General features: G+C 44.3%; 1 protein-coding gene across 1 annotated transcript; it reads right to left on the bottom strand.

Moving 5' to 3' along the window:
* Window positions 1-37,223: 37,223 nt before the first annotated feature.
* On the bottom strand, window positions 37,224-71,046 carry TNFSF13B (TNF superfamily member 13b). Its single transcript, XM_077753909.1, is given in 7 exon segments — window positions 37,224-37,926; window positions 40,763-40,913; window positions 40,999-41,111; window positions 52,613-52,669; window positions 69,944-70,084; window positions 70,086-70,315; window positions 70,317-71,046. Coding segments are annotated over 7 exon segments (861 nt in total). The 5' UTR covers window positions 70,373-71,046; the 3' UTR covers window positions 37,224-37,813.
* Window positions 71,047-72,089: the final 1,043 nt, after the last annotated feature.

The following is a 72,089-nucleotide window of genomic DNA, read 5'->3' as shown; positions in this document are numbered from 1 at the left end:
GGCCACCTGGTGTGCTGGAGGGCCTGCATGGACATAGCGGTTCTACCAGCTCGGCCTGCGTGCCGGTTACTTGGGTGCACTCACTCTGTAAAAATCCACCTGGATACTGATAATTTGTGCCTTTTCCTGTGCCTAAGCATGATTCTTCAACTTAAAAAATACCTTACTGCTTTGGAGTAAAGGCCGAGAGTGAGAAACGCTGGATCAGAGGACAACACCTTTTTATTAGAAGTCCTTCCGCACCATTCGCTTTCCTAAACATGCCTATAACTTGTATGACATTCCCTAATTTTATATTTAAAGGAAACTGCTCCTTTTTTCGGCTGCATTCCTGGTAATGAGATGAACACAACCCATTAATTAGAGTTTACCCTGAGTGCCGTACCTCTGCCCCTGAGCTAATTCGCTCGATGAAGCGGCTGGGCTGGAAAAGTCGCAACGATTCAGTAGCTTCATGATGGTATATATTCGTCTACTTGCTTAAAAGGCTTTTGAGAAAGTCGTAGCTGTCATTATTTTCTGGCTTCGTGTTTTCCTCCAGAATGCATGTATTTGAGCCTCCTCACAACAGCCCCGTGAATCGTTGCTGTTATAATCCAGGTGCCCGCGCCCGGAAACGGAGACACGGAAAGGTTATGTGACTGTCACACATCTGGGAGGTGACAGTGCGACAGGCGTTCAGGCCCACGCGCTGACTCCAGGCACGTCCAGCCACTCCGGATTTCTTGGTGGGAATGTATTGAATCAGCACACTGTGCAGATTAAAATACACGTGGATGGGGCGCCTGGGTGGCTTAGTCGGTTAAGCGTCCGACTTTCGCTCAGGTCATGATCTCGCGGTTCGTGGGTTCGAGCCCCGCGTCGGGCTCTGTGCTGACTGCCAGCTCGGAGCCTGGAGCCTGTTTCGGAGTCTGTGTCTCCCTCTNAAAAAAAAATAAAATACACGTGGATGTACACACATACCCGTTCTCTATAGTCTAGAGCAGGGGACCCGGAAGTAAACGAGAATAAACCCACTCCTTGCTGTGCTCTGCATTTCACACTCGAATCCCGGGGACCCAAGGCCACTCAGACAACTGGTCGCTCATTTGTCACAGCTCCGTCATGACAGTCCTGCCTGGGTCCTCCCCATCACCTGCTCCTTCCCACGCCTAATGTGAGCAACTGGTGTGGCCGCCCTGCACTGCGCCCGGCAGGTGCGCCATGTGCTCCTCGAGGCCAGCACCCTCACCTGTGCTCCAGCACTTGTCCCCGTGTCCTCAGCTGGTCTTGCCGCCTGTCCTCTCCGCATCGCCACTGGCTTCGCTCCTGCTTGGAATCCACTTCACTCTCACATTTTTCCAGGCTTGTCTTCTGCCCGAGGAAGGTGGCTGGTCACTTCGCCGTTGAACAAAACTGGCATCGACTCTGCGTATATTTTCAAAATAGAAACACAGAATGCTCGGTGCCCTTCCTCTGACAGAAAGTCCCAATGCCCTCCGTCCTCCACCCATCTGCGCCCTCAATAGGATGCCTAAAAGCTGGACTTCCAGTACGTCCATTTCCTGGGCTTGCCCCAAAGGTATCGATGCTGTGAAAGGGACCTGAACTCAAAGTGACATTGATAAGCAATCAACCTCAGGACTCAATTATGGGAATTTGGATTATCTAAATAATGTCCAGATAGTTGCTTGTCTTGTTCATTCAGGGCAAAGAGGAGTTTTCAGCTGTGTGGACGACAAGAAGGCGTAGGATGTAAGATGGGCTTATTACAGCTCATGCACCGGCATCGCCTTTCTTACGGGACCTGTGCGAACAGTGAGTCTCAGGCCCTCAGCCCTTGCTACTCCAACTACTGTGTTGTTCGCTTTTCCCCAAAACAAAATTCAGAGGTGAAAGGCAGGCCCCTGCCACATTTATACCCTAAAATTGACGGCCCTCTTTGCTCATATTTATGCGGGATGTGTACATTGCATGAATATTGTTGCTGAAATTAACGAACCATGACAGAGGGAAGGCAAAGTCCACGCTGAAATTACTTTTCCTGGTGCTTCAGACTGACTGTGAAATAGTATCATTGAAACTCCCATCTTGTACATGGGGCTGCTAACTGCTAATTGCTCCATTGATGAATACGTAGCTGCCGGCTGACTCCACAAAAATGAACTGTTGTCTTTCAAGTACACCTTTAAAATCTCCTTGGGTCGTGTGGACTCTCAAGGATTGAGTGGGTAAGCGTTTTTGTGCAGGAAATAAATATTTAAAGCTTCTAATGCCATACAGACAGCCCACCATACCCATCCAAAGAATCAGTGACTCACCTCATCAACAGCACAATTACAGTCAGTAAGTTCACATCTGATTCCAAATTCTTCATTCATGCCTTAACTATCTCCACTCCCTGAATTTGGGATAATCTTTAAAAACCATCTTCCAAGTGTGGTGATGTTAACTGGATTTATTGTGGCAACCATCTTACAATATATACAAATATCAAATCATTACATTGTGCGCCTGAAACTAATACCATGTTATATGTCAAGTGCAGCTCAATAAAGAAATTAAAATTTTAAAAAGTTGAGGCTTGAAGGCCACCTGGGTGACCCAGTCTGTTGAGCATCTGACTCTTGGTTTTGACTCAGGTCATGATCTCACGATCTGGGAGTTCGAGCCCTGCCTTGGGCTCCACACTGACAGTGTGGATCTGCTTGGGATTCTCTCTCTCCCTCTCTCTGCCCCTCCACTGCTCATGCTCTCTCCCACTCCTTCTCTCTCTCTCCAAATAAATAAATACATAAATAAATAAACTTAAAAACATTGAATCTTGAGGTATGCACATAAGTTGAATAAACGGCTCTTTCTACCGTGGGTCAGAAACATTTCATTATTTAAACAGTTCGTATTTTGAACTGGCTCTTGGGGGAAAAGTGTGTACTATGTGCTTGTCTCTTAGACATCTTGCAATCCGTCCTTTGTGAGACTTTCTTTAGGCTTCAAGCTGTCAGCGGGTCCATGTGATCCCATAAGCTATGCCGTCCCCTGGAGGGAGGGCTACAGCGTTGGGTAGGAGTAATATGTCTGAGGCCGAGGTCTTCTGGGGCGAATAGCCTGTCCTCGGCGACTGTGGAGTCATGTCAGAAGACAGCACACTGTGCGGTAGATGTCCTCTGGACATCCCCCAACGCCGTGAGTCTCAACCTTGGCTCCACAGGGGAATCCCCTGGCAGTGAAGACAACACTGTTCTTCTCAGCAGAGTGGAAAACCTGGCCGTGGAGAGTCTGGGTGACATAGCGGATGGGCACAAAGCAGAGTCTAGGCATCAAATCATAGGACTCAAGGTCATCACAGGTGTGAGGGCCGACGACGTAGGAGGCATCCTGACCAGCCCTGATCATGGGACAGCCATCCACTACACAGGAAGATAAGCTTCATTTTTCCCCTTAAGGCCCATTTTTGTGATTTCTGTTTTTGCTTTTCTACATGGATGTCATCACTAACACCAAGTCCATTAAAGCTTAGGGTTAATGCAAGAGAAGTGAGAAGCTCTCAGAGAAAATCCTTGCCGTGTGACTCACTGTCACAGCTCTGCCCTCGCCAATTACATTAGCATTCCAGCAAAACGACATTAGCAGAAATTAATTCAGAGCAAATATATGGGCGCTCTACAAAGAGCGTTATTATTCTTAATTTTTTTGCTGTTGTTGAAATGCCTGCTAAGTGTGTACTTTTACAATTATAAAGACAGTTGGTCTAATAATGTGCCACACGGAATGTCATTGTCACCTCCTTTTAAAGGTAAAAATAGTGGTGCCAGTCCATTTGGGATTCAAAAATCACGACCTGTTCATTTCAATGTGCCCTCTCTCCGGTATATAGTGAAATCTGCGGCCTGCTGTTGGAGAGGAAGCCCCAAGAGTCTCCCCCATACTGTGCACGGATTTGGGGGTCACACCACGTGAATTCCCTTCACTTCTTTCATCCTTAGTTTGGACTGCTTATAATTCGGTTTTTAAGTTGAAACTTTTTAAAAGTATAATTGACGTACAGTGTTGTGTGAGCTTCAGATATACGGTAATGGCTCAGCGGTTCTATACATTTCTTAGTGCTCGTCATGATAAGTGTGCTCTTAATCCCTCTGTCTGTCACGTCCATTTCGCTGACCCACCTCTTCGCCGGCAACCACCAGTTTGTTCTCTTTGTTTAAGAGTACGTGTTTCCTTTGTGTCTTTTTGTTATTCATTTGTTTTCTTGTTTAAGTTCCAATTATGAATGAAATCATAGGGTGTTTGACTTTCTATGACTTGTTTCAACATCACACCCTCCAGGTCCATCCGTGCTGTTGCAAACAGCAAGATGTCATTCTCCTCGTAATGTTCCATTGTGCACATGCATGTGTGTGCTTGCGTACGTGTGTGTGTGTGTGCGCGCCTCACATCTTCTTTATCCATTCATCTATCAGGGGACACCTGGGCTGCTTCCATAATTTGGCTCTTGTAAATAACGCTGCAATAAACATAGGGATGAATGTATCTTTTCCCATTGGTGTTTTCATTTTCTTTGGGTAAATACCCAGCAGGGCAATCACTGGGTCATATGGTATTTCAATTCGTAATGTTAATTTTAATTTTTAACCTCCGTACTGTTTTCCACAGTGGCTGCACCAGTTTGCCTTCCCACCAACTGTGCACGAGGCTTCCCCTTTCTCCACATCCTTGCCAACACTTGTTTTCTCATCTGTTTTATTTTAACCATTCTGACAAGTGTGAGGTGATAGCTCCTTGTGGTTTTGATTTGCATTTCCCTGATGATGAGTGATTTTGAGCATCTTTTCATGTGCCTGTTGGCTATTTGTACATCTTCTTTGGAGAAATGCCTATTCAAGTCCTCTGCCCATTTTTAATCACATTATTTGTTTCTGTTTTGGGATTGAGCTGTGTACATTTTTAATATATTTTGGGTACTAACCCCTTATTAGTTATAACATTTGCAAATATCTTCTCCCATTCCGTGGGGTGGCTTGTCCTTGTGTTGACTGCTTCCTTTGTTGTGCAAAAGCTTTTTACTTTGGTATAGTTCCAATAGTTTATTTTTGCTTCTGTTTCCCTTGCCTCAGGAGACATGGCTAGGAAAGTGTGGCTATAGCCGATGTCCAGAATTAGCGCCTGTGCTCTCTCCTAGGAGTTTTATGGTTTCATGTCTCACTTTTAGGCCTTTAATCCATTTTGAGGTTTCTTTCATGTATGGTGTAAGAAAGAAGTCCAGTTTTATTCTTTTGCATGTAGCTGTCCAGGGTTCCCAGCACCGTTGGTGGAAATGACCGTCCCCATTGTATATTCTTGCCTCCTTTGTCATAAATTAATTGACCATATAAGCGTAGGTTTATTTCTGGGATTTTTAGCCTGCTCCATGGATCTTTATGTCTGTTTTGGTGCCAGTACCATAATAATTTGATTGTTATAGCTTGGTAGTACATCTTGAAGTCTGGGATTGTGATACCTCTAGCTTTGTTCTTCTTCAAGCTTGCTTTGGCTACTTGGCATCTTTTTTTGGCTCCACACCAATTTTAAGGTTATTTGTTCTGGTTCTGTGAGAAATGTTGTTGGTATTTGCTTTTTTTTTTTTTTCCAGAGAGAGAGAGAGAGACAGAGACAGAGAAAGCGCACACACGTGCAGGCACACGCATGAATGGGGGAAGGGCAGAGGGGGAGAGACTCTTAAGCAGGCTCCACGCCCAGAGCAGAGCTCACTGGCAGGGCTCGATCCCACAACAGTGAGATCATGATCTGAGCTGAGATCAAGAGTCAGATGCTTAACCACCTGAGTCCCTCTGGTACCCTGCTGTAGGTGTTTTGACAGTGGTTGCATGAAGTCTTTAGATGGCTTTGGGTGGTGTAGACATTTTAACAATGTCGGCTCTTCTGATCCTTGAGCACAGAATATTTTTCCACTTGTTCGTGTCGTGTTCATTTTCTTTCATCAGAGTTTTACAGTTTTCAGTTTTCAGAGTACAAGTCTTTCACCTCCTTGGTTAAGTTTATTTCTAGGTATTTTAGACCTTTTTTGGTTCAATTTTAAATGGATTGTTTTCTTAATTGTTCTTTCTCCTACTTCATTATTAGAGTATAGAAATGCAACAGATCTCTGTATATTAGTTTTATATCCTTAGATTGTAACTCATAATTTTATGTTGTGAGCCTATACAAACTGAGGTTGTGGCTGGGGCTCAGTACTGTCCTATGTGAGGATATGTCCCCACGCCTGTAAGAAGTGGAAGGCAACACCCATTCCAAACCTTGTTGCACAGATTATATGGGAGCATCCATGTTGCTGTAGCTGGCAAAATGCCTGGACGGCCATAAGTGCTCTGTAAATGCTATTTGAAAGCACTCAATTAGGGCCCAGATCAATTCAGGAAGGCTGATTCAGGATGATCAGCATTCGTGCCGTATGTATTTTACCCCACTGGAAATGAATCTATAAATCTACTTGAGATTTTTGTCCTTGTTTCCTGATTGTGTGTCTCTCACTAGTAGTTTATGCGATTATGCTACATATCTTTCCTGAGCTTTTCACTGTCAGCTCCTTCCCTGCTACTCTGTGCAGACGCATCATTTGCGCACCTCATTAGACGGCGGCGTGGTATCATGAGGGTTTTTTAAAGTAGTCCGTGATGCATGAAAGGCCTAATTCTGTTGTTACCGTTTCAGTTTTTTTTAAAGAAAAAGAAAACCTTTGCTATGGTAGTGATTAGCAACTGGTCCTCTGGTGACAAGGATCAAACGTTTACCCCAGAACAGCTGTAATTCCTGCAACCCACCCCCAGCTGTCCCAGATTGTATTTTTAGCAGCACGCTCTCTAAATGCGGGAGGCATGAGTCAAAATATAGTTAAAAGGGAATATCATTATGGGGTCCCAGGAAGGGAATTGGGCTTTTTCTCTTTTTTTCTTTTTTTTTTTTTGTTTAATTTGTGTTTGCTGTAGATAAGTAAACCCCAATACAGGTGAAAAGAGCACCTCATGGTCTGGCCAGTAAGTAACCACCAAGATACGCTCGTGAAAACGGGGATCATGCAGATACTTCCATACACTCATCGGCCAAACCAGGACCATGCTCACTTCTGGAGAATGAAAAAAAACATGACTATACAGTTACGATCTCTTAACAAGAAGTCTTTATTGCCTACCAGGTGTCTAACATTCCTGTGAATTTTGAAAAAAAAGTATCCTTTGTCTGTAAAAAACAAAACAACAAAAAACACAACACTTGACTATATAGTTGCAAACTAGTTGTATGAATAAGAGAACTGAGAACAAAATGAAATGCTCAGCTTTGTGGGGAAGTGTTTTCACAGGTGAATACAGTTATTGACATTTGTGACAGAATCTTTGCATTCACAGACTGGCTGATGAGGGGACACTTCTCTTCTGCTGTCCCGGTCCCCTCCTCTGCAGAGAATGAAGACTTGGATTCCAAGGTCTGTAATATTCAGACCCAAGATCCGCCTTTAACCACGCCAGGTGGTCCACTCGGAGGCTTGGGTAGAAGCTGTTCCCAAGGCTGGTGCTTGGAATTCCTCTGACATTCCTGTAGCTGCCCCAAGCCAGCTCAGAACATTCCAGAGTGGCCAAGCCTCTGCTGCTATCTCTGCCTCTTTGTCTTTTCTGATGAAGATTTAAAAAAAAAAATCAGGGGCACCTGGGTGACTCAGTCAGTTAAGCGTCCGACTTCAGCTCATGTCATGATCTCGCGGTTCCTGAGTTCAGCTCTGCATTGGGCTGTCTGCTGTCAGCACAGAGCCTTCTTTGGCTCCTCTGTCCCCTTCTCTCTCTGCCCCACCTCCTCCCTCTCTCTCTCTCTCTAAAAAATAAGCTTAATAAAATTTTTTTTTAATCTTATTCATGCTGTAGCTGGTATCATCCATTTCACCATATTAAGTGCTACCTGTTTGCTGATGAGTTCCAAACGTGTATCTATTCTCTAGACTATTCCCCAAACTCCAGAGGCCACATGTCCACCTGTCTCCTGGTCTCTCCACTTAGAATCATCAAAACCCTCCACCCCAAAACAGACTTCTATATTCCCGCCAGCGGGATCTCACCCCATGAGTTTTCCCAGCCTCAGGCAAAGGCAACTCGGTCCAGCAAACCCTCATTCTTGAGCCTCCCCACCCCTCTCACACCTGTATTTCCCCCCGCCCCCCCCTGCTGTAAGCCGTGTTATCTTTCCCGCCATCCTCTTGGCCAACTCTTTGGTCAAGGCCATCCCTGACCCTGGGTTTAACCTTGCCCTGACTTCTAACTTCCTGCCTGCCTCTGCCACAGCTTCTCTATGGAATATTCTCAACACAACCATCAGTATAAGCCTGCTTGAACATATCTTAGTATTGCTTTGTGCACGACTCAATAATTGATTCCCAGCTCAGAGAAAAAAGCCAAATTCCTTTCCATCCCCACAAGGCCCTCTCCTTATGGGCTGCCCTGGCCCTTCTGACCTCACCTCCTGGTCTCCCTCACATCACTTCCACCCCAGCGTTCAATTCCCCAAACATGCGTGGCCATCCATCAGCACCTGGCCCACTATTTACCACATGACCAGCCCTACTCGTCAATCAGTTTTAACTCAGACGTTGCTCACTCTGTGAGGCTCCCTGCCTCTGTACCACTGAATGACCAGAGACTTTGAGCTCATTTCTGCTTTGGACTCAGACATTATGTAAGCCTCCTCCCTCTTTTATATTTTCCCTCAAGCATATATTACTATCATGTATATACTGTGTGCTTTATGTGTTCAACTTGCTTATTGTCTGTCGCCCTCACTGGAATATTAGCTCCCCAAACAAAGATTTTGTCTTGTTCCTTACAACATTTCCCCAAAACTAAAACTTACCAGGCTGCCAAATAAAATTTGTCTCATAGTCCCACACATGGCTTGAAGGACGAGTCTTCAAGAACAGTGGCCCAGAGGGGCGCCTGGGTGGCTTAGTCGGTTAAGCGTCCGACTTTCACTTAGGTCATGATCTCACGGTTCGTGGGTTCGAGCCCCACGTTGGGCTCTCTGCTGACTGCCAGCTCAGAGCCTGGAGCCTGTTTCGGTCTGTGACTCCCTCTCTCTCTGAGCCTCCCCTGCTCACGCTGTCTCTCTCTCTCCTAGAAATAAATAAAACATTAAAAACAAAAAAACAAAAAAACAGTGGCCCAGAGAGTAAGGCACTGGCCTGTGGATTTACACAAGCACCATCAAAACAGGAAATCAGGGGACGGTGTTCAGCTGAGTAACTGAACAAAGAAACAGAGTTGACTCATATTGGAATCCATTCATGTGATGAGGTAACTCAGTAGCCTATGGGGACATAGACTGTATATCCCTTTTCACATCAGAGTTATGACAGATTTCAAAAATATCAGGAGCTTCCATGAGCTTGAGTATTTACATATTTCTCATAAGTAGGAAGTTTGGGGTGGGGGGTTGGGATGCTCATTAGGTTGAGCATCCAACTTGATTTCTGCTCAGATCATGATCCCAAGGTCATGGGATCAAGCCCCAGGTCAGGCTCCACACTGAGTGTGGAGTCTGCTTGTGATTCTCTCTCTCTCTCCCTCTCTCTCTCTCTCTCTCACTCTCTCTCTCTCTCTCTCAAGAAATAAATAAATAAAACAGAAATTGAAGGAGGAAGAGTTGTTCAAAGGACAGAAGATTCCAGTTCTGCAAGATGAGAAGTGAATTCCAGAGATCTGGGGTGCAACATGGGCTTATAGTTACCAGTAGTGTATTGTACACAAGGGGTTGTTAAGAGGGTAGATCCCATGTTCTCTGTTCTTACCACAATGAAGACAAACCCTATCTGGAGGAGAGTGTTACATGGATTTGTCTCCTGAGACTGTGGAGCCACCTTCACATCAATGAGAGTTGCTCAGAAATTATTTGGTTGGTCAGAGAAGCAAACACACCCTCTTCCTTCAGATAGAAACTGGACATGAAAATATACAGCAACAGGGGGCGCCTGGGCAGCTCAGATAGTTAAGTGTCCAACTCCAGCTCAGGTCATGATCTTGCTGTTCGTGGGTCCGAGTCCCGCGTCAGGCTCTGTGCTGACAGCTCAGAGCCTGGAGCTGTTTCGGATTCTGTGTCTCCTTCTCTCTCTGCCCCTCCCCTGTGCTGTCTCTCTCTCTCTCAAAAATAAATAAACATTAAAAAATTAAAATGAAAAGAATTTTAGCAACAGGTCTCATGCCTGGCACAGCATCCTTATAAACTAAAAAGGCATAACGGAGCTCCTTACCGCCAAGAGCTCTAAGCTGTAACCATTCCTCAAATGGCACCCTCCTTGGAGGACTAGTCCCTTGTACGTGATTCCTCCCCCGGGTTCACCTGCAGCAGAAGAGCAGAGCCCAACACAGTCATGTCAGGGAGTCATCAAGTAAGACTGCAGGATTCCTCCCCAGCTCCTGATGGCTCACAAGTGCAGAGCTAGGTTAGAATGTAATACAAACCTCCCTGGTTCCGCTCCTTGGGAAGGGAATCTAGCGCCCCCAGCCACTGAGTGCTCATTGGGAAGAGGGCCCTTGTCTTCTGCATTTCGAACGCCATGAGTCTGGCATTCATGTTGCGTGTACTAAAAAATGATTGTTAATGGGATGACTCATGGAAGCTTTCCCAATAAACTATTGTGTACCAACTCTCCATTTAATATGTCCCATAAAAGCTAATGTGCTGCCGAGGTAAGCCCCGTTAGAGCAAAGCCAGTGGGCAGAACTCAACCAGCCTATCTGTCAACCTTACTTACAATTTTTCATCCAGGGGCTATATTCTTAGTCATCCTGTCAATAGCATATTGATGAAAAGGAAAGCTAAATTCATCTTCCTGTCTTTCTTTTTCTGTTCAGGCTTCAACTCAGTGATTCTTCAATTACCTAGACTCAACGACAGGACACTTTTTACTAGCCTATTTCCTGTACATCAAAGTTCAAAATATGTCAGACACTTCCAACAATCTGTCTTCTTTGACAGTAGGTAGTTTGGAACATTTGTGTATATCACTTTGGACATAAGTGCCTTACTCAGCGGAGAGACCTCTTACAGCCACCGGGGAGAGGTTAAATGCATCCCTGGCTCTGTTTTGACTTTAAATAGAATTTCTCAGAGGATTACCTAAGAAAGCGGTGCACTTGACAGAGACTTTGAGGCTAACAAATCACGTAGGCACAATGGCGTTCTTTCTCCTCTGGTCCTCATAGAATTCCAGGTTCTTTGAAACACAGCCAAATGAGACTTGGTCTCTTTAAATAAAGAATGGTATCCCCAAAGGACAGGAAGATGAGTTGGGGTGGGGGGCGGCAGAGCATTGTTCTCTGGAGGAACCATACCGAAGTCTCTAGAGGCGAATTGCACAATTTCCAGCCGAAGGCTATTGCAATGCATGACCACAACTTTCCAGAAAAATGGAACCTGAATACTGAATACTCTGAATCTCTTCTTACTCTGTGTTATGTGCGGCTTCTGTCCCTTAGCATTGAAGGGCACCCTGTATTTCCACCCCAGCCTCTGCTAGTCCAGCTGAGACAATCCATAGCACTATTCGATTTGTATCAGTCCAAACAGATTTAAAAATTATTCTTAACACTATGACCTCAAGAGATAAAATGACAATATTAAACACTAACAGCTTCAAAGCTGTCGATCAGAATGGTTTATTTCTCGTTATGTCCTCACTATTTTCTTGCCACTTTTGTATGTTTTCGTTTAGAAAAATGTGGTCTTCACCTCCCTGTGCACTTGTCTGGCTCTTTCCCTTCTTTCCAACATTAGACTGCGTCAGTGACCACCAGCCCAGCTTATATTTCATGAGACTTTTTAAAGAAACAGATGCCAGGTGACTGAGCTTTGAAAATGCCCCAAGAGTATTTTACAACCCGTCATTTCCTCCCTCTGTTTACTCGAGTACTGAGATTCCACTATAAAATGTTTATTTTGGGGGTGAAATGCCATCCTCACCAATGAGGGAGCAAGGGGCAAGCTGAGGGAAAAGTACAGGCTGACAGCAGCCTCACCCCTGCCAGGTGGGATGTGTGTTACTCCTCAGACAGTCCGGGCTGCCCAAGAACAGGGCAAAGGAAAGAGGAAAGAAACCAAATGGCTGACCGATGAAGATCGCAGTCATTCAGGACAGGAGTCCCCTCCAGCGTACTGACAACTTACTACACTGCAAGAAAAAGGCAATCTTATCCACAGCCTAATCTCCAGAAACTTACAGCCTCAGCTTCCCAAAGCCCCGATATCACCCTCATTAAGATTCTTATTCAGTGTCTAGAGCAACCATTGTATAGATGAGTAAACAGAGGTTTAGAAAACTTAATAGCTTGTCCTAAATACTAGTGTCATGACTGCCACACTCTAAATTTGGCCGGTAAGTACGGGTACAAGGAAAAAAGCTGGAGACATTGTCACCGTCTTCAGATGCAGTGCTCACATGAACATGATTAGATGATTCACCCAACTGAATGAAGATTACAGGCACAAAAGCAATTTGCAGTAAAGGGAAAATGCATGACCAAAATCACTCTGACTTTTCTCTATTTGAACCAGTTGCTTTGGTCTAACTGGCAGGAAATATAATGTGGTAAAGCATCTTCCCTGGGTTGTGTACACTTGATTTAAATGACAAAGTTTTTACTTCTTGGCCATGTCACTGTAGAAAACTGATTAATCTTGCTGTTGAATAAATATTGTTCTAGGAATAAAATGACCTGAGAATGAAGATTACAATGAGAATAAATGCTCTTATTAAAATCCCTGGGGGACACCTGGGTGGCTCAGTCAGTTAAGCGTACAACTTTGGCTTCCGTCATGATCTCATAGTTCGCGAGTTCGAGCCCCACGTCAGGCTCTGTGCTGACAGCTCAGAGCCTGGAGCCTGCTTCGAATTCTGTGTCTCCCTCTCTCTCTACCCCTTGCCCACTCACACTCTGTCTCTCCCGTTCCCTCAAAAATAAACATTAAAGAATTTTTTTAAAAAATCCCTGGAACAAAGTATTTGTTGAAAAATTAATGTATAATAATAATAATAATTAATAATAATAAAAGAATAATAATAGGAAGCCTAAGAGGAAAGAGAAGGCATTGCCCTTTAGATCTTTCAAGATAGTCATGGCATGGTTTGCAAAACAGAAAACAGAAATCTCCGACTCCTGGGGGGCTCAGTCAGTTAAGCGTCTGATTTAGGCTCAGGTCATTATCTCATGGTTTGTGGGTTCAAGCCCCACATCGGGCTCTGTGCTGACAGCTCAGAGCCTGGAGCCTGCTTCAGGTTCTGTGTGTGTGTCTCTCTCTCTCTCTGACCCTCTCTTGCTCACACTCTCTCTCTCTCTCAGAAATTAAAAATAAAAGAAAGAAACAAAAAAAGAAAACAGAAATCCTCATAATAACCTGAAGACACGAAGACATTTATTTTCAACATTGCGTTCAGTTTTATGTTCCTTGATTTTACAAAGACCTTTTGCATCACAACATTTTACTGGATTTCGAGCCTAATCTCCGCTTTATTTTTGGAGAGATTTACACGTCAGCCATCCCAGTCAAGCAGCTGGAGGCCTGCTGGGTCCAGCTGGGTTTCACCTGCTCCTCAGACAACCAGCTGCCGACCACGAGTTGCAGATAGCAATGCAGTCTGCCAGCCGTGCCATCACTCGGTGACATGAAGCAGCGTTTGGATGACACACCTCCCCTTATGCTTGGAAAGAAACCTTTGGTGGCTGAGAACACATTCTGCCTTCTTTGGGCCAATACAGCTGTTGCACAGGAGAGAAAGCCCTGGAGACCAGGAGTTTTCTTGAAATGCATATGGCAGGGGAAGAGGAAGAGTCTCTTGGCAAAATGATATAGCAGGTAAATCCTGTCTCAGGCGTCTGTTCCCCGTTATCGGAGCTCAGCACCTGAGACGTGAGACACTGCACCCCCACGCTTTGTCTGTCCAAACCCTCTTGTGCACTTTCTTGTCACAGGAATCTCTCCCCTCCAACAGATTCTTCACACGTCTGCCAACTCTGTCCTAAAACATATGCGATTGTCTTCTTTCTGCTTAATAGAAAAAATGGTCCCTGTTTTCCTACAAGGTGGAATTTTACTTCCTCTGTGATGTGGGAAGACTCCCACGGTCTAAAAGCCACATCGCTTGCTGGCCTGCCCGCCTCCTTCTCTTTGACCGTGACCGGGACCCACGGCGCCGTGGCCTGAGATTCTCTCTTGCATACGGATGGGCGGCTGGGCCAGTACCGCCTGTCAAATCAGCCGTGGAACTCGAATACCATTTTTGTCTGGTAGCTTATCTCATGTATATTGGGTGGAATTCTTTGAGTACGAGAGAGGAAACTTGTGGGGGGGGAACTTCCAGGTGACTAAGGTAATGACAGTCCCTTAATTAAATCGGCACCACTTTGCATAACCCTCCCAAACTCTACACAGACCACCAAGAGAAACAAATAGACCCACACAACATCTTGCCTTTAACAAAACTATGTAAATGAAAATGCAACATGTTCAACAAAAATAACATCACAGAGCTGAGACCAATCATATCAGTGTCATCAATAGCAAGAGCTAGCTACGGGCCACACACAGGAGACACACTCGGAACAGTGATTCAGCACAGCTAACGCGAGAGGCGGTACAAAGCGCACAAGGCCGTGGAAATCATGAAAATGTTGGAATGTCCATCCTGCTAGAGACAAAGTGGAATTTGAATCAAAAGCCTTCAGTGAAACAAATTAAATGCCATCTCATTATTTTAAATATTTCATATTAAGACCTAGAAGGCATGAATACTTAGGCACTAAATCTCACATCTCCTCCTCCATGAGACAAAACTATGGGAGATGAGGGGTACCGAGAAACACACTCCTGGTGCAGGAGGCACCCAGTGGACAGAGAATATGGAAGAAGGTTAAAGACCCCAAGTGCAATTCTAGATATGTTTCCCCATAACCAGATGCCTTTTCCACCTACTAAGGAAAAATATGCATAATGAGCAGGAGGTAGGGAAATCTCACAGCGATGGGGGCACTTCGAAGGGGTCAACTGAAAGAGCCCCCAGTCACTGTTTCAGTCCAAGCTGAAACAGTGGTCTTGGATTATAACCCAACGCATCAAGCAACATTCACGAGTCTGTCTGATATAAAGAAACAATGGAATAAACTAATAGCTACAGGGAGAAGAAACAGATCCGCCATGCAAAAGGATTTCGAATAATTTAGATCGATGGTCTACACCTCAAATGAAGGTAACCTCTCACTCGGGTGTGGGCTGATCATGGTGATCTCCTTCTGAAGTACACAGTGGAGAAATCTGACGCACCACCCCAGCCAGGCGATCAGGGCCAGTATCCAGTCGTAAATCGTGTTGACAACACGTATACTCATCAAGACAGGATAACAGTGGTTCTTTATGCCTATGGTTTTCCTCCCAAGAATCCATGACCCCCATCTCATCGTGAAAAAAAACATCAGGCAAATCGGAATACAAAAGCATGCCGCGCGATGCCCGAGGAGCACTCCTCAAAGCTATCACAGTGTTTACATACGAGGGAGGTATGAGAAGAGTCACAGCCAACAGAAGCGGGAAACAGGGCAGCTACGTGTGACACGGGACTCTGGATGCGACCGTCTGGTAGGAAATAGGGATACGAAACTCGAAAAGGACATCAGTAAAAACTAAGAAAATATAAATAAAGCGTCGGTCATAGTTGATAGTCGTGTATCAGCACTGGCTCGTTAACTGTGACACATGGTACAGACCAAACGAGAATTCTGTACTAACTTCCCATTTTTTTCTGTAAATCTAGAGCTAGTCTCAAAAATTCTACCAGATTTAGGGCCCCGTGTAGTGTTGCCCTGTTTCCACCGAGGTACGTTTCAGGTAACACTGCTAGCGAGGCAAGCTCAGGTGCTTTGCGTTGGGGGATTTTTGGGGTCCATGATAGATGAGGGAGGAGGCATCTTTTGAAGTGAGTCCCCCAAAGCCCGGCATGTAAGTGTTCGCTTGCTTCAAAAGGCTGGCCTCGTGGGAGGGCACGTCCTAAATAAATGTTTTGTTATTGTTGGGGAGTACAGATTTATGATTTTTGGCCACGAGGGAGCACTTGGGGGACCTGGGAAATAACAGAGAGAGAGGCCACTTACTGGCCTTTCCTACTTAATCATGTAATCAATGGCTCCTTTTATAGCAAAACACTAAAGTGAAGTGCCACCTCCATAACTGAATATAAAGGACACTTCAACTGACGAGCTAAGAGACGCATCCTTCTTACTCTCCTTCTTTTCACACACAAGCTGATTGAATGGAATGAAACGCACCCCGGGCCCCTACATCCTTATCTGCCCAAGTTTCCCCATCCCCTGATGCTCGTGCAGGATTAAAACCGCCCTCCCCAAGGGCAGCAAAGATCTCCTAGCTGCTGAGATGAGTTGGAAATGTCTGTTCTCACCGCGACGGCTCTTGTGTGTGAACCAGGAGACTAGACGGGGCTCCGGGCAGGAAGTGGAATCAGCTCGTTTCCACTGGACCACACCGCGCAGCCAGTGAGCAAGCCGCAGATAGCACAAGCCCGGCCAAGGCCTCAGGTGGACACGGAGCTCTCCCAGCCTGCAGGGCTCGCGGAAGCAGCGGGAGTTCAGAGTCCGTGCAGCCTGTGTGGGCCGGAGAGGCCTGCAACTGTGGACTCACACCTCTTCTCTTGTGAGGCTGGGAAGGACGCCAGCACTGCACCGAGGGCCTTCTCGCTGTGCGGGTCACACCCCTCTCTCAGTTGTTTTTTCTGAGCCCGGGGGTCCACAGCGCTGGCCAAAGAGCATCATCGGAACGGCGCTACCCCGTAAGTACCTGCTCTGCCCACCTACACCTCTGCTTCTTCCATTACGTGATGCCTGCCTCCAACCCCAACCCCAATACTTGGGCCCTTAGAGGAAGTCTCCCCACTTTGTATTGTTAATCTCTTTGCCTATAGGAATACAAAACTCCCGGAATTCAGGGGTTCATGTGAATGTTAGAAGGTCTGCAGGCTTACCCTTAAAATGATGGATGAATTGTTGGTTGAGTTAATTAAGACCTCCTTCCTGAAAACCCAGGGGCGCCTGGGTGGCTCAGTCGGTTAAGCATCTGACTTCCGCTCAGGTCATGGTCTCACAGTTCATGGGTTCAAAGCCCACAGATTTATGATTAGATCAGGCTCTGTGCTGCCTGGAACCTGCCTCAGATTCTGTGTGTGTCTCTCTCTGCCCCTCCCCAGCTCACACTGTGTTTCTCTCTCTCAAAAATAAATAAACATTAGGAAAAAAGAACCTCATGAAAACCTTTAGAACTGTAGCTATTGTTTGAGAAGAATGACACTATTTCACGAGCCCCGACTAGGTGTTAGACCTTGTGCTGCTCACTGATGTAAGATAGAAAACACAAGACCCCCCCGGACAATTAGGACTCTACGGTCCCACCCAGATGTGAATCACTAATTTCAAATTGAAGTAAATGAAGTAAATTTTTAAAAAATCTAACATTTACTGAATGCTGGTGATGGCCAAGCTGAAAGGCAGTTTACATATTTGATTTCCGCTAATCCTGAGGATGATTGAAGGTGCATCGCTTGATCAGCCCCATTACAAAGCCCAGATGGAGGTCCCCAGTCACACAGCCGGGCAACGGAGGACCCGGGACGTGCTCCCAAATGTGGCTGCTTCCAAAGCCTGCTGTTGGAGGGTGAGAACAGGCAGCATGCTTTGGGGATTGATTCTACGGTTCCACTCCACAAACAAAGGACTTGCGGTGAGGACAAGTCAATTTTTGAGTGTATATAATATGAGGGTTGAGTCGGGTTATAGTTATTATAAAGTCTGTGCTGGCGTTTCTGTGTCCAACACAGGGATCTTCCTGCCCACGTCCATAGTCTCTCTGTCCTACGGGGGCTGGAAGTCCGCACACTACGTTTTCTGGCTTGCCTGCAGGATTTTAACTTAGATGTCACCACTGAGAGGGGCTCACCGAGAATTGGGAGCAGAAGCTGCCAGTAAAGGAGTTTCAACAGCTGCGGGCGCTGCAGTCTCCAGGGACCCACCGGCAGATCACTTTCCCGACTTCCTGACGCTCAAAGCCATTGTCCTTCATACCTGGTCAGGTGTGGAAGTTCAGGTTTATGCAGGGTAGTCAGGGACTGATCATTTGGGGCACCGGAACTCCTCAAGGTGACCCGTTACTTTTGGGTTTTCCCAAGGTGCAGAGTTTGTACTGCTTCGGTGTTTGTTTGCTTGTTTGTTTCTGACAGCGAGGCACGTGCAGTTCCTGCATGTAGGAGCAAAGTGTCCACTTCTGCTCTCGCAATGTCAGCCCAAAATGTAAGCGCCTTCCCGTGGGCTTCTATCTCTAGTTTTCCTTTTCTGTCCTTGGCAGCAAAGACGAAATGTTACTGCTGATTGTGGCTCTGGAGAGTTTAAGGCTCGGGTCTCCCTTCTTTGGTCCTTTAGATAAAATTTTAGGATATTATTATTGCCTGCTCCCCTGTTCCTGATTCCCCAAACTGCCGACACTCACATGTCACCGCTGCTCTGTCCGTACTGGTGACCTCAGCATTGTACCCGTTTGCTGCTGCTGCTCAGAAGGAACTGGAAGGCTCGGCAGAGGGCTCTCCAGAAAACACGCACCCAGCAAGACATGAGGTGGGTTCAATGGCAGTTAAGCCACTGAGTTCTTATTCTAAAAATACAATTTATAAACTGTATGGCTATTTGGGTTTACAGCGTTTATGTCTCCTGGGAAGAGCGTTCTATTATTAGCCACCTGAGAACTAGAGCCGCAGGCACCGCCATCGCGCCCCGTCTAGCGGCCAGCCCCACAGGCAGAAGCAGCCTTTTGTCTTCACAGAGGAGGACCCGGCTGGGACCCGGGCCAAGTTCTCTCACGCCTTCAAGTGCTCCCCGTCAGAGATTAAACCTCCTGGAAAAGTAGATTAATTTGTTTTTAATCCATGAGAGTATTAGCCAGTGAAACTTAAGACTGGTGCTTGATGAAGAAAAGTATTCCTCCAAATACTTGAAATAAAAGTGATCATTTTCAAAGGTCATTCGAGCCCACAATTAGCTTCAGAAATCATCATTTTCCTTTTATTGTGCTCCTTCTTTCTTCTCAGAAGAAGGCGCTTTTTTTTTTTAAAGTGTATTTATTTATTTTGAGAGACAGAAAGCATGAGTGGGGGGAAAGCAGAGACAGGGAGAGAATCCCAAGCAGGCTCCACACGGTCAGCACAGAGCCCGACATGAGGCTTGAACCCCTCAACCACGAGACCATGGCCTGAGCTGAAATCAAGAGTCAGATGCTTCACCAACTGAGCCACCCGGGCGCCCCTGAAGAAGGTATCTTGAATGTAATTTTCTCATGCGGGAAGTTAGATTTCTGGTCAGTACCCTTTTGCTATTAGTGTCCTTACTAAGTGGCCCATTTTTGTGCAGGTGACTTTGTTAAAGGCTTACACTTTATTAAATAACAAGAGATACTGGGAATGACTTGCAATTTCAAAACTGTTTCTCAATCCTGAATTTTTTCTTTATAAACTCCAAGCAAATGATTGATTAATCCCTAAAGACAATCTCTCTAATGAAAAAGAACCCTTTAAGATCACTTCAATTAACTGGTAGCAGCCACACACACAGCACTGTGTTAAGAAATGGCGTATGATTAGGCTGAAAGCGATTTAGCCAAAGCCATTTGGATTCCTGTGGTAGAAGCAAAGTATGAAGTTCAACATAAAAGCCTAATTGAAACTGAATATTCTTCCAGTGATGTGTTTGTCTTCTAACTATGGTGCTTCTGAAAATATCTAGGTGCCATTAAGAATGTGGGGGAAGGGATTTTCCTACTGTATTCTTTTGTAATTTACTTTTTAAACATCTGTATTCTTTTGGGGCGCCTGGGAGGCTCAGTCGGTTAAGCGTCCAACTTCAGCTCAAGACATGATCTCACAGTTCATGAGTTCCAGTCTGGCGTGGGGCTCAGTGCTGACAGCTCGGAGCCTGGAGCCCGTTTCAGATTCTGTGTCTCTCTCTCTGCTCCGCCCTGACTCTCTCTCTCTCTGTCCCTCTCTTTCTCTGTCTCTCAAAGATAAATAAACTTAGCATTTTTTTAATTTAAAAATATATATTCTTGATTACCGCTTTGCTCTCTTTGCAGTAGCAAACGTGTGGAAAGCGCCAGATACCCACGCTGAAAATTGTGACATCTTTAAAATGACTGTCTCTGGGTCATTAATATTAGGATGTGTTCTCGGGGGCGGGGGTGGTGATTTTATTTTTCTCCCTCAATCTATTTAAAATAGAGCTAAATCAATTAGAAAATTTAGGACATAGGAATTGAAGGTATTGATAAAGATCTGAGAATCTGATGAAAATATTCAAAGACGGAATGAGACGCAAAACTCCAATGATGCATCAAAAGAATCACTGTTCAAAAAATCTGTGCATGTTGGTTATTTTCTCTAACATTATTATTCTGATTAAATTATCCCGGGGCCGAGTTTACGCTTGGCTAAATGAGATTGATCAAATCAGCGATGGGCAGGTAGGGATGGGCCACAAGCCGCAAGGCTCAGCCAGGGAGAACAATTAGATTGACCAGAGGAACTAAATTACGGTGGTCAATCAGAGGCGAGAAAGTCAATACACTCTCCCTGTAAAAGAAACTGTATTTCATAAACAAAGAGAAAATGTTTGGAGAGCACGTCTGGCCCTGTTTTTGCAGCAGAGATCAAAGAATCCCCCCACGCGTTAGCCTTTCATGGGGAAATAGAACTTAAAACCGTCTGCCAACTCAGAAATCAGAAAGAAAGCAAACAGAAAGAAAACGGTTGTATTACGGAAGAAGCGTTAGGTCAGAAGGTGGTGCGTGTAGCAGGAAATCTGCAAGGAGGGAACGAAATCTCACCCACTTACACAACGACAGGTGCAACCCCTACGTCTGTTCTCAGGAGAGACGGTAACTAGTCCTCAAGTGACAGGACCCGACAGCCCTTCTTCTGCCACGTGGTTCATCCTACATCCACCTGTGAATCGGGGTGACCCCTGGGCCGGGAGGTGGGACGACTACCTCGATGTTACCTCTCATACAGAAAGCTTCCCGGTCCTTGAGAAAGACTCGCCCAGGCTGGGAAACGGGCAAGTTTAGCTTTTAAAAACATGGACGTGCATTCAAAGGGACAAAGAACCTGCGAGTTTTCTAAAGAAAAAAAATGCTCTAAGGAAAACAGAGGAGAGCTGTCTCTTTCCTTATTTTTAACAGGCAGAAGACACTCGCAGTGTACTTTTTACCTCCGCTACCCCTTCTGCCCCCGCTAGATTGCACACCAGACCCGCTGCCTGTGCTGTCCGGCTGTCCTTGCGCACCAGCTGGGCGGCTCTGGGGGTCCTCTCCGCCCTCGGGGAGTCGGCCTTCCCATGCCACCCCACTCCCTGCGGTTCCCACAGCCACCTGACCTCCACCGCAGCTGCTCGGGGACCAAGCCGCCAGCACTCTACAAAACCACGGAGTGCTTTAAAATAGCGGTTATCGTATATAACTTCTTGCTAATGCTGTTACGCCATCTGTAATTTCTGTGTATATTCCTGCACAGACGTGGGGATGCGTGTGTGTGTGCATGCGCACACACAAGTTGCTTTTAATTTCTGCTGCGGGGATGAAGGACAACAGCAGAGGAAGCACAGAAAAAGCCCCAGGGTGGGCGGCGAAGGGCCTAGTCAGGACTCCACACGCCACAGGCTCGGGTATCAAGCTCCAGGAGTAACACCATCCAATCTGCCCCGGAGGGTTGTTAATTACCATAATATTTCACCGGAGAAACGAGTGGTGTTCACCGTAGGCTGCTGGCAATAGTTTCAGGCATCTCAGCTCTTACGAGATCACGTATAACAACGTGGTGAGTAAAGAGCTTAACCTTCCAAACGGTGCCAAAGGTCTAAACCTCTGGTTGATCCTGTGACCGACAGCTTCCAAAACTTTGGTAGATCTACCTTCAGAGCATCGTTGATTTTGCAACTGAGTAAAGCTTTCTGCAAACCACGTATTGAAGTACCTACGAGGACAGAGAGCTGATTGTCTGACTGTGTGGCCAAAGCCAGTACTCTCTGTCTCTCTTTCTCTGAAGTGCTGCCTCCTGGTAGACATTTTGCTGGGGGGTGTGGCAGCGGGGGATGCCTCCAATTGTTAGAAAACTACTGACGCTCGAAAAGGATATGCAATTATGAATCACTAAATTGACTTCTGTGACATTTTGACAGATGTATATCTGTCTCGGGAAACGTTTAATTCATGAAGCAATGAGAGACATAGCAGGACGTGCCAATACTGACTGCAATGAACTCAAAATCTAAGAGGACAAGTAAAGATTAACTGTTTTCTGGGGGGGGAACCCCACATGCTAGTAGTAAATAAATGAAAAATTAATTATGTAAAGGGAAATAAAGGTGATTCCACACATTTTGAATCCATCAACTACTTAAAAACAACAATAAAAAATCTTAAAAGATCATTTGGTACACCACTTATCTTTTGAAGACACTTATTAAAAAATGGGGGGCACCTGGGTGGCTCAGACAGTTAAGCATCTGACTTTGGCTCAGGTCAGGATCTCATGGTTCATGGGTTCCATCCCCGTGTCGGGCTCTGTGCTGACAGCTCAGAGCCTGGAGCCTGTTTTGGATTCTGTGTCTCCCTCTCTCTCTGCTCCTCCCCTGCTCATGCTCTGTCTCTGTCTCTGTCTCTCTCAAAAATAAACATTAAAAAAATTTAAATAAAGATCAAATGAGTTAAAAATGGATGAGCCTACAAAATAAGCAAAGTTCCCAGTTATTGTCAAATCAGGCTTTTCTGACCTTCATTTATCCCCATGCTTCTTTTGTATCAGGAAATACTTCCACACAAACAGCATTCATAGTTTTGGGTATTTTTTTTATGAATTTAGGTATTGTTGATGTAATTTTATGAATTACAATTCATAACTATGGGCTGGTGAATTTCATGACTTGTACAAAATGGTGTTGGCTGAGTTTGTACTGCAAACTCTATTTCATGGACAGAAGCCTGAACTCAGTTCAGATATTTTGTTTTTCATTCCGTGCTTTGAGTCTGTTCTTTGCATGTGTGTGTCGGGGGTCAGACAGAGAGGTGGGTGGGCTTTGGACCGCCGTTCCCACACCTTGTCCTTTCAACATCACTCAACAGCTATGTGTTACCAGTTTTTTTCTGACTTTCTAGAGAATAAGACGGGATTTTTCAAAAATTGTTTAAATTTTTGAGAGAGAGAGAGGCAGACAGAGAGAATGAGTGGGGGAGAGGTATAGCAAGAGAAAGAGACACAGATTCCAAAGCAGGCTGCAGGCTCCGAGCTGTCAGCACAGAGCCCCATGCGGGGCTCAAACCCACGAACTGCAAGATCATGACTTGAGCCAAAGTCGGACACTTAATGGACTGAGTCACTCAAGTGCCCCAAGACTGGATTTTTCTACACGTGCCCCACAAGCGCTGGAGAACGTTCCTGGGAGAGCTTCATCTCCCCTTCCCCCGGCAAATGCACACTCCCTCGTGGTCTTTCTGTTTCTCCTCAGCCTCCATAGCCTCCAGGTAACTGCTTTGTGCATGTCTGGTTTTTATAGCTGTTTCTTCTGGGGTTTTGTTTAGCAGAGACTTTTAGTGGGGACATCCACTAAATCCACTTCTAGTAGGGACATCCTGGAGCAGAAGCCCCCCGACTACTTCTGACCGTCAATTACCATCATTACCAGACCCCACACAAGGAGAGGGTTTGCACAGTGAAGAGGGGCCAGCAAGCCAAGTGTATTCGCTCTAAGCTTCCTAATCCAACCATGCAGATAGTTACAGTGCTTTCCCAGTTTGCCTGTTTCGAGGACACTAAAATCCAAGAACAGAGATGACCGAGATAATTGTCACAAACTCTCACAGACCTTATCCATAAGGAACAAAACCGGTGTCATCAAATCTTTACATTGGATCTTTGTTATCTGAATGGTGAGTCTCTGGGGCCATTGTTATCACTGGCCTCCTGACAAGTGCCGTCGAACCGCTGTGTTGGCCCCGAGAGAATTGTGGGCACAGGAAACAACACCGCACTTAACACGCTCTTTGCCGGCATCTTAACTCCCTTTATTTACTTGAAGTGTTAAAAAGTATATCGCCAGAGTCCAGCTCCGGCCAGGTCCAGGGGTCCCTGAAGGAGGGATGGTGTCGGAAAGGGAGAGATGAAGAGAGGTGCGAGATTCTCTCTGGTCACCAGCCAGGCCTCTCCGCACTGACTGAGACTCAACTTTATTTTATGATTTAGTGTTTGGGGGACGGCACAGAAGTGGCATTCTGATGATAAATTCTTTTATCAGTAAAACTTTCCAGAACACTGATATGCATAGGTGTATGGGGAATGGCCCAGACGTGGCATTAGCATAGTAAAGGCAAAAGTTAGTTCTTTGTGAGCAGGGGTCAATAGCCTGTTTATCGCTTAATGGGAGGTATTAAGAAAAACAGGTCTTTCAGGAATGCAGTGTGGCTCTCATAACCACAAAAGAAGTTCCTACGGTAAGTTCCCTCACAAAGTGCAATCAGCATATCAAGGCCAGAATGAGTCACTCTGAACGCCAATCAACAAGGTGCCTTGGGGGGTCGGTGCTCAAGCAGAAACAATTGGGTGAGGGTGGGTATCAGTCGCCGTCTGACAGTAAGAGTCTGTGCAACTCACCTTAACCTCACAAGGAGTTTTTTCTCAACTTATGAAACAGCTCCCAACAATATATATCTTATTCCTCCCAATGAGACCTTAGATGATACAAAGAGGAAGTACCTTATCTGTTTAAAAACTGACTTAATCTGCTAAGTGATGGTGGTAGAAAGGTAAGATGGCAATCGGTTTTGCCCTCCATGACCAGCATCAGCCTAGTGACAGAGGACACGTGGATGCAGAAAATGCCACGGCCACCATGGGCAGGAGGGAGCTTCCTGTCCTGCAAACACATGTGAGTCTCACTCTGTACAGATCACTGTCCCTGTTCCACAGATCAAGAAACAGAGGCTCCCAGAACTTCCCAACTTGCTGAGCAATGCATCCTAATGGCCGGAATTCGGACCAGCTCCCCGGCACTTGAGGTCCCATGTTCCTGTCAAGGTTCTACGCTGCTTTTCAAGTGAATGCCATCAGATGCATCAAAAATGTGAAAATGAAGGTCTGTGTCACTTCGGAAGAAGGCGTAAGCAAACCCACGTGGAGAGAGAGGCAAAATCTTCATGGCAAAGAAAGTGAATTCCTCGTCAAAAGGATATACTGGCATTCAATTCTGAATGAAACACAGCAAAATGGAAGTGATTCCGTCCCAACTGCCATTTTAGAGACATACACAGACTGTGCCATGAGTATTAATTCATAGCTTGGAAGTTCAAAGACAAGTGTGTGGGTGAAGATTTATAGGGTTTTTTTTTTTTTTGGTTTTTTTTTTGAAGAGTAAAACGTGTGTGGTCCTTGAAACATCAAATACGCCTGTGTCGTCTCATTGTTTTGGTCTGGTGCGTTAATTTAAAAGAAAACCGATGATTTGGAACTCCGAGATAAATATGGATAAGACGATCATTACAATGATCATCTTTCTAGATATTAGTAGTGTAACCATTAAAGTCCTTATGCTTTATAGTCTATCATTAATACAGTTCACACTACAGATGAATCCGTCGAATCTTCGCAATGCGTGGCTCATCTAGTTCAAGCTCAAGTAAGTGAAATTCAATGAGGCTGCCTCGAGGCTCGGGGTCTATTAAACTTAAGTCATTATGAAACTGAAAAGCTAATTAGAAATGAAGAGAAACAGGGTCGTCGATGCATGCCATCTGCACCAGCCCAGTTCCGGGGAAACTCAAATGGACTGTGCACGTCGAGACTTGGCAAGAATCCAATTTACAGGAGCTGTTCTGCCACTGTTTGAAAGGAGGCCATTAGGCTGGGGGCAGCGGGGACTCCCTGACGGACGGTGGGGGTGTTGACCAGGGCAGGGGGGCCGGGCCTAGAGGAGGAAGGGCAGATCTGCCCCCTCGACATTCTAGAGCTCCCTGTGGACAGATCGTGAAACAGTTCAGCACACATTTGCTGGCGATTGCTGCCTTTACTTAATTGTCTGAAAATAGGCCCGCCGGGCCCTTCAGCAAGGATGCTGCCAGCCCTGGGCATCTTCACATTGATTTGAGTGACAGAGGAGGAAAGGAATCCCGGTCCTCTGCGGCTGTGCTGCTGGAGGAAGGGTGGGGNAGGGACACAGGAGGGTCAGAGCCTCCACCCCAGCCCTGCAGGCTCTGTCTCTGTGCCTTCAGGACACTCAGCTCCCACCTGCTGAGAAGAGCGAGCTCAAGCCGGCTCCTTCTCCCAGCAAGGAGATGGCTTCAGAGGTTGCTTCACCCAGATTAGCCTGGGACCCTCCAACGACTGCCAGGTTCCCTTTCATCTGCAGACGGCCTGAAAACGATCCTCTTTGGTCATCAGAATGGCTCGGGGTAATACGCCCGCCCTCTGCTCTTCCCAACACCCACCTGTGACTTGACCCGCTGCCACGTGACTCCGGACTCCACGCTCACAAATGTCCACTTTTCTCAGATGCTCCACCCAGTCCTGAGCATCTGGCGGAGACCCGGCCTCCCCCTCCCCTCCCCTCCCCTCCTGGCCGGTGCCGATGCCCACTGGCGAGACAGTGGGCTCTGTGCCACAGTGAGCGTGGGCCAGCAACCCAGACCCTCACGGAGGGCGAGGTAGCCGATCTCCACGTGGGGGCAGGTGCATTTCCAGAAAGAAGGTTCCTTGTGTTGAAAGAAAAATTTGCCTCAGGTTGAGCCCCACTGTGGTCTTTGGAGGGATGCCAAACAAAAACTCTCCTGCTGTTTCTTCAAGAAAGCCCTTCAAATAGCTGAGGGTAACGTCCATGCTCCCTGCTGCCCCCCGCCTTGCTTTCCAAGCCCCTCCCCATTGTTTTAAATTTCGCTTGTGGAGAAGTTGGCGTAGTTGATAATGCGTTCACAATACCGTCCATCCACTTTCCTTCTGTGTTTGGTTAAGTGAATTTTGCAGCTCTTCCCTTGGAAATTTCCAGGCCAAAGTGTTTGAAATCATGCTGGTTGACCCCATGCCTCCACTCCGGCAGATCCACTTTCATTTCCTCCAAGAAAACAACTGAAATCCCCTTGTTTGAGTTTCAGTGGAATTTTATGCGACCTTTCCAGAAACCATTCTGTTCCCTGACATTGAAAAATCCCCACTGTTGGTCTGAACTCCACGTTTTTGAGGCTGGTTTTGATTTTACGGTACTTGAAAGTCTACTTTTAAGCATCTCCTATTGCATTTCTAAGCAAAAATTAGTATCTAGAGCAATGTGAGTGCAAACCAGATGAGTATCGGGGTCTCATCATCGTTATGGACCTCAGTCGAGCACTAGGAGCCCCCAGTGCCCAGCCTGTGAGCACTGACTATGTGAGCAAAGAAGCCATCAACTAAACAAATGCTGCCTTGACAGGGTTCACATTTCAGAGGGTTTGAGAGCCTGGGTGAGTCACATAACTGCGTGATCCCACTTCCTCCGTTCGCTACAGTAACCCCTGCCTCACCGAGTTGTTGCAGAAACTAAATCAGATAAGAGAATATGAAGAGAAATCACAGACTAGGAGGAAATCTTAGCAAAACACACCTCCGATATAGGCCTTTTTGTAGCAAAAACATACACGGAGCTTTTCAACAATAAGAAAAAGAACTTCCCAACGGGACACGTGGGCAAATTACCTGAACACACTCGCCAGATAACCAGATGGCGAGTAACCAGGCGAAAGATGCGCCGCATCCTGCGTCACAAGGGAGTTACAAACGGAAACAATGAGATAACTCGACTCGCCTCTTAAACGGCTAAAATGCGACCCCGAATACTGGGGGAGGATGTGGAACAACTGGACTCGCATTCGTGCCTGCTGGGAATGCAAAATGGCGCCTCCGCTTTGGAAGGCACGGTGGCGGTGTCTTACAGAGCTAAGCATCCTCTCACCCACATGGTCCAGCAATTCTGCTCCTTGATATTTGCCCAGATGAGTTGAAGATGTACGTACACACCGAAATCTGCACACAAATGTGTGTAGCAGCTTTATTCATCATGGCCCGAATTTGGAAGCAACTCAACACCTCAGTGGGAAAACATATCCTGGATCATCCATACGATGGAATATTACTCAGCAGTAAAAAGAAGCAATCCATGAAACCACGAAAAGGCATGGAGAACCTGAAACGTGCATCACCTGCGTTACCCGGTGAAAGAAGCCAGTCTGCAGAGAGCTACATATGGTATGATCCAAACTATATGAGAGTCTGGAAAAGGCAAAACTCGGTAGACAGTAAAAAGATCAGTGATTTGTCAGGGGGCTTAGGTGGGGAGGGGTGAATAGGTGGAGTGCAGAGCACCTTCAGGGTAGTGAAAGGTTCCGTATGATACTGAAACGGTGGGTATGTGACTTTATGCACTTGTTGAAACCCATGCGATGCAGAACACCGAGAGTGAGCCCTAACGTGAACTGTGGACTTCAGTTAATAATCGTGTATCAGTATCGGTTCATAATAGTAGCCAATTTACCCCTCTAACACGATATGTTAACAGTAGAGGGAATTAGGGAGGTGGTGATTGGGGGTGTGGGAACTCTGTACCTTCTGCTTAATTTTCCGTAAGCCTAAAACTGCTCTAAAAATAGTCTATTGATTTTTTTTTTCATTAAAATTAATGGAACCGGTGCAAACTGGTTCCGTGCAGTGAATACGTAAGCGGTTTAAAAATCTAACAGATGTATATGTCACATGTAGACATCAGAATATGTCACTAACCACTTCCTAAAAAGTCAGAGGTGAGAAGAGATCTCTGCAAAGCCTGGGCCAACTGAGGAGACAGCACTGTTCTCCAACTTCTCTGCCCCCGTCTCTCCTGGCCATTATTCTCTCCCTCTGCCCCCCAACTTTTGAAGACAATACCTTTGCCAAGGTTCTCAGGTTTGCAAACCATTTCGTAAACTCAACAAAGATCAATGTCCGTCAGACAGGAACAGAGTAGAAATTGTGAGACTGCACATGTTCCTTAAAAGCTGCATATGATGTGCGGAGACGCTAACGGGGCTGGTTCGCCTTTTAGTCTTCTTCCAGCTCCTGATTTTATCATTTCTTGATATTTTCTCTTTAACTGCCCTGGAGGAGGATGCAGATCGTTCACGTTCATTGTTCTAGTGCTTCCCTCTCGTGGTGGCACTTGGGTATGACATCTCCGCAAGGCAAAGGCAGGACTGTTCTGTTGCCTGAAAACCAACAATTTGAGGGCGGTTTTCCAAATAAATGTAGGATGTACAGTGAAATAGTTTCGCGACTAAAGAAACACGTGACTTGAAAAGCAGCCTCTTGGGAACTTGGCAAACACTACCCGGCCAGGCGACCGTGTATCTGATTTGACAGGAGGGGAAGGGTCCTTGACCTCTTGAGTCTTCTTCCCCCAAAGGCATATTAACTCCATTCCAACCGTGAGGAAAATATCAGGCAAACGCAGATGGAAGGACATCGTGCAATGCGGCCCCCAAAACTTCGAGGGCTGTGAACCCAAGCAACGTCGGAGAAACTGTCACAGACCAGAGGAGACGAAGGGGACGGGACAGCTGAGGTCAACGTGGGCGCCTGGATGAGATTCTGCAAGAGGGAAAGCAATGAAATCCTAAGCAGGTGTGGACTTCAGTCAATGGTAATGTATCCGTCTAGTTCCTTGGTTGTGAGGATGTAAGACATTAACAGTAGGGGAGCCTGGGTGAGGTGTTTCTAGAACTTTCTGTGCTGCCTTATTAACCTCCTATAAACCTAAGTCCGGCTTAAAATAAAAAATATGTATATACTTCACACATTTTCTTTTTTTAAAATGGTTTTAAGTTTTGCTTATTTATTTTGAGAGAGAAACACAGCACGCCTGAGCAGGGGAGGGGCGAAGAGAGAAGGAGACAGAGAATCCCAAGCAGGCTCCGCGCTGTCAGCGCAGAGTGGACGCGGGGCTCAGACCCACAGACGTGAGATCACGACCTGAGCCAAAATCAAGGGTCGGCGCTTACCTGACTGAGCCACCCGGCGCCCCACACATTTTCTTTAAAAGATGTTTTTTTAAAACTTCCTCAAACCCTCTCCCCTTCCTTCCTGGCAATATAATTTCAAGTTCCTAATGTTTTTAATGACATTCTGTAAGTTTCTGCACAGCTCTTCAAATTCATTTAAAAAAACCATTGAGTTTTGCACTTTACACGGGTAAATTTTATAGTACGTAATTTGTACCTTAATACAAATTTTTAGAAGAAGACAATCCCGTGAGGCCTATGCGTTGATTCTAACTTTATTCTCTGGCCCTTTAAATATTGAAAATGTTTCTTCCTTCTTCCCGTCCCCTCCTTCCTTCTNTGTCCTCATTTGTAGACATTTCTACGTTATGCTTCATTCCTGGACAGTTTCTGTGCTTCTCACGTCGGGTGTCCGCCGGGAACTGGAGGGTCGCTCAGGCCCACGCAGGGCAGGAGACGGGCCCCCCTGAGACGGAGGGGGCGCCCGCTCCCCGGANCCGGGCCCCGCCGGGTGGGGGGAGCCAGACCGGGCCCCGCCGGGTGGGGGCTCGCGGCACCTGCGCTCTCGAGGGGCTTGCTCCGAGGCTGGGTGAAGGTTTCCACGGTGGCGGAGACGGTTCCTCAGTAGGTGAGGCTGCTTGGAAGCATCTCGTTCAGGGCGCCTGGGGGCAAGTCGGTTGAGCGTCGACTTCGGCTCAGGTCATGACCTCACGGTCTGTGGGCTCGAGCCCCGCGTCGGGCTCTGTGCTGACAGCTGGGAGCCTGGAGCTGCTTCGGACTCTGCGTCTCCCCTTCTCCCTGCCCCTCCCCCTACTCCCTCTCTCTCTCAAAAATAAACAAACATTACAAAAAGAGAAGAAACATCTTGTTCATTTTTACTGTGGTTTTTGGACTCTAACTTGGCAGCCCTAGCAACTCTGCGGTTTACCCTTTAAAACTTAATCCATTTGTCTTCTTCCAAGGGAGTCAAATTGCCGCGTATTTTGCGTAGACTTACCCGAAGCGCAAATAGAAATGTGGCTGTTTTCATCGCCACGTGACTCTTCACCCGCACAGTCCTGCCCACCCTGAGAGTGTCCTGTCCCGGCGGGTGGCCGGGGACCCCAGTGGACCTCCCTCCCTGACGAGCGAGGTGTCCGCATGTGGCTTGAGGGCAGCGGGGTGGCCCTGGGCCATGTGGCGTCTGCTCGCACCTGCAGGCTGGGCCGCGTAGGGTCCCCAGGCCCGGGAGAATCTTTTCTGAGGACGCTTTCTTTCTCTGCAAACCCCAGCCCCTTCCCGGGTTTCGGCCACTGACACCTGACCCCAGGGATCCTTGGTCTTTCACTCCTATCAGGTGCCATGGAGGGTAACCTTGGCCCCTAACCCCACCTGTAAGGTGCCCCCCGTCTGCCCCCTGAATCTTGGGAATGCTTAGCGCCAGGGCAGGTGCAGTCAGAACTGTTGTCTTTCCTTGGGCTGCTGGGCGGGTGTCCTGCGGGGACCCGAAGAAGGGACAGAGAGCAGCGGTGCTCCACACCCGGGGGCGGGGGGCGGGGGGCTCTCTCTTCCTCGTTTCTCGTCTCCCCTCCCCTCCTCCTCTTCCTCCTCCTCCTTTTTATTTTTCTTCCTCTTCTTCTTTGATTTGTGGTCTATTCAAGAACCAGATTCTTTCAATTTCCTGCTAATGTCACTTTCAGATCTTTTGCTAAAATAAAACCACACAGTGTGCGCCTCTTTACTTCTTTCGAATTCCAGTGGCAGCCTTTCTTCTGGTGCGTGTGCGTGTGCGTGTGTGTGTGTGTCTTCTCAGCAGCGACATTTAGCACAGATAACGTGCCAGGCACTATTCTATTCTTCCACACGTTCATTTATTTGTCCCAGCAACTCCATGGTTTGAGCCATGCCGCCGCCCCCGAGTCCCGAACAGTCCAGCCAGGGAACAGCCCAGCAGGGCCTTGAACTCCAGGGGCACCGCCCTAGACATGAGCCCTTACTCACCGCCCGGTATTCCTCTCCAAGAGCTCGAGGCAGGACCCCTCCCGAAGTTGCAGGGCCCAGTGCAAAGTGACAATGCACGGCCCCTTGCTCAAAAAGTATTACATGTTGCAGCAGAGGATTAAACTAAGGGGACAGCAGAGGATTAAATAAGGAAAGAGGCTCTGGGGCACCAGAGAAGCCAGCTCCGTCGCCAAGCGCTGCCTTCCGTCGTGGGGTGCGTGCGGAAGGTGTGTGCCCAGGGTGTGCATTTGTGAGAAATTACTGCCGGCTTTATATCGAGGGAAAGAGGGCCACACAGAAGTTAAGTTGGTCTGGTGCCCACCACGGATACTGCTGTTTGGTAATGGAGTCGCTTGTTTACTCCTCCAGAATGACTAGCTGTTGGGTGGTCTAGACGGACAGTCCTCATAGCACGGTATCAGCCATTCCTCCAGCAGACGGGGCTCGGCCCTCTCTCCTCGCCCAGAGTTCCTATCTTGGTGACTAGTTTTAAACACAGTGTGTGGGGGCACCGGGAAGCCTCGGTTGCTTAAGCCTCTGACTCTTGATCTCAGCTCAGGTCATGATCTCACAGTTTGTGGGTTTGAGCCCCGTGTCTGGCTCTGTGCTCACCGTTCAGAGCCAGCTTGGGATTCTTTCTCTCTCTCTCTCTCTCTCTCTACCCATCTGCACTCTCTCTCTCTCTCTCAAAATAAATAAATAAACTAAAAAAAAAAATAAATCCAGTGTGTGATTGTAGCATGAGATAAAACAAAATAAATTGCCTAACATCTTTTATTTGTTTGTTTATTTATTCATTTATGTGTTAAGATCTAATTTGCTTTATGAAATGATTCAGGCAGCATCTCATCTAGCAAGTAGAAGGAAGCTCCCGCCTAACAGCTTTTCACATTCACAAAATGAAGTGTCCTATATTCTAAAACAATTTTTAATGTTTATTTATTTTTGAGAGAGACAGAGTGTGAGCAGGGGAGGGGCAGAGAGAAGAGACACAGAACCTGAAGCAGGCTCCAGGAGCCTGATGTGGGGCTCAAACCCATGAACCACAAGATCATGACCTGAGCTAAGGTCATACGCTCAACCAAATGAGTCACCCAGTCCCCTTGAACAAGATGTTTCCAAGCAGCCCCGCCGGCTGAGGAATCATCTCCTGCCAGCTGACTGAGCCACCCAGGTGCCCCGTGAAGTGTCCTATATTCTAAATATATCATCCTAAGCACTGGTAAGGATCACACCAGCATAATGTTGCAGGAATTTTCACCACAATACCCAGGGTTCGTTGTCTCTCTGCTTCAAACAATGAAGAGGTGGACACAAAATTGGCAGCAGGCAGAGCTTCATTCCTTATCTTTATTTCTAAGCGATCTTGAACATAATTTCATTGCACCATTTTTTAAATAACGCAAGACTTAGTCGACTTGAGTAAGGATGATGATGAAGGTGAGGACCTCAAAGACAACCTCAGACCAGGCCTCGAAGGCAGTCTGGGCGAGGCTGAGCAGAGATGACCCCAGCTTGTGGCTTCACTGGAGCCCAGGAGGAGAACTTGCCCTGATTATCAGCAGGACCAGGGATCATGGACGCCTCCCCTTTAACAAAAGTTAATCCAATTTATGTAAAGTTACAGAACTAAGTTATGAAAACGAATGTGCCCACAGCCAATCAGGATCAACTATATGTGAAAGTCGCCGGCCTCCTGGCAGAGGCCCAGACGGATGACAGGTGGGCCGGGAGAGGAGCGGGGTCTGTGGCCAAGTGCGTGTCTGGGCAGCGGGTGCTCAGAAACCAGCCCAGGCCCCCGCTGCCCCCAGTAGCCTGGTTCCATCTGCTTTTCTCATACCCGTTTCTCACTCAGCAATCTTTTCGGCAAGATTTACGAAAGCTGAACGTAGGCACATCCTGTGTCACAACAATTCGACTTCTAGGTATCAGCCCAACAGAAGTATGTACGTGGGTTTCCCCCAAACATGTCAGAGAATAGTCACAGAATCAGAAGTCACAAGAGCCCCCAACTGGAGGCCCTTCAATAGTAAAATGGATGCAGATGATGGATTCACGGAGTGAAGGGAATGAGCAACACCTGCAACCGCGTGGGAGCTGTTCACGGGCGAGGCGGGGAGCTGGGAAGGCAGGCGGTGTGTAGAAAAGATTGCGTCCCACCGATGCCATTTGTAAAACATTTAAAAAGGCATAGGCTTGGGGCGCCTGGGTGGCTTAGTCGGTTGAGCGTCCGACTTTCGCTTAGGTCATGATCTCGCGGTTCGTGGGTTCGAGCCCCGCGTCGGGCTCTGTGCTGACTGCCAGCTCAGAGCCTGGAGCCTGTTTCAGTCTGTGACTCCCTCTCTCTCTGACCCTCCCCTGCTCACGCTGTCTCTCTCTCTCTCCTAGAAATAAATAAAACATTAAAAAAAAAATTAAAAAAAAAAAGGCATAGGCTTTCTTTCATGATGAAAGTCAAAATGGCACTGACCTTCAAAACTGGGGAGGAGCACGAAGGTGGGGGGGGCGGCTAGCAGAGTTCCATGTTTACATTGGGGGTGGCCACCAGGGGATGTCCGCTTTGTAAAAGCGTGTCAGCAAGCTGCATCCCCGAGGTTTCGCACCCTATTGCATGCATGTTTTAAAATAAAACCTCTGTATTTCAAAAAGAAGCTTAAATGTCCTGTTTCATGTTGTGAGCGTAGATGTCTGTATTAGCAAGCGAGTCAAAGACTGTAAAGCAACATGGGAGCCAAAGCAAACAAACGTGCCCGCTGCCGGCCCTGCTGTGCTGTTCAGGGGTTACAACCCTCCCCCTCGCGTGAGCAAGGAGGATTCCTACCCCAAATTACTATGAGTATTACTATGAGGTCCTCTCTGAGTCAGCAGCGGTCCCCATCACAAACCAGGCGGGCAGGCCCCTCTCCGCACAACGGCCGAGAAGTCCAGCTGATCTGCGCAGGTGTCAGGTGGGCTGCGTGGCACCTGCCCGTGGAGGCTGGCTGGCTGCTGGCTCCTCCGTCCGGCACAGACAGCAAGTCCACGCCCTCAAGTACCTATTTACCAGCATGATCCCTGACTTGGCGTTTAAGGCCAGAGTATCAGGGCTGGGCCCATACACTTTTAAGCTTGGAAACACTCTGTTACAGGAAATTCCAGTAGAACATCATTTTCCTTCAAGTAAACTGCGGGCAGCAAAGTAAACAGGTGCGTTGCAGTGGGGAGCCCCCCCCAACACCACGGTATTACCTCACCTCCGACCCACGTCCTCACTGCTAAATACACTCCCTGAACCAGGCTCACTTTCCATGCAAGTTCACGCTGGAGGAAGACAGGATTCGCATTTAAGGCTGGTTTAAACTGTAAGGACAGTTTATGTGCTGAGTTCTGCACCTGCTGCTAAATGATGGAAAGTCATCAAAGACCAGGGGAGTCCGCAGTCGATCCCCGTAGCTTGGTGTGCAAGCCTGTGGATCGGTAGCACAATCTTCTTTAACCATATGCTCCAAGAAATACTCAAGTTATGTCTTTATATATATAGTATTGGTGTGAACAAATCCTTTTCGAAATATGTAAAATGTTCATAATTTCAAACACTTTGTTTCATACCTTAACACATATTACTTTATCATGTTTTAGGAATATGCCCTGAATTTTGAATTTTTTTAATGTTTATTTATTTTTGAGAGAGAGAGAGACAGAGAGAGAGAGACAGAGACAGAGTGTGAGTGGCAGGGTGGGGGGAAGAGAGAGAGGGAGACACAGAATCTGAAGCAGGCTCCAGGCTCTGAGCTGCCAGCGCTCAGACTTGGGAACAGCGAGATCATGACCTGAGCCAAAGTGGGAGGCTCAACCGACTGGGCCGCTCAGGTGCTCCAAATGCCTGAATTTTTAAAATGACATTTAGTACATGGGGAGAAACCCAACGACGGGCAGTGTCAGCCAAACTCCACAAAAAAGCCAGGCAGAAGGCGCTGAAGATTTTTATTTGGTGACTCACGTTAGCAGCAACACCAGAAAAATGACTCACCTCCCTGATCAGGACTCGTGCTCTGCGTACACTTTGTAATTCTAATACTGTAAAATGAAGTAAGTTGCAAAATATTTTATTTTAAACAACAAAGCCAAAATTGTAGAAATCAGAGTTCTAGAGAAAATTTAATCTTGGACACAAAATCCAGATCATTGTTTGTTCTGTTTTGAAAAGCATCTTGGTAAAAACATTTAAGACTGGAGAAAGTTATTGTAGCCAACGGTCTATTCTCCCATCTACTATTTAAACTAGAGAAGGAAATTGTTGAATGAATTTATACCAGTGACATTTTTAAGAAGACAGGTGAACCGAGGGTGATTGATATTATGAAGATGGTTATGCCGCCATCTGCAAATGTGATTCCCTATTAGATGAAAATGAGGACAGCATCCCTGGCATTATCAGGATCTGTCTCATGAGCACACGGCACATCACGTCCTTCTGAGGTGCCAAGAACTTTAATGAAGCTCCACTTCTGTAAATCTAATAACATGAGTGCTTTCTTTTAAAGGCTGGGATACTAGCCGCAGTTTAAAAGAGAAGAACATGGGGCGCCTGGGTGGCTTAGTCGGTTAAGTGTCCGACTTTCGCTTAGGTCATGATCTCGTGGTTCGTGGGTTCGAGCCCCGCGTCGGGCTCTGTGCTGACAGCCAGCTCAGAGCCTGGAGCCTGTTTCAGTCTGTGACTCCCTCTCTCTCTGACCCTCCCCTGCTCACGCTGTCTCTCTCTCTCTCCTACAAATAAATAAAAAACATTAGAAAAAAAATAAAAGAGAAGAACAGGAGAGAAAGGGAAAATACATCCCATTATTATGAATGCATTCATTAACTTCTAATGGAGATTTTATTTTTATAGACAAACAATTATAGGTATTTTTTTTCACTGAATGCTTATATGCATAGGGATTGGAATTACCCTGCAGTGAAAGTTTCTGAAGTGACTGGATAAGCTAGAAAAAATATGTGGTGAGTGTAGACACATGAGAGAATTATTTCCCTCCTGTGAAAAATATCTGGTGTTCCATCAGGTAATACGGAATATTATAGATTAAAAACTGCAAGTTTGAAATAAACCAAAAAAACTCTAAATAGCACTTGTATTTTATTTTAAGTCCAACTGTTTAATACATTTAAATGGAAGGTTTATTTAAGTACTTTTTTTATGTGTCAAATGCAAGATTTCTCTAAGTTTTGTTTTTTTTTTCTCACTTCCTATAATGTTAACTGGAAGAGGAGGTGGGGGCAGAATTGACATAAAGAGCGGGGATGAATCCTGAGATGCCCCAAAATGTCCCAATTAATATCGTACAGACACGGGCACTGGTCCGCGGAGTACAGTGGGGTGTCGTTCCTGAAGAAATGATTATTGCCCCTTTCCAACCTGCGCTTCCTACAAGCCAAGCCGCGATGACTAAGTAGTTCGACACGGCCTTAGAGGGAGACGTCTACTTCTATCTTTCCCCAAACGGGTTCTATTTCTTGTAATTCACATGACACCCCTCGGCTGTGGCTGTCTGTTAAATTTCCTGTTTTGGTCAAGGTTCAGCAAATCAAAACAAATAGCTCACAGAAAAGCTACTACTGGTTTTCTTCCTTTGGTATTTCCAGTTAAGTGTGTTCTCCGTAGAGGTACAGAGAAAGGAAGGACTAGAGCCACGGATAAGGGACAAGTCGGTCACAGAAGTTTCAATGCTCCGAAAAACGTGCCATCTCCGTCTCGTGATATTTTAGCATCTTCACGTGGTATTGCCAGTTGGAGTTCATCTCCTTCTTCCAGCTTTGCGATGCCTGGAAAACAGTGATTTACAGGGACTTTAAGTGGTTGTACAATGCGCGGGGCGGGGGAGGGGGGAGCACATTAAATAAAACTATGTCATTTTGGTAAAATGCTAACATCGGCATTCACACCTCAACTCACACCAGGAGACTTCGTAACCAGTTACACCATTCCACCAGCCAAAAAACAAAAACAAAAACAAAAGCCAAAGAGAATGAGCCGAAAGAATGATAACAGATATAAATGTATCACCTACTGCCTATAGAATGGAGATGTTAAATAGAAACCAATGTCCTGTTGTAAGAAAAAAGTTAAGTAAATCATAGCACATCGTCTTGATGGGATATTATATGGTTCAAAGTGGTTTTGCTTCACTATACTGGCAAAGAAAACTGTTTATAATAATGTTAAGTGAAAATACAAAAATAGAAATAGAAAAAACGACATACACACTAAGCAGTATGTATATGATGCGCGTACACACTTAAATGTGCACATACAATGTATATATTGTTAAAAATAAAAAACAAAATACCATTTATTACAGAGCCCATTGGTTAACATAGTTTTCTCTACAGTCCAGACCACAGGATTAGGACTCATTTGGATTAGTTTTTATAGCCTTCTAAATTTCACGTTTTATTAAATGACCATATCTGTCTTTATAATCAAAGCAAGAAAGTACTTAGCTTCTCAAAACTGACCAATAAATCTGTGTGTGCCTAATTTACAACGATGTGTCCCGTGATTGAGGAATACAAAACACAATTTGGGAACTACACTCAGTAAGTACGTCAATACGGACTCCACGTTAAAAGGGAAATATGAAGGAAAAGGAAGGAGGAGAAGGAACAAGGAAAGTAACAAACAAAATAATATCAAAATTGTTAATACTTTCAACCAACAACTTAAAAAGTAGTTGCGTTTTCATGAATATGCATGGAAAACGTACTTATATGCACTATGTATGTTAACATCCATCATCAAACTCAAAGCACCCAGATCTTCTCGGTGACAGCCAGTATTTATTTACTGAGCACTTAACGATGTACCAGCTACCTTGTTAGACATGCACAGAGCTGTGATCAGAATGACAAAAGATTCCATCTCTAAGGATCTTGATTTTTTGTTTGTTTTTGTGTTTGTGTTTTGTAATAGACTAAGACAGAGAACAAACAGAAGAACATAGTTTCAGGTTTTCTGAAGGGTAATGTGTACACTTTCTAGGATTAGCAAAGCATTTGATGACTACATTAAATAGTAAAAAGAAAAAAATAGGAATTTATTTGTTGAATAAGTCAGTGGCTATAAAGACTGAAGATAAGGCTATTGATTACAGAGCATTAAGTAATATTAACTCTCAAAATAACGTCAGCGTGAACTATTTTCAAGCGGGTTCGGTTTAAAATTCTAACCCTGAGCTACTGGCTATTTCGGTTCTTCCAGATTGTGGCAATTGAGTCGTAGCCTCTTCTACAACAGATATACACAATTTGTCCGTGAAACAGTAACAAGGTCCCGCTTTGTGTAAAACAGGTGCTTGGCCTTATGCCCGGCTCCTTGAATGGACCATCTACCTATTTTCCAGGTTATTACGTACGGAAGGGCTTCGTGCACTTCTATATTAATATGTGGTTTTTCATGGCTTTAAACAGCTTTGCCGTAGAGCAGATTAAAATTGCAAACCCGAAGTGTCCTAGAGAATGGTTCTCATAGATAACACTATGCTAACGGCACTGAGACACAGCTCTACCTTTGCTGAGGTCTAGTTAATTACTCGTAAGAAGCAGGCACCTAGGAACTGTGGCCGAGAACGTGAACACCGAGGGGTGGGCAACCGGAAAGCCTCAAAGAGCAGCTCGAGAAGCCGCAATTACTGCTGCAAATGAACAGCACAGACCGGGGCGGCCTGGCCGTTTACCCTGGTCATCGCTGGGCACAGGGGAACTTTTCTTTATGAAAATTAGGGAGTTTCAATTTAACACACTTCCTCATCAACCCATTACGGCTATTGAAGGCTGTGGACCCAGAATGACGATCGTCTCCATTTTTATGAACATTTTCCTTCCTTCCTATCTGTGTTATTGTGCCTTCGCAACTGAGTGCTTCAAACAGGGCGGCTGATCCCCGGGCCTGTGTCTCACGCTGTCTTTCACGGTCACTGTCTGGAACTGAAGACATTCCTCAGGGTTCTCAGTGTTTGTTCAAAACCACCAGGGAGGCATCAATGTGTTTAAGGCAAATATGGGTTTTCCCCCCGCTAATACCGACTTTGATGAATTCACTCCCACAATAAAGTGAAGACTGCGGTGGCAGCTACAGCCCAAAGGCCTGAAATGAACAAATCCCGCCCCTTCTCCTTCCCTCCACGTCTTCACTGCCTGTGGCTGCAAGAGGCTTGTGCCTACACGTTCACGTCCCCAAGTCATCTGTCTGCTGTCCGTTCCCGCCAGACGTCACCTATATGAGGCCGAGAGAAGGCCACCGCGCAACTTGACCAGACCCTCAAACCGGCCAGGGCGTTCTTCTCCAGCACAGTAAAAGCCACCACAACAACACCACTTCGGACGCTCACACGCTGGGGTTGGACCGGCTGGTGCGTCGTCCTATGAGCACCGCCGTGGTTACTACACGGCAGTACCTGCTGAGGAAAACGCAGTTTAGAAGAGCTCTCGGTGTTCACTGCGATGACAGTAGTACCCTCTCTCAGTGTATAAACATGAGAAAACTCTTAGTCACGGTTTGTTTCTGCTTGGATTAAAAGGACCTAGCTCATCAGTCAAGAGAATAAAAAGCACACAGCATATTGAGGACGCTCTCTGTCTATTTAACAGAACTGTTATTTACCAGCTGAATAACAGGAATTATTGGGTAGTGTTTCAGGCATATTTTGAATACATCGGAACAAAGTCACCAGACTCAGTTCGTCCCCAAAGACATGGACTTTTTTCCTCTGTATTAGGTGTCCCATGGCAAAGGTGTTATCGGTGTATAAAACCTGAGAAACAAACCAAAGAACTCTGTCAGAAGTGAGCACAACAAGGGGGCACTGGGCGGTGGTGCAGGTTGGGCACTGAACCTACCTGCCCATATATAAAGAAGTAACCGGTTTCCTTCACCAGAATTTTATTTTCCTTTTCTTCCAGCGCCCTTCCTCTCTTGAAGCTGAGCAGCCACGGAACGAACGTGTAAGATCCTGCCATGGAGAGAGTAACTTGTGAGAAAAGCAGCTTTTCACCTCTGTTTAGTGGCTAAACCGTGCCTGAAATGAAGAGCTGAATTTCATCTTTAAGGAAAAAAAAAGAGGAGAAGAAGACACATCGCGGCGCTCCGCTGCTTGTTCAGCTGTGGTTGGCACGTTAACCATCGGATACAGGAACCTGAGGGCAAACACTTCGTAAGAAATGTTCTGCGTTTTCTTTTATTCTTGTGCATTTCAGCAATTTTCATCATCCAGCCGGGACTGCATGGCAGAGTTGGAGGCCNGTGAGAAAAAAAAAAAAAAAAAAAAAAAAAAAAGAACCAAATGTCTCTGAATGATACACAACACAAACGGTCCAGTTTTTTCTCGCCTCCCAGAGCAGAGGGAGATCGCAGGGGGAGAGTTTAGGGAAGGGCATCAGGGGAAGGAGGCCCCTCCCCAGCACGCTGGGCAACAGAAGACATAACCTTTCCCGGACACGGTCAAGGAACTTGGCCACATGCCTCTGTAATATTCAAGTAGAAGTGGTTTCTGCTCAGCACGTGAACTCTCCTCCGGGACCCCTCAGGCTCCCCAGGGGGGTGACGGGGCTGCTGTGTGTAACAGCCCCAGGAAGGGTGCAGCCAGCAGCTACAGAAAATGGGTCAGCAGGTGGGGACCCAATCTCTGTGACAGAACACGGGGCTTCAGGACAGACACCCGTGAGAGGGTACAAATACTCCTCTCTCTCTGAATTCACAGCGTAAAGCCACTGGGTTTCTCACTGTCGTGTAAATATTAGAACAAACCGTGAACCCTAAGGCCAGATTAAGAAATGAGGGAGGGGATAAGTAAAATGGCATATAGTAATTGAAAAGAAGTTTAGGGAAATGGTAACATACGTAGAGAATAGCAAAGTGAAACTGGTGGTCTAAAATAGTACAGGGGTGCCTGGGGGGCTCAGTCGGTTAAGCGTCCGACTTCAGCTCAGGTCATGATCTCACGGTTCGTGGGTTCGAGCCCCGCGTCGGGCTCTGTGCTGACAGCTCGGAGCCTGAAGCCTGCTTCTGATTCTGTGTCTCCCCCTCCCTCTGCCTCTCCCCAGCTCACCTCTGTCTCTCTCCCTCTCAAAAATAAATAAACATTAAAAATTTAAAAATATTGAAATAAAATAGTATAAAAAGTGCTCCCGTATAATTGGTCCTGTTTGACCACACGCGTCCCCAAGCTTTGCCTCGGTCGTAGCAAAAAGGGAAACAAGAATCGAATCCAGAGTCCACAGGACAATATGCCAGAAGCTCAAGGGAAAAACAACTTGTCCCGGACCGAGTTTAAGGAAAGCGCTCCCTGGGGATTTCTGAAAGGGGCCGCGGGGTAGACCGGTCGCTGGTGAGGCTCTCACATTCCTAAGCACAACTGCTGAGGGTGCGCCCACTGCAGCGAGCTCCCCCGAGGCAAGCCCGTCCTGTCTGAACTGTTTCCAAAAGGGATTCTTGAAGGAAGAGCATAAAATGAGAACCATGCATTCTCTGAAGAGCTGGAGGAGTAAAGGACCCAAGGGGCTCACACAAAGCAAACCACACGGTGGGGCTGAGCTCCGTCCCCTAAGGCAGCTCTCCTGGCTCGCACGCCCACGGGTGCAGGGCAGGCGCGGGGAGGGAGAGCCAGAGAGGAGCGGCAGGTGCCCTGGCCCCTCCTCTCCTGTGTCCCCAGGACCTGCCTGGGCCCCCCCACCTCCGGGAGGGAGTGCTCCTCCCCCCAGCATCCGGCAGGGCCCTCATCACCCCGCAAGGCCTGTGAGGAAACCTGACTTCCATAAAACCCACCAGGGCCACACCGGAAGGTGACAGTCCCTGCATGAAAGATCCCCCCAGTGACAATCACAGAGACCAACTCATCGTCCCGTTTTGATACCGCGTCATTTCAGTGACAAGATGACAGCAAGGTAGTTTCACGTTTGCTTCAATGAGATCATGTACCCAAAGCACTTTGAAAGGCCAAGAGCTGAAACCACGAGGCAGAATGACGCGCGCTGGGGGTTCTTACTGAAGGCGGCTGCGCCCGCGGTCGCCAGGGGCCCTGCTCGGTGCTCTGACCCAACAAGGGCTTCTCGTCCCTTCGCAACGGTACGCGCCTTGGATCCCGACTTCTCAATAGTTACCAAATCAGCGATTTCAACTTTTAACATAAGCTGCTTGAAAATGGTGGGCGCACTGGGCCACTACCCGCAAGCATCCGATTGTCTTTTAAAAGCATTCTGCTATTTATGAACTTGTTTATTTACTTGAAAAGCATTTTGTGAGCTAGTGACTGAAACTGTGAAACGGGCTCGTGAACTAAAGTAACACGCACAGTTCTCACGCTGCTTGCTTCCATTCTGGTTAGAGATGTTTACTTACTAAACATTTTTTCCCAGTATCTTGGGTTGATCTCCTATTTCTTTACACCATACTTATATCTATAAAATCAGTGAGGTGCTCTGTACCCAATTCCACCACTATAATGTCAGAAAAGAAAGAAAAATAAATAGTTATTAAGTATATATTCTTAGGTTCTCTCGGTATTTTCTTTTGGCATTTCATCCTATCTTGCTGGAATTTTCTTATTAGAGAGTCAATGCATCTTTACTCGTTTTTATGTATTATCTGCCTTTTTCTCCCCCCACTGCACACACACACCACGCACACGTTGCACACCCAGCCACGTACACGCGCACACGCATTATATTCCCTACGGCCAAATGCCAAGAATACAGCCCAGCACAGCGTATGTGCCCAGTGATACATGCGACTGAAGGAATCTTAAATCCTTTAAGGAAACAGACCAAATAGTAAGTTAAAAGTCATTATAAACATAGGCATAAATATTATAACATGTTTCTACATCTTAAAACGTGCTTAGATTTTAGCATGCAAATTGGACTACAGAGAAATGCGAATGGAAAAATATATTTGGAGTGCCTTTTCTGTACGATGCTTTTCTAAACCAGAATGCATCTCTACTCCGTCGGTATTTGAGAATTCGGAAGTAAACTCCAAGAGTATTACTGCTTATTTTATCTTTGCTGGCCCACAGCCAAAATACAGATGTGCTGTGGCTTATGAAGCCTAAACTTCCCACCTCCACTCAGCTGTAAATACTTGATGGACTTATCTGCCTCTGAAAATTTAAGAAAATTTCTGTGTGCAATGACATGTGACATTCAATAAAAAGAATGCCAGTATTAGTATGTGAAAAGAATTTACACCTATACTTGAAAGTGTCTGCTCTGAAAAGAGTAGATCTCTCCTGTTCTGACATATATCAAATACATAAATTTTAGGCTGACAACATTTTATAGAAGAATCAGACATATTTCATTAGTATTTGCTTTTTATTCTATTTTATGAATCGGACATTTCCTCGCAAACACTCGTACCCTCAGTCTTACCTCCTTCAAGAGCTGAAAATAGATGCTACAGAGAGCAGTTGTCAGTCAGAGCTGATATGTTTGTTAGTTCTCTTGATTTTTAGATTTTATTATCATACAGGTGCTGGAAGTAGTTTTATGGGATAAAATATTAATAATACTTTTTTAAAGTTAGATTAAGTAAACCGATCCAAGAAATAGTATTTTTCTTTTTTCTTTTTCTTTTTAAAGCAAATACCCTTCAGCATGGAGATCCACAGTTATCATAGGCTTGATTTCACAGTTGAGGTAGAGCAAGGGGAATCAGGAGAAAACAAAAGCAAGTGGGCGGGTCCGGGGGCGGAGCTTTATAGGGGTGAGTTGGAGGCACCCGTCGGGCTGTGGGTGGTGGAGAGAACGATTACTCTGTCTTTTGGAAATATCACAATGTGGCTGCCAGTCAAGAAAAGGTACGAAACTGGCGGCAAGGAACCAGCCAAGGTGGGAGATGATGGCGGTCTGCAACAGGATGGTGAGTTGGGAATGAGGGAAATGGATTAATACAGGCTGTATTCATGGGGAATTACTGGTAGAGTTTTGAGACTAATGTAAGGAGCCAGAGGGTGCAGTCAAGGATGACTCCAAGCATTCTGGGTTAAGGAAGCAAGGACGCGGCCATCACACTAAATGACACAGGAACGCTGCAGGACGGGATCTGGGGACAAGTTCTACAGTCCAGGCTGAGGTGCCAGCAAGCTGTAAAGGAAGAGAGGTTAGAGGTGTGTACAGGTTTGGAGCTCGGTGGCTTGGGTTAAAGGTCTGCATTTAAACCTTCAGCAGGTGGATGTTAAATGACAACACAGTGTTTAAGAACGTCACAGAAACAGGGAAAGAGAACAGGACTACATCAGAGGTCTGAAAGACACCAATATGGAGGAGATACATTTAGGAGTAATTTGCAAAGAGATGTAAAAAGAGGGGCTGAAAAGATAAGAAAATGGTTAGAAAAACAAACCTCTAGAAGCCCGTGTTTCTAGAAAATGGGAGTCATCGAGTGCCAAATTCTACAGGGAGATTAAAAGTAAATCTCATCCTTGCCTCTACAAAATAATTACAAAACAATCACGTGGCAAAGCAGAAATAAACAAGGGACTTCCGCCATCATCTCGATGGCGGACATTACATCTACCCTTTCTTTCCCTCCTGTCAAGTCATGTGAAAGCAACAGACAGAGGCATGTTTTCCAGAGTAACTTAAAAGGGCTACCACAGTCACTGAGATCACACTGGGGCTGGGTGTGGAAGGGAGAGCAAACAGCAGTGGCCAACTTCACAAAGAGCCGGCAAAAATCAGCTCCCTAAAGGCGAAGAAGCCCTCGTATGCACATAGAAATCTAGAATCTTACAATCCCGGAAATTATAGTGTGGGTTAAAAGAACTTAGAAGACGAGGAGGAAAAACCCTCATTTAGATGAAAATAAAAAGTTTCAGAATGGAAAGCTGGTTTTGCACAAGGGAAGATGGAAATAAAGGGTTTAGAATGGGGGGAAAAATGTAGAGCTACAGAAAATGGAAGACAGGTAAAGAATTACCCGCATTGACGGAACTGGAAATCTGAAAAGTATGAGCAACGACCAAAAGTCAAGCAAAACAACCACAGACCGAGAGACCACATCCTGGGCCCGGAAGGGTTGATTCCAAAATTCACTGGTTCCATGTAGCTGCTGTAAGAAATGACCACAAACCCAATGGCTTAAAACAACACACACGTGTCATGTCACAGAGCGTGAAACGTGAGAAGTCTCACTGGGCAAAACTCAAGGTGTTGGCAAGACCGTGATCTTTCTGGAAGCTGGAAAACCCATCCGTTGCTTCTTCCGTCTTCCCAGGCAGCAGCCACATCATTCCGAGGTTTGCTCTCATCATCGCATCTCCTTCTTGGACTCTCATCCTACCAGCGTGCTCTGTGAGGACCCTTGTGATCACACCGGGCCCGGCCAAGGTAGTTTCCCCAAACTTATTATCTCAGTCACATCTGCGAAGTCTCCTTTGCCACGCAAAGTAAAACACTCACGGAAGTTTCAGGGCTCAGGCTGTAGACGCCTTTGGGGGCTGTTATTCTAATTACCACAATAGTCAATGCTGAGTTGTGACTTTTTAAAGTATATAAATAATTCTTTGTACACTCAGGCAAGAAAGTCAAGCCACTTAGGAGAAGAAAAATTTCTCTTACTTTAGTTTTCTTTAAGGTGCATCTAATACCCAAAGAGAGTGGAGAAATTCCCACAACTCAGATGAAGAAATGGGAATTTCATATCTAGGCAACTGTCCTTAAAGTATAAAAACCACTTTAGGAGCGCCTGGGTGGCTCAGTTGGTTAAGCGTCCGACTTCAGATCAGGTCATGATCTCATGGTTCATAGGTTCGAGCCCCACATCGGGCTCTGTGCTGACAGTTCAGAGCCTGGAGCCTGCTTTGGATTCTGTGTCTCCTTCTCTCTCTGCTTCTCCCTTGCTCACACTGTCTCTGTGTCTCTCTCAAAAATAAACATTAAAAAAAAGAAAAAAAGAAAAAAGTATGAAATTCCAGAAACTAACAGGTGAGTGAGGAAAGCACTGTTCAATCACCTGCAACGGGTATTGAATATATTTATCTGTAAAACCAAACAAGATGAAAGCACATAAGGAGAATGGTTTGACAGAAAAGAATGGAATAGTTTTATGCCATGACAAGGTAGAAATGATAAAATTAACAAATAGAAGTAGAGGAGGAAAAATAGTAAATTCATCAATTGCCTCATTTATAACACCCGGGGCACCAAAGATAGAAATTAGAGTTGATAGATCAAGGAATAGAAATGTGAATATTTTAATAATATATAGATAAACATTAAGAGATATAACATTAGTGCTCCAAAAATGTGTGGTGGGGGACAGAGAATAAACAGGAATCATGTAATTTTACCAAATACCAGATCATCAATAGATATCCCTTAAAGATGTAAATATAGGGGCGCCTGGGTGGCTTAGTCGGTTAAGCGTCCGACTTTCGCTTAGGTCATGATCTCGCGGTTCGTGGGTTCGAGCCCTGCGTCGGGCTCTGTGCTGACTGCCAGCTCAGAGCCTGGAGCCTGTTTCAGAGTCTGTATCTCCCTCTCTCTCTGACCCTCCCCTGCTCACGCTGTCTCTCTCTCTCTCTCTCCTAGAAATAGATAAAAATATTTAAAAAAAAAAAGATGTAAATATAGATGTCAGAGTGATGTCATGGAATATGGCCAAGTAGAAAGCTCAAAAATAAGTCCCTTCACTGAAATCGCAATTAAGCTGGCAAAATGTATAGAATCAGTATTCTTAGATGTACGAAAGCTAATTAAAAAAACAACAACCTTATAGCTACCAAGGGAGTACTTAATGAAAAAAAGAAAAAAGGCTATTAAATTCCACTTAAAAGTACTGTAGTTTTGCTTACTCACTTCCCATCCCCCATTCTCCAGCTTGGCAGTGGCCATGAACTGTTGATGGCCTGAGTTCTAGGCGGCACCTTGCTGGCACCGGTGGGTATGATACTTACTTTGTTCGCAAAACACTGTGGCTATGCGGTTTGATCTGTCTGGAGGTTTCTTTCAGATGGGAGCAGCTTCCCATGCTGGTGTCAATCAAAAGCTTTAAAGACATACACTACCTGTGGCCTTCTAGAACAAGGGACAGCAGACTGACAAAAGCACACAAACAAATGGAAAAATTAAGGACCATCCACAGAAACAACAACAACAAACATGGCAGAAATTTCCAAGGAATCCCAGACATCGAACTTACCGGACAAAGATTTACAGCTTTTAAACATACTCAAGAGCAAAAGGAAACCACAGACCAAGAACCTCAGAAAACCAGGTGAATGACATATGAACAAAGAGACACTGTCAGTAGAGATAAAAAATATTTTTTTCTTAAAAGGGAGCCTAATAGAACTTGTGATCTAAAAAGTAAAAGAGGTGACATTAAAAAAATCCAATGGAGAGGTTACAAAGCAGATTGAGCAGGTAGAAGAATCCACAAACTTGAAAATGGAATAATTAAAAGTATCCAGTGTGAGGAAGAGGGGGGAAAAAAGGAATGAAGGAAGTGAACAGAGCATAGGGGACCCTCCATCAGACTAACATTTGCTTTATGGGAGTAAAAGAGAAAGGAGCAGAAAGAGCATTTGAAGAAATAACGGCCAAACTCTTATTTTTTTCCTAATATTTATTTATTTATTTATTTTGAGAGAGCAAGAGAGAGCACGAGCAGGGTAGGGGCAGAGAGGAGAGAGAGAGACAGACAGACAGACAGACAGACAGAGAGAATCCCAAGCAGTCTCTGTGCTGTCAGCACAGAGCCCAATGTGGGGCTCAATCTCACATTGTGAGATCATGACCTAAGTGGAACCCAAGAGTCAAATGCTTAACTGACTGAGCCATCCAGGCCCACAGGCAAACTCTTCTTAACTTTGAAGAAAGAATGAATCCACACATCCAAGAAGCTGAATGAATCCTAAAAAGGATACACTCAAATAGATCCCAACCAACGTGAGTTATAATGAAGCTGATGAAAGAAAGGACAAAAAGAGAATCTTGAGAGCAGCTGCAGAGAAGCAATTCCTCAAATACAAGAGATGTTCAATAATCTTAACAGCTGATTTCACACCTGAAACCATGTAGGCAGAAGGCAGTGGGCTGACACATCAAAAGTTCCGAATGAGGGATTATGTCAGCAAGATGGCAGTGCAGGAAGCCTTACACATCATCAATGATTTAACACATCAAATATGATTTAACAATAATATTGGTGCCAAAATATCTGGAAAAGAAATTCAGGATCCAGCTAAGAAGCAGAAGCTAAGTAGTAGAGTGAACACTGAGATGGTCACGTTTATACAGGAAAGAGAGTTTATTCTTATGTATAAGAATAAACGTTTATACAGTTTATTCACATTAGTCCCATCCCCAAACAGCCCTAGCTCAGCATGAGGAAGGCTGCCTCAGCCTGGGATTCCTCCAAGGAGGGTGGGATTGGAGTGGGCACCTGGCGCCATGGGCTCTGACAGTGCCTTCTCGGGAGCCAGTTTCCGTCATCTCACTTAGTGTGGCACAACCAAAAGAGCTTGGTCCTTGATACTGTTAGAAACAAAGAAAGGGGAAGAACAGGACGGTCTTTTATAGTCAGCTTTTTTTTTTTTTTTTTTGTAGGATTGAGGAAAAGTAGAGAACAGATTCTTTTCCTCCAGGAGGGAAGGGAGGAAGCCAAGGGGGCCTTGCCCCTGGCCTTAGAGTGGCTAATATCAAGCACTGCTGAGCAGTGAAAGTGTCTCCAGGGGAAAGTCAGTCCATGAGGAACAGTAGAGGTAGATGGTTCTTCAAGTGCATAGGCAGCAAAGCAACTCTACGAGGAACATGAAGAACCAAGAAAACCCAACACGAATAAAGGGATAAAACAAATCTCCATAAACCTGGAAGAAATGGCCCTCGTGAACTATAAATCACTTTCAACTCTAGTATAAAAGTTAATAGATGAAAGTATTAAAAGGATTATAACTATAGTAATTTGTTAGTAGATATACAATATAGAAAGATGTAAACAGGTATACATCAATAACATAGAGTATGGGGGAGGGAGAAGTCAAAGTGTAGTTTTTTTATGAAATCGAAGTTAAGTTGCTATCAGCTTAAAATAGACTACTGTAACGAAGTTCTTTTACGTAAGTCTCATGGTAAACACTAATAAAAAACTTGCAATAGACACTCAAAATACGAAGAGAAAGGAATTAAAGCTATCAGTACACAAAATAAGCAGCAAAGAAAGACATCAAGAGAGTAAGAAAGGAAGAACTACAAAACAGCCAGAAAACAATTAACAAGAGGAAAATAATCAGTTCTCACTATCAATAATTACTTTAAATGTAAATGGGTTAAATTTCCCAATCAAAAGGCACTGAGTGGCCGAATGATTTGAAAGAAAAATAAAATCCAACCATATGCTGCCTACAAGAAAGTCACTCAGCTTTAAGGACACACATAGTGAAGGGCAGGATAACACTATTTCATCTAATGGTAAACAGAAGAGACAAGAAGTGGCTATTCTTATATTAGACAAAATATTGTCTAAATATTTGTCAAAAATCGTCAAAATATTGTCTTATGTTGGCGTCAACTAGTCAAAAAATGTCACAAGGGACGAACAAGGTCATTACATGATGACAAGTGGATTGATTCATCAAGAGGATATAACACTCAACACTGGAGCCCCTAAATGTATCAAGCAAATATTAACAGATTTGAAGAGAAAAATAGACAGCAATACAATATCAGTAGGAAAATTCAGTACCCTACATTCAATAAAGGATAGGTCATCCAAAAGAAAATATTAAGGAAATAGTGTGCTTGAATAACACTACAGACCACTTGGACTTAACAGACAGATATACACAGACTAATTCATCCTACAGTAGTAAAATATGCACTTTTCTTACATGCACCAAGGACATTCTCGAAGATAAAGAAAATGTTAGGGTACAAAACAAGTTTGAACAGATTTAAGAAGCTGAAATCACATCCAGTATCTTTTCTAACCACAATGGTATAAAACTAGAAATCAGTAACAGGAGAAAAATTGGAAAATTAAAAAAAATGTGGAAATTAAACAATACATTCCTGAACACCTAATGGGTCAAAAATAAATCAGAAGGTAAATTAAAAAATATCCTGAGCCAAATGAAAATGAAAACACAACATACCAAGACTTATAGGATGCAGGAAAGCAATGCTTAAGTGCCCATGCGCACTCCAGATACATGCTGTTCAAGGCCTGCTGGCCTCATACGGCAGACCCATGGGTCCAAAGGGCAAAGGACCCACACAAGCACCCTTAGGTTAGTGGAGAGCAGCCACCCCTCCAGCAAGATCATAGATACTACTCTGTGCAAGTCACGTTCACGATCAAGAAGCTGCTTCATCTCTGAGAGTGACTTACTGCATTTTTGTTTGGGCCAAATGTATGAAAAAAACCTCTTCTAAGTCATATGTTAAAAATTTTTATCTTTGGTCCTTAAGGTCTTCTTCTGATGTTATTTTAATCCTTAGTAAGCAGTCTGCTGCCCATTAAAAGTTGCAAACACATGACTTTGGAAAACGCAGAGCAATAAATAATCGAATTTCAAATAGTTTAGTATCTGTGTTACATTCAGGGTAATTAATGTCACAAAGGAAAATACAGATACAAGCTAGCACTCTTGGCAGCCATTATGAAGGCCAATCCAAATTCATTCTCTGGGCTCCTTCTGATTTCCCCATTCCTGACCTTCAGCTTAACCCTCTGACACTTGTGAACTCCCTGTTCTGGTTCACGGCCCAGACATTCCCTAGCCCCTCGCCTGCTTTACTTTTCTGCATCGCACTTAATTTTATCATTCTGCATTTTACTTGTTCATTTGCTTTTTATTTTTCCAGTTTTCCCCCCATCAGAAGGTAAATGCCATAAAAGTGAGGAACACACATATTTTATTCATTGCTAAGCCCCAATGCCCACACAGTAACTGGAACATAGTATGTTCTTAACCAATATATGTGAAATACAAAGCAATCATTTCGCATCGGATTGTCATAAAAGTGTGATATTTATTTGCACATATGATACACTTATAAATAAATTAATTAATAGAAAATGTTTATGATCTGTTCAATTCTATCTTCATCCTGTTATGATTTCTAAAACCTAACAGAGAGGAGAATTAATATTTGTGAAGATACTCTCGAGTCATTAGAGAAGCCAAAATGATTTCTAAGAAATAAAAAGTTGAGTTTGGCTTAGTACTGATTTTGTTTGATCGTAGGCTAATTATTTTAAATTTCTAAGTGTTAGTGCCTCTAAGGTAAGTCTGCTTGTTAGATTATTACATTGACCTAAATATTTATTCCCCAGTCATTTTGATTACGTTTAAGTTTCTTACTTTACATCTGATTCTAAGAAGTGTGAGGCAGAGAGTTGATATGCGATGAAGTTTGAACAGAGAATCACAAGTGATTGGACCCAGAGGCTCTGTGAGTAGAAAAGTCACCTGGCGGGGGACGTGGGGGGTGGGGTGGGGCATCTCATTACCTTCTCGTATAGTAGGTGTGGCGCTGTCTGCGATCAGTTGCAAGCAGTCTTGAATGACTGAAAAGCAAAAATATATCCTTTTAGTCACTTGAATAGGAAACAGTAAGGGAAGGAAGAAGGTGTCTGAGCTCACAAAGCTAGAAAGCTGTTCTTCCAGAAACATCGAGCCAATTTTACCTGCTATGGAGCTTGCTAATTGTTCTAAAATTTCTTTACACAATTTGCCCACAGATATTTATTATACATTTTACTTAAAATATAATATGTCCTTGAAGTTCATGGTGTAGAAAACCCTACATGCTGTTGCCAAATGGTAAGTCTATCACCTTTACAGTTCAACATAACTTGCCTTCAAGTATAGACAGAAAGTGAGTTTATCATGTATTTTTCAAGTCTATCATAGATATGAACCAAACTACCAGAATATTCTAACATGATTTTTTTTTGTTGCTTAAAAAAATCCGTAACCTTAAATAATAACTCAGTGGTAGTGCTAATAATATTAACATTACTGAAAATAAAAACAATTGCTAACATGTATTGAGCGGATAGAAATGCAGGCAACCTCACAAAAATCCTAAAAATTACATACTGGAAATTAAGTCCTGGAAAGTGTAAACAACTTGTTCGGGGCCTGCAGCGGGAAGTGACGGGGCCAGAATTGAAACCACGCCTATTTCACTCTGGAGCCAAAGTCAGGCTTTTGGTAAAGTATTTTGGACCAAAAAGAGAAAGAGGGAACATCTTTAAAAATAAAATGAGAGATTTCCCTGAAACTGCATAATCAGTAAACTTCTGGGAAGCGTCAATTCGCATCACTTATCAGATGTACAATATTCCAGAAAATATTCGAGAAAAGAGAGAACTGTTCTGTTAAATAAAGACAGATGCCTCCAGGTGAACACAAAATAAGGACATTTTTCCATGGGAAAAGAAAACAAAGCAGTATGTATCTGTGAAAAGCATGAAACAGAAACTTAAGTGTGCCTATTTTAAATTAAGAAAATATTAGTTTAGAGCTTTTCTTATCTAGTAAGTATTTTATTCCGAGTTGTAGTGGTACTTTAAGAACATGCTTCTCTGTATAAATGTTAGAGTCTGACACAGTGAATTCCTGCTTCACTTGACTAATTGAAAACATTCTGATATTTACAACATGGAGTAACAGAGGTAATCATGAAAAGTTCTTCCTAAGCGGTGCAAACACCCAGGTCTGCAGATGATATAGTGAGCCATCACTTAAGAAAATCTGTTACCAAGTTTCCCTTGGTATTTCAAGGCGGAAATAGCATGTTAACGACTGCCATTCCTTTGTGACTCTGAAACCTTTCTACCATGTTTTCATGCTAATCTGATCATTTCGATAGACGCAGAACATTCTGGACTACTCTGTGACTCTTTTACTGATCTCCAAACAACGGGAGCCATGTCTGTGACATAGGGAAAATGTGACTCAGTGCTCTTACGATAACGGACCTTCTGCCAGGACAAATATGTAAAAGCATCGAAAGAGGCAGGATGGTCGTGAATAGGGGCAGCTTAAGGGAAAGCAGCTAACAAAACAGCTAAAGCAGTGAACGTCTGAGGAGCGTGCAGAGGATCTAGGGGAGCCCTACTAAACCTACTATAGATGTGTCCCTATCTCTCTAAGAAATACTTCTTAAGGGCTAACGACTCAGTTCTGTGACAGATGCAAAGGTTGATCAGAGCATGTGAAGCTCTAATCTTTCTTCCACACAGAAGAGGCGCATGTGCACACAAGTCAAAGTCGTATTTCCACATGCTCCATCTTTCCTTTGGTGAATGTGTACACGTCCGTAGAGATTAAATGAGATAAATGCGTATGGAGTGTTGCGTGCCACTCCTGAGAGACACTCATCGGGAAATCAAGCTTGGTAATAACGGCAGCAGTAGAGGTGGCGTTCTCGCTCTTGACCGAACCCAGTAAATTGGGCACATAATGGAAGGGCATGAGGAGAGCATGAAGATCAATGAACCCCAATAAAGAGAAAATCAGGTTACTCTCTGTTTCACCCAACCCTTTTCTTGACTATTTCTCCAAAACTCCACAGGAGTGTAGAGAAAGTCTGATGCCTTGACACTAACAAACTGATAAGAAAACATCTAAATTTTAATCTCCTGCAGCCCAACTCCGATTGGCTACAACCTACATGTTAGGAAACAATGATCTATTCTATCGGGTAATAGCAGAAATCTAACTTTTAGAAGAAAAGTTGGAGGAGGGGTGTCTGGGTGGCTCAGTTGGTTAAACGTCCGACTTCGGCACAGGTCATGATCACAGGGTTCATGGGTTCGAGCCCCGCATCAGGCTCCGTGCTGACAGCTCAGAGCCTAGAGCCTGTTTCAGATTCTGTGTCTCCCTCTCTCTCTGACCCTCCCCTGCTCACGCTGTTTCTCTCTCTCTCTCAGAAATAAATAAAACATTAAAAAATTTTTTAAAAAAGAAGAAAAGTTGGAGGGAAGAGAAAAGTGTATTTGAAGAAGTACCCTTCAGGAAGGAAAATGGAATATTAAAAGAAAAGTTCAATAATAGTGTTTGAATTGTACTCACTGAAGCCAGTGCCATTCGTTAATGTTCCTTAGAAATTCCAGAAATTCCAGAGAAAGTCACTGGGCTTTTGAAGGAGTTTTGTTGGACGTATACAGAGGACTTCCCACTCTGGCCTCCAGGGATTTTGGTTAGGTCCCATCAACCTTATCAGTGTTATTTACTCTTCACTTTCAGCTCTTCCTTTTTACGAAATTCCAAATCCACTGTCATCTTATCTCTCGTACAACAGTCCTTTAGGACTTTCTATTCAACACAGATCTGATCTTAAACTAGAGATTGTAGCTCACAAAAAGTGGTTCAGAATGGCAATGCTGTGTTTTCCTATCTCCCAGTAGCAAAGACATAAGGCAAATTCATCTTAAGTACAAATTTAGAGCATAATATTTATCCATAATATTAAACTGCATGTAAAATATTTCCAAAGCAAATACATGATACTGACAGCAAAAATTGTTTACAAAAAAGAATTCCTAAAATAACAGTTTTCAGAACCAAAATAATTTGTGATTGCTCAATATTTGATAGAAGAAAATCCAACCAACCTCACAACTAGACTTGAAGTATTTTCCTTATGGAAAACTCTTTGAATTTGAAAGCCATCTGTTTATGTATGACCTTTATGTCACATTTGAATACCATTTAATTAGAAAAAGGGATTTGAAAGTTTACGAGATTGTTAGTATCTGCTGTATCGTTTTCTATGTTGAATCCAAACCTTTTCAAGATGGGATGAGGCTTATTCTCTTAATTTCAAGCGAGCTTATTCTCTTAATTGAACAAACGTTCAATCTAATATCAACTACCGTGAGTACTGCAATTACGCAGATTATACATGACTCTGTGGAAAGCACAGAGCTCTTCCCATTGCATTTGTCCCAACCACGTGATCTTCATAGTCCTTCTTACTCCCTCATCTCATTCAACCTTCTTCCAAGCTCTTCAGTCTGGATGAGATATTCTTCCTTCATTTTCCTGTGTCTTCTTCTTAATTCCTGCATCACAGTTTTTAAAGAATGAGGACTCTGAAAGAAACACGTCTCTTCTATTTCTTTTGACCTGCCCCAGTCAGTGTGTGAAGTCACGAGAAATACAGCTTGATTTTTCGTGAACTAGTTTTGAATAAATAATCAGTGGCTGGAAAAGTTTAACTAGGAAAAATCCCATAAAGACACCAATACTGACTAATGACAAACACAGATTTATGAAGACATTGAAGAACGCATGATCTGGGGATAAATATTTCTACTGGGGAATGGGAATACAAGAATTTAGGGGTGAACACCTGGATTATAAAATTGTATTTTTAAAAATTTTTTGTTTATTTATTTTGAGAGACAGAAAGAGACAGAGCATGAGCAGGTAAGGGGCAGAGAGGGAGACACAGAATCCGAAGCAGCTCCAGGCTCTGAGCTGTCAGCACAGAGCCCAATGCAGGGCTCAAACCCATGGACCACAAGATCATGACCTGAGCCGATGTCAGACGCTTAACTAACTGAGCCACCCAGGTACCGCTATAAAATTATATTTGATTGGTGATAAACAGTTCGCCAATACTAGTTAAGAGTTTCAAAAGTATTTTGAGAGAGCTAAATTGAGAAGTATGTATTTGAATTACCAGGAAAAAAAAATAGAAATTCTTAATCTTGAGAGAGACCTGCCTGATATACGTTGTGCTTGAGAAAGGTCATACATGCATCCTTGTGTAGAATAAATTGACATGCAGAGAACAGTGAAAACAAAGGTTCAGCTGTGGACTGGCATAAATATAATATGAGGATGATTTGATCCCAAAAGCAATCATATAAATAGAGCATCCAAGATAAATTGTGAAAAAAAAATTAAAAGTTTGTGACTGAGTGTGTGTTTGAAGGAGAATTAAAAACTAATAATAGAAACAAGTTTTCAATTCTGGGTAATTCAGAAAGATGGTAACACTATAATGGCCCTGAGGAAGTAAAAAGGGATGCTGAGTCTTTGGGGGTTTTGGAAAGAAGTTGACAAAACAAAACAGAAATCAAGATAGGTGACAGGACTAAAGAAAGATATCCGAATGGAAGATTGTGTGAGTGTGTGTGTGTGTGTGTGTGTGTGTGTGTATGTGTGTACAGAGTCCTAAGCATTAATTGGACATTGTCAGGAACAGCTCATAATTTGATTATCTTCTATGTCTAAAGCACTGTAGAATGTATAAAATGGCGGCCCTTTGCCTTGAATCATGAACACTAAGAGTTAAAAAAACAAAACAAAACCTCAGAAAACAAAATGCCATCTTCATAAGTCATTTCATTTTACAGTTGATGAAATATTTTAATTTAAAATTACTAATTTTATAGTTGAGTCATCATCTCCACAGGATATTTCTTTTTCCTTTTACCATGAATTCTTTGCCTTACTTTAGAGCATTTCTCATTATTAATGGTGTATACTCATAAGGCACTGGGTATTGGTAACTAAGAAAATTAGCTTGATGATACAATATGCAAACATACATGACTTGAATTCAAGGAAGGCAAACACAAAAATACACCTGAATGCTTGGAGAAAACCATCAGTGAATTGCACAGCTGGCTCTTAACCTTCAACTTCCCCTTGGACATCTCTGCCTGGATGCCACAGTGATAATTCAAACTCAACATGACCCAGATTTATTTGTTTATCTTCCTCACACCCATGCACCTCTTATTCTTCTGTTTTCTCTTAATGGATATAAGTATCCTCTGAGTTACCCAAGCTAGAAACTTTGTAAACATGCCTAATTTTTTCCTCTGCAATCTTGAAATCCTATAAATAAACAAGTTCTAATGGCTTGAATTTTTCAACTTTTGCTCAGTTTGGATTCTGTCATTTATCTCATTCAACAGTTTTACCGAGCACTAAATTTAGGTCATGTGTTGTGCTCGGAATAGCAAAAAAAAAAAAAAGAAAGAAAGAAAGAAAGAAAGAAAGAAAGAAAGAAAGAAAGAAAGAAAGAAAGAAAAAAGAAAAAGCAAAAAACAAAGAAAAGAAAAAGAACAGAAAAAAGGAGACTCCGTCTCTACCCCCATGGAGCTTACTTGCAATCTAGAGGGAGGAAGAAGTATGAATCAGTATCAGAAAGACAGTTCGAGCCTCCCGTCGGGCTCTATGCTGACAGCTCAGGGCCTGGAGCCTGCTTCAGATTCTGTCTCTCTCTCTCTCTCTCTGTCCCTCCCCCATTCTCTCTCTCTCAAAAATAAGTAAACATTAAAATTTTTTTTAAAAAGTAGAAAGAATGGGGTAGGACCATGCCACACGAAATTAGCAGCCATGAGTATACGCAAAGGCTGAGGTGGGAGGGATACAGCAACATGGCTGAAGGGAGGGGAGAGACACACAGACAGACAGAGACAGAGAGAAAAATCAAAAATGACCAGAGGAGCAGTCGAGGTAGGTTCATTCAGAGCTTTACCCTCGCTGCTCTCCAGACGATTACACTTACTCACCAAGTTGTGAGTCGCTCTTCTAATAGTTCTACTCTATCGCTTGTGTTTCCTCCAGATTTGCCTTCTTAAACCGGAATTTTTATCTTATCCTTCTAAAGTTTATAACACCCTCAAGTGGGGTTCCCCTGCACACAAAACCCAAATCTCCCTTCACAACCCCACAACCTCTACCCTCCCATTGCCTAAGAGCATAGAAGCTCAGTCTCCTGCTCCCGGGACTGCGTATGTGCCACCCCGTCTGACTAAATACTCCTCACCTTAGTACCTGGTGAAATCCGTCCATCCCTCAGGGCTCAGACCAAATATCAACTCTTTCCCTGATCCTTCCAGCTAAATACTTGATCCCACTATACTTTGTGCATATATCTATGAATCTATAGTGAAACAACATCTCACTATATATATCCTAATTGTTTCTATTACTGTCTCTTTCCCTAGGCTGAGTCACTTGACATTAAGAACCATCAGTTACAAATCTGCACAGCATCTGGTTTACATCAGACTAAAAAAAATATATCTGTGGACCAATTTAGAAAAAAATAGGTATTGTAACAATATCCAACTTTTCCAAATGATTCTCAAAAACTTTATCTTTAAAGGGTACCTGGGTGGCTCAGTTGAGTGTCCAACTCTTGACCTTGGCTCATGTCATGATCTCATGGTCTGTGAGGTCAAGCCCTGCATCAGGCTCTGCACTGAGAGTGTGGAGACTGCTTGGGATTCTCTCTCTCTTCACCGCTCTCTGCTGCCCCCCCCATTTGCATTCTCTCTCTCTCTCTTTCTCTCTCTCTCTCTCTCTCTCTCTCTCACACACACACACACATTAAACTTAAAAAATCCCTCATCTGATAGCCAACTTTATAATCCATGTTAAGTCAAATTAAGTTAATGCTTTAGAGAAAATAGATTCTATTAAAAAAAAAACACCATTGCCATGATATCTGAACCCTCTAACAATAAATCTTTGGGCTCAGGATTATATGGAAAACATTTTCCATAACAGATAGTCTTCAATAATAAGGATTTTGACTTTTCATTTGTAATACAGTAGCATCCTATGATATATTTTTTAAAGCAAATGGTTGTGTATTTCCCTAACATTTCTTACCCTTATTTCCCAGAAGATGTTCTAGAGCAGCAGAAATAAGAGAAAAAGGATGAACTGTTAAGTGTGACTTCACAGTCCATGTCAGAAGCTGTCAAAGAGCAGTTACCTACAGTTGTTACCCCTGTCTACCTCAAACGGCCTGGCCATAGAAAGAGGAAGAGAACCCAAAAACAAACAATCCAATGAAGAAATGAGCAAAAGACATGAATAGACACTTTTCCAAAGAAGACATCCAGATGGCTCACAGACACACAAAAAGATGCTCGACATTACTCATCATCAGGGAAATACAAATCAAAACCACAAGGAGATACCACCTCACTCCTGTCAGAATGAGTGAAATGAACTCAGGAAACAACAGATGTTGGCGAGGATGCAGAGAAAGGGGAACACTTTTGCATCGTTGATGGGAATGCAAAGTGGTGCAGCCACTCTGGAAGACAGTATGGAGGTTCCTCAAAAAATTAAAAACAGAACTACCCTACGACCCAGCAACAGCACTACTAGGTATTTATCCAGAGGATACAAAAATGCTGATTCGAACGGGTACATGCACCCCAATGTATATAGCAATATAAGTATAGCAGTAGTCAAATTACAGAAAGAACTCAAATGTCCATTGACTGACGAATGGATAAAGAAGATGTGGTACAGGGGTGCCTGAGTGGCTCAGTTAGTTAAGCGTCCAACTTCGGCTCAGGTCATGATCTCACGGTTCATGAGTTGAAGCTCTGTGTCAGGTTCTGTGCTGGCAGTGTGAGGCCTGCTTGGGATTCTCTCTCTCCTCTCTCTCTCTGCCCCTACCCTGCTTGTGCTTTCTCTCTCAAAATAAATAAACTTAAAAAGAAGAAGAAGAAGAAAAAGAGCGCCTGGGAAGCTTAGTTGGTTAAGTGTCTGACTTCGGCTCAGGTCATGATCTCATGGTTCGTGGGTTCAAGCCCCGTGTTGGGCTCTGTGCTGACAGCCCAGAGCCTGGAGCCTGCTTTGAATTCTGTGTCTCCATCTTTCTCTGCTCCGCCCCTGCTCACACTCTGTCTCTCTCTCAAAAATAAATGAACATTAAATATTTTTTTAAAAAAGATGGGGGCGCCTGGGTGGCTTAGTCGGTTAAGCGTCCGACTTTCTGACTTTCGCTTAGGTCATGATCTCGCGGTTCGTGGGTTCGAGCCCCGCGTCGGGCTCTGTGCTGACTGCCAGCTCGGAGCCTGGAGCCTGTTTCAGTCTGTGACTCCCTCTCTCTCTGACCCTCCCCTGCTCACGCTGTCTCTCTCTCCTAGAAATAAATAAAACATTTAAAAAAAAAAAAAGATGTGGTATACATATATACATACACACACACACAATGGAGTATTACTCAGCAATCAAGAAGAATGAAATCTTGCCATTTGCAACAACATCAACGGAGCTAGAATGTATTATGCTAAGTGAAATAAGTCAGAGAAAGAGAACTATCTTGATTTCACTCATATGTGGAATTTTAGGAACACAACGTATGAATATAGGGGAAGAGAAGGAAAACGAAGATAAAAACAGAGAGGGAGGCAAAGCGCAAGAGACTCTTAAACACACAGAACAGAGGGTTCCTGGAGAGGAGCGGGGGATGGGCTAAATGGGGGATGGGCGCTGAGGAGGGCTCTTGTTGGGAGGAGCCCTCGGGGTTATACGGAAGTGATGAATCACTAAATTTTACTCCTGAAACCAACACTACACTGTATGTTAACTAACGTGGATTTAAATTTAAAAAATTTTTAAATGCTTAAAAAAGAAGAAAGAAAGAGGAGGGGAAAGCCTGAACTTGTGAAAACATCGCAGCCAACAAACTCTTGCAAAAATCCAAGCAAAGGAATGATACCAAGGTGACGGCGTGCATGCTGCCTGCCCCCCCACCCCGCTACGGTAAGGCCTGCTCCCGTGTTTTCTCTGCCTCCTGCGCTGCACTACTGTCCCCGCGCCCCGGAACGCTGTCTCCTCGTCCCTGAGTCGAGTCGGTCTTCGACACTCAGCTCAGCTCTTATCCATCATGGTTTCAATAATCTTTCAGGCTGTGACCTGAACTAACATCCCATGATGCCACAGGTGACTGTCTTCTTGTTGGTACTAATGTTGAGAACAGTCTGGGGCATTCCGAGACCCAACAGTTTGTGTCAGATCTGGTGTATCATTCAACCGTGAAGTGCCTAGAGCTCGCACAGTGGGAAAAAACTCAGAATTCGGAGTCAGTATAGAATGATTGCAAACCTTAGTTCTCAAACAAATTCAGCTGTTTAATCCTGAAATTAACACTTAATATGACATCAAAATATTTTCTCTTATCTCTATAATAAGAATAACAATAGCTGTTTCATAGCCTTGTTGTGAGAACCAACTGAAGTCATAGTTTACACGTGCTTTTTGCAAAGGCTAAAGAGCTTGTTTTATTTTAAAGTTTACGTTGGGTTTGTTTCATTTCTCCAGNCAATAGCTGTTTCATAGCCTTGTTGTGAGAACCAACTGAAGTCATAGTTTACACGTGCTTTTTGCAAAGGCTAAAGAGCTTGTTTGTTATTTTAAAGTTTACGTTGGGTTTGTTTCATTTCTCCAACTCAGTATTTAGCTTGTTGAGAGAAGGGACTGATTATGTTTTGGCTTCAAGTCTCTCACCTAAAATGAAGACAGCAATGCCAGCCTAATAGGGGTTACTGAGAGGGTAAATGATGGCATAGAGCCCACTCCAGAATTTGTACGTGGAGAACACCTAATAACTTGGTTTTTTCTCCATTTTCCTATATATTCTTTTTTTTTTTTTAATTTTTAATGTTTTTATTTATTTCTGAGAGGGAGAGAGACAGGGTGAGCAAGGGAGGGTCAAAGAGAGAGGGAGACACAGAATCCGAAGACAGGCTCCAGGCTCCGAGCTAGCTGTCAGCACAGAGCCCGACGCAGGGCTCGAACCCACGAACCGGGAGATCATGACCTGAGCCAAGGTCGGACGCACAACCGACTGAGCCACCCAGGCGCCCCTCCATTTTCCTATATATTCTTGAGTGCCCACCTCCAACCTTGGCACAGAGGATCCGACCTCTATTTTTGAGCAAAATCTGTTTTTCTCTAACTCTTAAGAAATGAGAATACTTTTTATTTATTTATATTTTTTGTTGTTTAAATTTTAGTTAGTTTTTAGTTGTTTAAATATTTAGTTTAAATATACAGTGCAATGGTGGTTTCAGAAGTAGCAGTAGAATTGACTCATCACTTACATACAACACCCAGTGCTCTTCCCAGTAAGTTCCCTCCTTAATGCCCATCCCCCACCCATCAAAATCCGATCGTATCGTAACGTAAGGTACAGGTGTCCAATACGGTTCTTTTAAATAGGACTTGATTCATAAACATAATAAACATTAAAACTAATNAGCACAGAGCCCGACGCAGGGCTCGAACCCACGAACCGGGAGATCATGACCTGAGCCAAGGTCGGACGCACAACCGACTGAGCCACCCAGGCGCCCCTCCATTTTCCTATATATTCTTGAGTGCCCACCTCCAACCTTGGCACAGAGGATCCGACCTCTATTTTTGAGCAAAATCTGTTTTTCTCTAACTCTTAAGAAATGAGAATACTTTTTATTTATTTATATCTTTTGTTGTTTAAATTTTAGTTAAATTTTAGTTGTTTAAATATTTAGTTTAAATATACAGTGCAATGGTGGTTTCAGAAGTAGCAGTAGAATTGACTCATCACTTACATACAACACCCAGTGCTCTTCCCAGTAAGTTCCCTCCTTAATGCCCATCCCCCACCCATCAAAATCCGATCGTATCGTAACGTAAGGTACAGGTGTCCAATACGGTTCTTTTAAATAGGACTTGATTCATAAACATAATAAACATTAAAACTAATATCCATTCCTACAGGGTTAGGAGAACAACACATTCCTCAACATTATGAATTTCTTTTTTAAATACCTACCCGTTTCCACAAAATTTTTTTCAGTTGATGGTATAACGAATGATTGAATCTTCAGGAAGAAACTGAAAGACTTTTCCTGACCTCCCTTACGCAGCTTCTTCTCCCCACTTCAGCTTTCACACTGCCGATTCTGTTAACCCTGCCTTAGATATTTTACTTCTTCATGATATTTGCCATTTTCTAGTATTGTTACTTACTCATTAATCGTGTTTATTGACCGCTTTCTGTGTCTTTCCACCTCACTGCGGTGTAATCTCCAGTGGGCAGGAGACTTCTATCTGTTGTGTTTTCAGATTAACACTCAACACCTAGAACAGTGAAAGCTAGCAGGCCTGTGGCGTACATGGACAAGATGCAACATCACTTTTGCCTGCTTTGATTGACTCATTTCCTGGCTCTTCTGCTTCCCAAAACTTTAAACTTGACAAGAACAGGGTTCAGAGATTCGGTTGTGAGGTCACTATTTTATTTTATTACTGTTTTTGACCGGGAGCCAGCTCTTGCAACACTGAAAAAGAAGTCATTATTGAAGCAGGGGGGGGAAAAAATAGCACTCAGGGAAGATTCTGGTCAAAGATCACCATGACAACAGCCAGCTGTTTCTGTTCTAGGAAGGAACACACCCTTACTGGTTAAGAGGCTCCGGTTAGCCTAATTACGGCACAAATTGGATGGTTGAGTTCGACTTGCATATGCTTTCAACGCTCACTTTACAGTCTTGTAAGATACCGCCCTGCCAGGAGCGTCAATGAAACAAAGCCTGGATGATACAGATCCTTTGGACCTCCTGTCTTTTCTTGCAAAGGAGACAGACTATGGGTTTCAGTCCATGGGGCACCTGGGTGGCTCAGTTGGTTAAGCGTCCGACTTCGGCTCAGGTCATGATTTCACGGTTCGTGGGTTCCAGCCCCGCGTCGGGCTCTGTGCTGACAGCTCAGAGCCTGGGAGCCTGCTTCAGATTCTGTGTCTCCCTCTCTCTCTGCCCCTCTCCCCTTCATGCTCTGTTTCTCTCTCTGTCTCAATAATAAATAAACATAAAAAATTTTTTAAAAAAGAAATGGAGTCCAGTTTTTAGTTAAGTACCAACGTTAGTTTCTTAGTTATGACAAAGGATGGTAATGTAAGATAACAGGAGACACTAGGTGAGGGATGTATGCCGCCTCTCTGCCCTGTTCTCGCAACTTCTCTGTAATTCTAAAATAACTCCAAACTGAAAAAAAGTTTATAAAATAGAGAAAAATAACATTAAGTAGACTGACCAAAATCTTACAATAAATATTTATGTAGAAGATGAAAGATGGGTAATTTTTCCCACTCTTGTTTTTATATTGTGTTCATGTTTTCAACGCTATTTTACTATTATAAATGAGACAGGTATAACAAACATTTTTTGTATTTCTATAATCCAAAACACATGTACTTCTTTTCTTAAGTTATTTATTTATTTTGAGAGAGAGAAAGTGCAAGTAGGGGAGGGGCAGAGAGAGAGAATCCGAAGCAGGCTCTGCACTATCAGCACACAAATCATGAGACCATGACCTGCTGAAACCAAGAGTCAGAAGCTTAACCAACTGAGGCCCCCAGGCGCCCTAAAACACATGTATTTCTATTACCTTTTAAATTCCCTACTGAATAACAAGGGAGAAAATATAAAGGTCATCTGATTTTATTAATAAACTGCTTTTGTTCAGTGGGGATCCATTTGAAAGAATTCATGCTCCTGATGGACTCTTAGGATGTCTCTGTCTAGGTTCTTAGAGTGAGCAGAATAGTAACATGAGAGCTGACAACATGGGTCATCATGACTCCATGTGTGAAGAAACTCTAAGATGTAATATTTCAAAGCCATATCACGTTCATTATTATTTTTAATGAGGAATATCTCCAAATACGCATATGGGCTTAAAAGTGCGCCTTTTGGCTAATATGAGCCATTTGGCAATTCTTTGATCCTGGATTTCCCCACATTTCTGTTTGTTCTACTACAATCAGAAATTATCTTATGAAACACAGAAAACTTAATAAGACCTCCATCTGAAACACAGCACAATTAAGAAAAACAAAACAGGATCCAAACAACCAATCTGCACAATTAAACTGAAGCGTTTACCCCCGGAGGAGCGGACGGAGCACCGGGTGGGCACGCAGGCCGATGGGGATGTCCGCCCCTTCAACAACTGCCCTTCAGTCTGTGAATACCACCAAGCCGGACCCTTAACACGTGTGCCCTTCTCCGCATGTAGACAATACTTCAACTGAAACCAAAACATTCAAGCCAGAAATCCACAAAATTAGAGTTAGACTGCTGAATATGAGTGTCTCTAGGACTTTTAGTGAGCCCAATCTGTGCCTCTTCCCGGTGAACCCAGAGGGGCGGCGGCGAGGGGCTCTCAAACTCCCTGCCACTCTAGCCTTGCGATCAAATTCACTCTTTGGTGAAATCGTTGTTTTAAATGTCGAGTTGAAAAATTACATAAGATGGCCTCTGATCAAAACCTGAGAAGTGAAGAAATATGGGAAAGTCCCGCTCCCAGTGATTGCCAAATCACTGCATTTTACTTCATAGTGAGCCCGAGATCGATCCACAAATATTCATAGAACACCTACTGCGTGCAAACATCATGATGCATGTGAAGAGGAAATACGGCCCAGACACAGGAGCCTCTACTCTTTAGTTGTATAGACAGGACAGTACAAATGACAAGGCAAAAAGCCCCGCAGGTGATATGTGACACTCCCAGATACTGATGCACCGCTACGGATGCTATGTACTGAGCAGGGGCTTTCTAGCCCAACATGCTGGAGTTTACACACAAAATGAGTATACGCACCGTAAGACCAAAGTGCCTGGTGACGTTTAGGTTGGATTTATAGAAAAATAAAAATGGGTGCCATTCTGGAGTGTATTTTAGCAATACTTTTTAGCTAGAAATAAAAATGGGTGCCATTCTGGAGTGTATTTAGCAATGAGTAGTAGAGGTAGAAAGCAGAATATTTTTTTTTTAAAGTCTAAAATTTTATTAGAATTCTGTTAAGTATAAACCCAATATGTGTGTTGATGTGGCTTAAAAATAACCATGTGATCAAAGGCTGCATTATTTTTTTTAATTCTGTACATTTTTAAAGAGTTTAAAGCTATTTGAAAATCCCAGGACTCCAAAATTGCAAGAAAACCTTTTTAAATTAACGATAAAATAATCGAAGAAACCTAGACAGGGAAAAGAATATCTAACTGAGAAATTATCATTTGATATTTAGTAAAAAGATATTACACATTTAAGCATTCTTGGATATATAAATGAAACACTGTAAAAATTCATTTTCTTCCTCAGAACTGCAATTTTTATGAAACTCCAACCAAAAACTGTCAATGGATCTATAAAGTATTGGGAAGATTAACATATAAGAACATAAATGGACACTTTGAAAGTAAAAGGTAGAACCTAAGGTTTTTTTGACCCTTACTTAAATCAGAACTAGAATAGAGAATAAATAAACAACAACAAAACTGAAAACAGAAACAAAGAAACAAATCTGTATAGATTCAAATTGTACAGCATTTTCTCAACTCTAAAAAAAAGCACCCTACCAAACAGAAAAATAAAATCAAGGCATTTCAGAAACCTCTTGGTCATATACCCATTATATTTGTAGTGCTAAACAAATATGATTTCCCTTCATAAGAGGATGGTGTCTAAAATGACATTCAAGTCACTTTCACTGATCAGGAATAGCAGATATGACCTGTCACTAAGTTCTCTTCTTCAGATCTTTCATCTCAGATCTATGAATGTTATCAGTGTATATACAGGGAGAGAGAGAGAGAAATAGAGAAAGAGAGAGAGAGATGTACTATATACTGTATATATACACATATATATCCATATGCATACATACATATACTATATAGATTGATATACTATATGAAAGGTTTGTGAAAATCTTAGGCAAACCATGTTCATGACCATAGCAATTAAATTCGGGTTGTAGAAACCAAGTAAATTTTGATTCACTTGATATAATTCTCTATTACTTTCCAAGCTTTCTAAAAATTAAAATTATTTAGGAAAAATTTTTAATTTAATTTTCCGATGCCATCAAATCACACATTTGTAAAAATGTGCACATGGGAGGAAATTTTAAAATATAATAGAGGGTATTTTGAGGAAGTGGGACTCCGGAAGTTAATTTCTTACTCAACGTTCTTTCTTCTTAAATCTGCTGTAATGAGCCCATATCCTCTCTACAACAGTAAAGTTAAGGTTTATTTGTAAAATGAATGTGCAGAGGCTGGGGAATAATAGCAGAGAGGTTGAAGAAGACAGAGGCATTCTGACCCTACTAGATATTAAAGCTCATTATGTTACAAAATACTTAAAATATTTTATTTAATACAGATAAACAGAATAATAAATCAATGAAAAAACAGTCTCAAGATAGAGTCAGGAGAGATTTAATAGTAACACAGTAAGCTTTCCAATGCAAACAAGTTAAAAGGAAGCATCCCGTAAATTGGCTATATTTTATAGCAGTTTGGTAGGAAAACAAAAGAAAAATAAGGAAGGTAAAGCTGGTGTGAGGTGATCCACCAAACAAAGGCCAGAAGGATTAAGGAGTTAAATACCAAACTAAAACACTAACTTGTGAAAAAGTCAAAGTAGCTTATTATAGAATAGGCTTTTTAAGAGATTATGGATTCATATATTTTTAGCTTTGATGTAGTAGAGAAAAGCAAAAGGAAAAGTTTATCACATCAAATACATAGATGTAAAGCTGTACAAATTTTTAAAAAGCAGCAAGAGATTATGGAAATATTTACAACCAACTTTGGATAAGCAGTATGCCTAATAGAGCTTATTCAAAATTACAGCAAATAAGGACAAATGAGGGAAGCTATAAATAAAAATTAGCAGCAGATAAAATTAGAAGTTACCCAAATGTGCAAAAATTCATTCTTGTTTTCAAGCAAGCAACAGATTACATTTGGGATAGTGTTTGACAACTACTAAACTAGCCAAAATAAATTTAACAAGACAAAACGCTGTAGGAATGTCGAGACCTTGTGCATTGCACTTCTGACTGCACACGTTTTCCACTCACTCTGACACCAACACGGCAGGAGGCAGCAAGGGCGAGAAAGATGTTCACCCTCTTCACCTCTGATGTTTCACCTAGGGGATTTACGTGGAACCCATAAAATTCCTCAGGAATCAGAGATCCGCATAACAGCTTTGGAAACGATCAAGTTAAATAACTGTATGATAACGAACCAACATGGATGTGTGAGAATTACTTAGAAACTTCCCTAGCAATAGGGAAAATGCTTATTGTATAACGATAAGTGAACGCAAAAACATACCGCAGTATAGATGCTGTGTTTTTTGCAGTTGATAAAATGCAAACTATGAAAGCAATTCATGTGTTCAAGCGGGGTAAAAATATGAGTGTTTCCATAGTCCACATTTGTTTAAAGCCATTTGTGTCTGATAATAGACACAAAGACTCACAAAAGGTAATTGACACAGAGCGTATGTAAAAATCATGGTTTTATAAAACAGGAAAGAATTTTTTCCATGAATAAGGCAGTCAGTGAAAACTGTGTTTACAGTCAGAGCATTGTGCCCGCGGCTGTGCGTTGTCGGGTGGAAGAACACCTACTGTGTGAGTCAGAAGTACAAATACAGACATAGACAACTACTCCTGGTCACCTGTTCCGTTCACAGGACAACAGGCAACGTGAGGATGGGAAGAAACAGAAGCTGCGACAATCCCATCCCGCACGTGTCCGCCTGGCTCATTCTATGACTTCCAAACGTGCTCTTTCAATGTAAAAGAGAAGTAAAACCAAGGGTTTTTGAAGTTGTGATACTACAGAAGTTAATGCAGATGCCCTTTTTCATCTTTGAAATGCAGGAGCTAGAATGGAGCATTCTGGGGCGCCCTGCGCTGTCTGGGGTTTCAGGAATCTAGAAGATTCTGGGGCACAGATGGAGCATGAAGAAAGGCAGAGGTGGCTAAAGAACTCTTAAGCTGTGGGTTTCCTGGCNGCCCAGCGCGCCGACGCCTGCGGGCGCACCGGCGCTGCGCGAAAGCCACAGGTGGTGTGGAGGCCGCGTTCACGGTCTCCCGGCACCGTCCCGCGCTCCCGGGGGGGAGGGGGTGCCCCAGCCAGAGGCCAGCGTCTACACTGCACACCTGCGGACGCCGGGATCCTCCGGAAGGCTTCCGCGCCCCAACCTACCTGTCTCTTCTGGCCCCAGAGAGGCGCGCTTCCTTCTGCTCCCTCCCGCCGCGGCCGGTGCAAAGATCCCCTGGGAAGAGAGGAGCCCCCAGTTAGGGCCGGGGCGTCGCGCGCGCGGGGGGCGGGGGCGCTGCGGAGGCCNAGCTCTCTGGGTGGGGGCGGAGGCGTGACCGCTCGCCGTCTGCGCCGCCATCCATGGCACTCGTGGGAGTCCGCGGGTCCGGGCCTTTCGAGTCAGCGGCCGCGGGGAGTGGATCATTTCCTGTGAGCTGTGCGCGCCGAGGCCCCACACCGACTCCACGGCCGGGCTGTGCCCCGGCGCTCCGGAGCGCGCCCCTGAGTCTCCGTCCGTCTGCGCCGCTGCATCCCGGCCCCCGGCGGATGATAGGTCTTCCTGGCACCGGCCCTTCCATCCGCTTGCCCAATCATTTCCTCATTTCACTTTCAGTATTTGTAAGAATTCTAATGGCATCTCCAAACACACACCCGGACACGCGCGCGCGCCCCTGGCATCTCCCCGCCTGCGGGGCTGCGGGGGGGACGCCCCCCGCCCCCAGGGGGCATCTGCAGCCCCAGCACGTGCCAGGGGCGCTCCCTGCGGTGTGGCCAGAGCTGGGCCATCGGAGGGCAGGGGGAAAGAACGCTCAAGTTCTGCTGTTACGATCATTAATAGAAGGTCCGAGAAGCCCAGCGCGTTAGTACTGAACTGTCCGCCGCCGCTGCGTGACTCAGGATCGGGCTCTAAGTGGGAAATACAACCAGACGTCGTCGGAGGGCGCGGGGAAGCCCACCGGGGGCTAGGCTCTGCATTGTCATCGCAGGGGTCGGGGCGCGCAGGGGAATGCACGGCCTGCTGGACACTGTTTGGATTGGATGCAGGGGTCCCTGACGTGCAGGGGTGTGGGCGGTGGGCCAGCCCCAGGAGCACTCCCGCCAGCTCCCAGGACCCGCTCGGCCCCGCGCTGTCCGAGACTAGGGGCCTCGTCTCCGGCTCCAAAGCTTCAGTCCAGACCCACCCTGAGCGGCCCCTTCCCGAAAGCAGCTTATCTACGGGACCCTAGTAGGCTGACTGCCCACATCTAATGCGTGTTTGAACAACCTGGCTCGGCTCACTTCTCTTTCAAATCTCCGTTGTTGGACCTGAAGTTGCTGAAAAGACACTGGCCCTGCCCGGTCCCCACGCAGGCTCCTGGACATTTCCTGGTCTCAGGCTCTTTGCCTCCGGCACCGGCATGTCCTGTAAGGTGCGCTCACGCTTCAGCAAACGTTCCTGAGCGCTTGCCAAGTTCCGGCTACGTGACACAGAGTCTGTCCCACCTCGTCCCATGCCAGCGTCAGAAAGAAAGTTCCTGACATGATGTAAGTGAGGACAGGGGCCCCCGAGCCCGGCTGTGGGTCCTGGCTCTGCCCCTCACTCTCCTTGGGTCTCTGCGACTCAGTTTCCGCATGTGTGAAATGGGATGGTAAGTGTCCCTGGGAATTCTGAGGAGTAGAGGAACGCAGAACAAGCTATATGTAAGATGCTTCCATTTTTCATCCATTTCTGCGAAATAGTTTCCTTTATTGCACACAGCATCACTGTACACACCTTCATACGTGTCTCCTTGTAACACGTGCGGGGAGTTAGTTCCCAAGCAAACACCTGCACATCTTCACCTCCATCGGGAGTCACGGAGCTGCCCTCGGACAAGGTCCCCTTTCTTCGCTCTGTCACGAGGCGTGATGTCATCAGACATCCGTTTTTACTTGTTTAGGATTGTTATTTCTTTTCCTTTGGGTCTGTGAGTTCTGAGACCTTTTTGTTTTTATTGTATTTTTTAATTTTAATGTTTATGTATTTTTGAGAGAAAGAGACAGACAAAGTGAGAGCAGGGGAGGGGCAGAGAGAAAGGGAGACACAGAATCCGAAGCAGGCTCCAGGCTCTGAGCTGTCAGCACAGAGCCCGATGTGGGGCTCGAACTCATGAACTATGAGATCATGACCTGAGCTGAAGTCGAATGCTTAACCGACTGAGCCACCCAAGCTCCCCAATTCTGACACCTTTGTAAATGAATGACTTCTCTCTCTTTCTCTCGGAAATAAACATTTAAAAAAGTTAAAATGACTTGTAAAGAACTTAAAAAATACAACTCTAAGATCTTTTCA

The sequence above is a fragment of the Crocuta crocuta genome, unplaced genomic scaffold (genome assembly GCF_008692635.1).
Source record: "Crocuta crocuta isolate KB4526 unplaced genomic scaffold, BGI_CrCroc_1.0 scaffold31, whole genome shotgun sequence".
In the NCBI taxonomy this organism is placed as follows: Eukaryota; Metazoa; Chordata; class Mammalia; order Carnivora; family Hyaenidae; genus Crocuta; species Crocuta crocuta.
This window is presented reverse-complemented; position numbering and strand designations above follow the sequence as displayed.